Here is a 72089-nt window from a genome sequence, read left to right as displayed (position 1 = left end):
GATTGCCAATACACTGGGTGCACCATTATGTTAGTAACACCATTAGTCTGTAGGGTCGTCATGGCTCCTCTAGATCCCGCAATGGTAAACTGAGCTGCAACGTGTTCCTTCACGCTATCAGAATTAGGGATCATGCATGCGACCGTGTGCTGCCCGTGATCGTATTGTGGCGCGCATACGGCGGGTCCGCAATACATGGGCACCGGCAGTGTGCATCCCGCATCATGGATCGCCGACCCATTCACTTCAATGGGTCCACAATCCCGGGAGATACGGAACGGAAGCACTACGGGGTGCTTCCGTGGGTTTTCTGTCCGTGCCTCCGCACCCGCAAAAAAGTAGTGCATGCACTACTTTTTTGCAGTGCGGACAGATTACGGACCCATTCAAGTTGAATGGGTCTGGATTTGTCTGCGGCCGCCGCACGGATGTTGCAGTGCATTGGGCACCGCAAATTGCGGTCCTCAATGCACAGTACGGCCAGCACACGGTTGTGTGCATGAGCCCTTAGTAGAAATGACTTTGTCGGGCTGTAAAGGAAGTGCCAATGTCCTGAGGACGGAGAGATAAAGCTCATGTTCCTCTTGGAGGCTGCGAATATGCAGTAGAGTTCTGGCTATATAGATTTTTCTCAAATTTTTTTTCTTTTAGGCTGATGCACCCCTGCGTATTTATTCCATGATAAATGTAAAACATAAAAATCAGACACATATAATACATGACAATCTGTAAGGCCTCTTTCACACAAGCGTGACGGATTAGGTCCGGATGCGTTCAGGTGCGTTCAGTGAAACTCGCACTATTTTGCAAGCAAGTTCAGTCAGGTTTGTCTGTGATTGCGTTCAGTTGTTCAGTTTTTTCCGCGCTGGTGCAATGCGTTTTGATGCATTTTTCGCACGCGTGATAAACTGAAGGTTTACAAACAACATCTCTTAGCAACCATCAATGAAAAACGCATCGCATCCACACCTGCTTGCGCATACAATGCGTTTTTCACTGAAGACCCATTCACTTCTATGGGGCCAGGGCTGCGTGAAAAACGCAGAATATAGAGCATGCTGCGTTTTTCACGCAACGCAGAACTGATGCGTGAAAAAAACCGCTCATATACACAGACCCATTGAAATGAATGGGTCTGGATTCAGTGCGGGTGCTATGCGTTCACGTCACGCATTGCACCCACTCGGAAAACTCACTCGTATGAAAGGGGCCTAACAAAGCTGGAACTAGGTCTGGATCCAGACATCTCCCCATTCATTGCTCCAGTTGTTCTACTAGATTTATTTCAAGCCGGCAGCTCAGGGGACGTGTCCTTTCTGCTGCAGCTCTCTCCCTGTTAGGCTACGTCTACACGACGACATTTGTCACACGACAGATAGGGCACAACTACACTGCAACATTTGTAGCGCAACATTTTGTTGCACCAATGTCGCGCAACAAATTTTATAATGGCAGTCTGTGGTGTCGCACTGCAACATGCTGCGACTGCGACAGTCGCAGAAAAATCCTTCTCGAATTATAAAAATTGTTGCGCGATATTAGTAGCCTAACTGTCACAGTAGATATGGCTGGTGGCAATTGGAGGATGGAACTGAGCATGTGTGACCACCTCAGTGAGGTGGCCAGTGAAATAAGAAAAAGCACTATAGAGATACATTATATTGGATATCTACCATATTCTTAGTTATATGCGATTACAAAAGTATTCACATCCAGGTGCTGGAAAAATATAGAATATATTCACAGGGCAACCAGTGGCTACTCCGCAAAAACTAGAATCTTTAAAAGCAGGGATGAAGGTGATGCTACAATTAAGTACATTTTAGGTTATATAAATATAAAAAATAGCGCGGTTAGGTATTTCACTGCAGACTGTCCGTCTTAAACCTCATACAGTGCTGTCTGCATCTTTTTGCGGTCCTATTGAAGTGAATGGGTCCGTACCCGAGCCGCAAAGACTGCGCCTCGGATGCGGACCCGAAAAACGGTTGTGTGCATGAGGCCTTTTTTGTACATTTTTATAGAATTATATTACCCACAAGGTAAGAGAATAAAACCCACCATAGATACATAATGAATCTGGATGGTAAAAAAAATGAAGACCGTTGATGTCCACCATGGTGGCAGCCAGTGGAGGTTCGGAGAATTCATCTGCCATCAGTAAGAGGATGCCCATTTATTCTGGAGAATAAAAACACAGATGGATTGAGAAGACTACTAATTATTCAGACATGTGACTATAAGAGTATTGGTCGCGTTTACCGCATTCTTTAGTAATCAGGTTTTGTTTTTTTTGCTGTACTTCCTAATTATATAAAATCCAGTTATAATGGGAATAGTCTGTCTTGATTCCTTCACATGAAATCCTATCTGCCTACCATATAATCTAATTCATTCTGTCCACAAATAACATTAGATGTTCAATGATACGTCTAATGTTTATCCTCACCAAATATAGACAAACGACTAAACTCATATCCAAATCTGCTTCCTGGGGAATTTAGTGGCTTCCGTGGGACGCAGAGCAGAGGCTGGCCTGGTTGTACAAAGAGCAATGTGGGGCAGATATAAATTTTGGACCTCATTCACATGCAGTGTTCCAGTTATATTTCACTGTACACCGAAACAAGAAATGGAAAGTAAGGCTACTTTCACATTAGGGTTTTCAATTCCGCTATTGAGATTCGTCATAAGGTCTCAAACAATGGGGTCAAAACGGAACTCAACGAACTGGAGTGCACCAGAATGCATTCAGTTCCATTTGGTTGCGTCCCCATCGTGGGCAGAATAACGCTGCAAGCACCGTTTTCCTGTCTGCGATGTGATGCGGACCAAGACGGATCCGTCATGGCTATAGAAGACATAATACAACCGGATCCGTTCATGACGGATGCAGGCGGTTGTATTATGGTAACGGAAGCATTTTTGAAGATCCATGACGGAACCGCAAAAAAACGCTAGTGTGAAAGTAGCCTAAGAAAGATTTGTGCCCCTTCCCTGTTCTGAACACGCTCTTGGTTTTGGCTTACAAATACTGATGCATACCGACCGTGTGAATGGAGCTTTCTCTATTTTTAATTATTTACTTTTTTTGTGGTTTTTTTACACCAGCGCCTGGAGTAGGGGGGGTCACTAATAACGGCACCTATTGTGTCTGGTCACTAGCGTTTTTATTATGGAGCTTGTCCCCTATAGAGAAAGTGATGTCAAAAAGCTGGGAAAAAAAACAAAAACTGGCGTAGAAAATGATAAATGGGCTGGCCCGCCTTCTTCCCCTCCCTCCTTCTTTACAACTGGCGTACGTGGCGTGGAATGGGAAGAAGTCGCAGATTCGATCGCAAATTCCCTTTTCGACCAAATCTGCGACACATACACACCACAAATGGCATATATCTAATCATAAATGACCCCCATAATTTTGATGTAAACATGTAGAACACAACTAAAAATATGCCGTAGAAATGCATGTTATATGGAAATTTAGTGAAAGTTTTTTTATATAGTGTTTTTCTAATGGTAAAAAAAACAAAAAAAAAAACATTGAAAATGTACTGGTATGTGTGACTGGGCCCTTAAAGGGGGCTACCATCAGCACAACCTGTGTCCATATACCCTGTTAGGAGAACCTGATGCAATCTCACTGACGGGAGAGCGTCATCCAAGGATTGGAAGGAATTCGGGAAGGAATTCGATAAGTTCTTCTAAGGGGCCAATGTGATGCTGCTGACAACAGTGATTTATAATATGCTGGGGGAGGATGATAAAGGGCTTCACAAGGAAACTAAAGCTTTTTACAACAGGTCCGTTTCTGTATTTTATAATTCTGTAAGTAATAATTGTGGGGAAAAATACAAACCAAACTTTAGTTTTTTTAATTGCCCCTCAATGCTTTTTAGGAATGTTTGCTATGGGACATGATAACGGAGTATTGTCACTTCTTGCTCCTCCGGGGACATAGGAAGGTGACTGTATGTGGAGAATACATATTAAGGGCTCATGCACACGACTGTATGTATTTTGTGGTCCGCAAAAAATACGGATGACGTCCCTGTGCATACCGTATTTTGTAGAACGGAACAGCTGGCCCCTAATAGAACAGTCCTATCCTTGTCCGTAATACGGACAATAATAGGACATGCTCTATTGTTTTGCGGAACGGACATACGGAAACGGAATGCGCACGGAGTAACTTCCGTTTTTTGAAGACCTATTGAAATGAATGGTTCTGCATGCATTCGTTCCCCAAAATAAAAACGGGACGAACACGGGAAGAAAATATGTTCGTGTGCATGAGCCCTTAGTGTTCTAATACCTTGCACCTCTTCCTTCATTTCTGCATTTTTGCGCTGATTAGATTCCTTTCCCAGCAGATTTCATCAGTATCACAAGGCTGTTATCAGTGGTGGTGTCAGCGCTGAACATGAGCATTCCTTCTGCATCACGCACACCCTGCCATAATGAATTCAGGAGAACATCTGCAGAGACAGCAGGGACACTATAGGGGACATGTAACATGACCGCAGTTTTACAGGCCGGACTTAGGCCTCCTGCATACGACCGTTTTTTCCCCCCGTTTACTGGCCGTTTTTTACGGTCCGTATACGGAACCATTCATTTCAATGGTTCCGCAAAAAAAACGGAATGTACTCCGTATGCATTCCGTTCCGTATTTCCGTTCCGTTTAAAGATAGAACATGTCCTATTATTGCCCGCAAATCACGTTGCGTGGCTCCATTCAAGTCAATGGGTCCGCAAAAAAACGTTCCGTTTTTTGCGGAACCATCTATTGAAAATGTTATGCCCAGCCCAATTTTATCTATGTAATTACTGTATACTGTATATGCCATACGGAAAAACGGAACGGAAAAACGGAACAGAAACGGAAACACAACGGAAACAAAAAATGGAACAACGGATCCGTGAAAAACGGACCGCAAGACACTGAAAAAGCCATACGGTCGTGTGAAAGAGGCCTTATTCTCTCCCCTGCTTGCTTTAGATGCGCCACAATTATTATTATGCCTCAATAGTTCTAACGCAAAGAAAAAAAGGGGGTCAGTCAGCACATCCCAGTGCGCAGGTGCACGTCGCCATGGCTGAAAACACAACATAGAACATGTTTGAAAAAATGTGGTAGCTGGCATTCTCTGATTTACCTGCTACCACATTTTTTCAAACATTTTACTACTGACTGGGTGACTCACAGTCAGTAGTAACCAGCCGTCCAATAACCAAACAATTACAACATAGAACATAACATACAATGCAACAGCTCTCTGCAAACCAAATAAAGTACAAAAAGGATTATATTGCCTATGCTATGCTTATAAATTAGAGATGCTTGGCAAATCATTTTGTACAAAGTTATTTGAGCCCGTCTGCCACACGTCAAGGTGATCTCTGTAAGACGGGAACCTAACACTAAATTCAACCTGTTAAGTGCCATGACAGCGACCATGAAGTTCAGGGGGTGTAGGTTCCGCCTGCATGCTGGACTACAAGTACCAACATGCATGCAGAGCAAGCTAAGCTTTATATTCATGCTAATTAAAATCAACCTATGAGGCAAACAGGCTGACCAGGATATGGCACTTAACAGGTTGAACTTAGTGTTAGGTTCCCGTCTTACAGAGATCGCCTTGACGTGTGGCAGACGGGCTCAATTAATTTTGTACAAAATGATTTGCCAAGCATCTCTAATTTATAAGCATAGCATAAGCAATATAATCCTTTTTGTACTTTATTTGGTTTGCAGAGTGCTGCTGCATTGTATGTTATGCCTCAATAGTTCTGGCGTGTCCATGCAGCTCCATATGTCAAAGCTGAGATCTAGGCCAACAAGGCAGCTGGTGTAGATCTCCACTATTTTCTAGGCCAGTGTTTCCTAAAATGTGTGATGGACCAGCCCCTTACAGTTCGCCACTTTGAAAAGTGGAGTAAAACTTCCAAAAAGTCGTGAAACGTTTGCCAATTTTTGGTGCCACTTGTATAACATGATAAAAGACGCTGCACTTACGAGGTAAATCCCGCTTCCTTCCTGCGCCACCACTCCAGTGTTCTCCGCTGTTTTCTGTTTGTCTGACATTACATTGACGAGCTTCTTGGCCATGGCACTCACCTATGTGCTAAATTGCTATTATACAGACCACGTGACTGCTATGAGGCTCATGCTCATCAGCTTCTTCTGTTCCTGACATTAAAATACAGCATTTTCATCCAGCCGCCACTAGGAAGAGCTCAGTGCAAAGAGATTTTTAAGCTTCCATTGCAGTAAATGGTAGCTATATAGATGGCTTTGCACTGAGCTCCCCCTAGTAGTGGCGTCAGCCACTCAGTTTTATAATGCACTGAGGGAACCAGCAGACATAAAGCTGGATGAAGAGATTTATCAATATAGTTACGCCATAAGAGATATCTGCTTAATAAATATCTGCATTTTGAACAGCATATAAGTCAGATAAAGTGTGTATGGCAGAGGGTACATTTTTATTATATATATATTTTTTGAAGTTTCTTCCACTTAATAAAACCTGTAAATTGATCAGAAGGCTGGGGCGTTGTGCTTTTAGTTCTGTAGTGCCTGGGAGTGTCTGACACATGAACTGGTAAACTTGGTGGGGCAGGGGGCCTATAGCAAGTTTTACTATGGGGCCCTCAAAAATCTATGTAGGACCCTGTTTAGTATTATGGACACTAATAAATAAAAAGCCCCAAAGACTGCATGGAGAAGTACCCTGAAAACTACTTCAATGAAGAACGATCCCAACACCCAGACCCTCTCACCACATCTCATCAAGAAAAGAGAAGCAGTAGAAAAAAAAGGTTATGCTTCTGTCTTAGGTCTTCTGCGGTGGAGCACACAAGGTATAAGGAAGGTAATGTATAAGGAAGAGGTCGTATGCTGCAGCGCTTGGAAGTGAACACGACCTGAGAATCATAAGGACATACTTTTCTGATTTCTTCTTGGTCTGGCCAGGGGTCTGAATTAGTTTTGGGGTTGGTCTAGGGTTTAATTCATTTTAGGGGTCTGTTATTGTGGGCTCTACATTTATTTCACTGGTCTGGGTCTGAATTCCTTTAGGCATCTGATCTGGGGACTAAATAAAAGGGCTTGTCTGGGCTTGAGTATAGGCCATCACTAGCTGATCGGGGGAAGGGGGGGTTTACAAATTGTTAAAAAGATGACATACTTAGGCTGGGTTTACATGGTGTGGCTGCTGCACATGGTTGAAGCTTTGCCCAGCCGTGGCGCCAACAACTGCATGAAAATGTGGTAAAAGGGGTTTTCAGAGATTGATATTGATGGCCTATCCTCAGAATAAGTAATCAATATCTGATCATGGGGATCTGACTCCCAGCTTCTCTGCTAATTAGCTGTCTGAAGAGGCCACGGTCTCTTCCTAGGCCAGTGATGTCACAATTATTGGTCACATGACCAATGGACAGCTCAGTCCCATTCAAGCGAATGGTCCTGGACTGCAATACCGAGCACAGCCACTATACAACGTATGGAGCTGTGAGAAATGTTGGACAACCCCTTTAATGACCCTTTAAGGCCTCTTTCACCCGAGCGTGACAGATTAGGTCCGGATGCGTTCAGGGTGCGTTCAGTGAAACTCGCACCCAGTGGCGTAGTGTGGGTTGCCAGCACCCGGGGCAAGCTAGAAATTGCGCCCCCCCAGCCTGTGGTCACGCCCCTTTTAACAGATGTAGTAGATCACTTGCAGTGCTATGTAACACCACAGATAACACAGTGATAACTCTGAGTACAGATAATGTAGTAGATTCACCTGCAGTCCTATGTAACACCACAGAAAACACAGTTATAATTCTATGAGTACAGATAATGTAGTAGATGTCACCTACAGTCCTATGTAACACCTCAGATAACACAGTGATAACTCTCTGAGTACAGATAATGTAGTAGATGTCACCTGCAGTCCTATGTAACACCACAGATAACACAGTGATAACTCTCTGTGTACAGATAATGTAGTAGATGTAACCTGCAGTCCTATGTAACACCACAGATAACACAGTGATAACTCTCTGAGCACAGATAATGTAGTAGATGGGTGTGAGGCCCCAGAATTCAGAACACGCACAGTGTGACCTGTAGTCTGGGGCCAGGATGCGGCAGGGTGGGCCAAATTCTATATCCACCCCCAACCCTACCGTGAAACAGATATGTGCATGGACATTATTATTACAGTAGAATACCGCACCACATACCTGTTACATCCAGTGACGTCTCCTGTGATGTAGATTTTCAGCGTCTTCATTCGGAGATAATACCGCCATCACAGCGTGTGGTGTCCCGGCGCAGGCGGTCACAAACGCCTCACTGTGCCTTCCCGCACCGCATCATCGCGTCATCTCGCGAGATCCAACGCAGGAGGTCACAGTGAGGTAATCGTGACTGAGTCCTGCGTCGCTCTACTGCGCCCTATGAGGCATAATGGAGGGGATGAGAGCCATAGGCTCCCTTGGCCCTCATTGAAATTCCTGCTGCCTGGCCCCCACGCTACGCCACTGCTCGCACCATTTTGCAAGCAAGTTCAGTCAGTTTTGTCTGTGATTGCGTTCAGTTGTTCAGTTTTTTTCCGCGCGGGTGCAATGCGTTTTGATGCATTTTCCACGGGCGTGATAAAAAACTGAAGGTTTACAAACAACATCTCTTAGCAACCATCAGTGAAAAACGCATTCCATCTGGACTTGCTTGCGGATACAATGCGTTTTTCAATGAAGCCCCAATCACTTCTGATGCATGAAAAAAACGCTCATGTACACAGACACATTGAAATGAATGGGTCAGGATTCAGTGCGGGTGCCATTGCACCAGCGCAGAAAACTCACTTGTGTGAAAGAAGCCTAAAGCCTCATGCACAAGTCCGTGGAACACGGACCGTGTGATACAGGCCTGGACTTCTTCTGAGGGCAGGAGCGCACGGGGTCATTGGTTGCTATGATGCCGTGCACTTCCTGCTGCCGCCACCGCAGTACACTAATACACTGGTATAGATCATACCAGTGCATCACTGTACTGCGGCGGCAGCAGGAAGCGCACGGCGTCATAGCAACCAATGACCCTGTGCGCTCCTGCCCTCAGAAGAAGTCCATTCCAGGATCACACGGACCGTGTTCCACGGACGTGTGCATGAGGCTTAAGGGTCATAACCTTCAAAATGTTTGATTAAAGGCTCTGATCCACGTTTTATGCGGACCCATTCCGCGGCTAACCAAAAAAGTGAGAACGTGTCCTAAGTCCATTTTGCTGACAAAGATAGGACATTTCTAGAGGAGTGTGAAAAAAAATGGCAGCTATCACTCGGCCGTGATCTGTGTTTTACGGATCTCCAGTTTCCTGACCACAAACCAGATGCGGTTGTGTGGATGAGCCCAAAAAGGGATGTATGGGACTAGGGATGAGCGAATCGACTTCGGATGAAACATTCGAAGTCGATTCGCATAAAACTTTGTTTCAATACTGTACGGAGCAGGAGCTCTGTACAGTATTAGAATGTATTGGCTCCGATGAGCCAAAGTTATTGCTGGTACCTTGGAACCTAACCCGAGTTCGGGAAATGTTTTTTTACAGTACAAATTAATTTAAGAAGTTATTACCCGAAGTCTCGCAAGACTTCACGAAACAATAACTTTGGCTCATCGGAGTCAATACATTCTAATACTGTACGGAGCTCCTGCTCAGTACAGTATTGGAACAAAGTTTTATGCGAATCGACTTTGGATGTTTCATCTGAAGTCGATTCGCTCATCCCTATTTGGGACATTTAAAAATCTTGGACAAGCCCCCGAATGGTATATAATAAAAAATTATGCAATACTTACCTCTGTCTCTGGTGCACTTCTCTGCAGCGGTGACATACTGGTATAAAGCACATGAACGCTGAGGCTACTGATTGGCTGCAGTGGTCAGGTGCCATATACAGTTGCAAGAAAAAGTATGTAAACCCTTTGGAATGATATGGATTTCTGCACAAATTGGTCATAAAATGTGATCTGATGTTTATCTAAGTCACAACAATAGACAATCACAGTCTGCTTAAACTAATAACACACAAAGAATTAAATGTTACCATGTTTTTATTGAACACACCATGTAAGCATTCACAGTGCAGGTGGAAAAAGTATGTGAACCCCTAGACTAATGACATCTCCAAGAGCTAATTGGAGTGAGGTGTCAGCCAACTGGAGTCCAATCAATGAGATTCGATTGGAGGTGTTGGTTACAGCTACCCTGCCCTATAAAAAAAACACACACCAGTTCTGGGTTTGCTTTTCACAAGAAGCATTGCCTGATGTGAATGATGCCTCGCACAAAAGAGCTCTCAGAAGACCTACGATTAAGAATTGATGACTTGCAAAAAGCTGGAAAGGGTTATAAAAGTATCTCCAAAAGCTTTGCTGTTCATCAGTCCACGGTAAGACAAATTGTCTATAAATGGAGACGCCGCCCTGTAAAGATTACTGCAAGAGCACAGCACAGACTGCTCAATGAGGTTAAGAAGAATCCTAGAATGTCAGCTAAAGACTTACCAAAGTCCCGGCATATGCTAACATCCCTGTTAGCGAATCTACCATACGTAAAACACTAAACAAGAATGGATTTCATGGGAGGATACCACAGAAGAATCCACTGCTGTCCAAAAAAAACCCATTGCTGCACGTTTACAGTTTGCACAAGAGCACCTGGATGTTACACAGCAGTACTGGCAAAATATTCTGTGGACAGATGAAACCAAAGTTGAGTTGTTTGGAAGAAACACACAACACTATGTGTGGAGAAAAAGAGGCACAGCACACCAACATCAAAACCTCATCCCAACTGTGAAGTATGGTGTTGGGGGCATCATGGTTTGGGGCTGCTTTGCTGCGTCAGGGCCTGGACGGATTGCTATCATCGAAGGAAAAATGAATTCCCAAGTTTATCAAGACATTTTGCAGGCCATCTGTCCACCAGCTGAAGCTCAACAGAAGATGGGTGTTGCAACAGGACAACGACCCAAAGCATAGAAGTAAATCAACAGCAGAATGGCTTAAACAGAAGAAAATATGCCTTCTGGAGTGGCCCAGTCAGAGTTCTGGACTCAACCTGACTGAGATGCTGTGGCATGACCTCAAGAGAGTGATTCACACCAGACATCTGAAGAATATTGCTGAACTGAAACAGTTCTGTAAAGAGGAATGGTCAAGAATTACTCCTGACTAGAGTTGAGCGGACACCTGGATGTTCTGGTTTGACGGGTTCGAACTTGACCCGAACTTGACCCCAAACCCGAACCCCATTAAAGTCAATGGGGACCCGAACTTTTGAGCACTAAAATGGCTGTAAAAATGTAATGGAAAGGGCTAGAGGGCTGCAAATGGCGTCAAAATGTGGTTAAGAACATGGCAAGTGCTCTGCAAATGTGGATAGGTAAATGACTTTAAATAACAAAATACGTAAAAATAATAATCTTGATCTAGGAGGACCAGGTCCATATGGAGTAGGAGGTTGATGAGGCGGTGGATGTGGCGGTGTAGGTGGAAGCGGCGGTGGAGGAGGAGGTAGCCTACACTGGTTTTTGGTTTTAAATTTTATTTTTAAAATTAGGGTACACCCCAAAACATTGGGAAATATAACCTGTGATAACCCCCTCCAGTCATGCTAAACACATGTTCAGACATCACACTGGCTGCAGGGCAGGCCAGCACCTCCAAGGGGTAAAGGGCAAGCTCAGGCCATGTGCCCAATTTGGAGACCCAGAAGTTGCAGGGGCTGACCCCTGTCAGTCAATTCGTGTAGGCGTGTGCACACTTACTGCCCCACCATGTCGCACGTCCCCGTGATGTTCACGATCCAATTTGATATCTGCTCTATCAACTTTCGATGTTCTTTTATGCACCTCCCATGGTGATCACGGGTGGCGGGGAATCAGGGTTCCAGGCCAGAGATTGAGCGTGAGAAAGAGAGACCACATCCAAGGGAGGATTCATTTTTTCAAATTTAAAATTAGAGTTGAAATATGGGAGAAATTATTAAAGCATAAAAGTGTGACAACTTTTCAAAGTTTAAGCATTGAATGTAAGGATGTGGTGCGCATTAATTACTGAATAATTTATAACATTTTATTCCCTGTCACCTATGCATAGCAGGTGTTTATTCACGTCTAAAATTGTATAATGTCAACCCAAGAATGTAACAGAAAAATTATTGAAATTTATTAAGCTGTCAACTAGGTATAGCAGTGGTACTATACACCCAAAAATTGGTTAATTTCACCATAAAATGTAACTGATAATTTATTTTTATTTTTTTACCGGTCCACTAGGTATAGCAGTGGTACTATACACACCAAAATTGGTGAATTTCACCCGAAAAAGTAAATGACAATATATTTTTTTTGTTTAACCTGTCTACTAGGTATAGCAGTGGTACTATACACCCAAAAATGTGTTAATTTAACCCGAAAAAGTAAATGACAATTATTATTTTTTTGTTTAACCTGTCTACTAGGGTACCCCCAGAGGAAGATTTCCACCGAAACGCGCGTCGGGGTGTGCCGTCCTCCTGTGGAGATACTACTTTAAATTACGGTATGTGACTTTTTACGCTTACATTGCATCCATTATTATTGTTGAGCCTTTGATAGGATTTTATCATGTCCCTCTACCACTTATATGTGGCTTGCACATGCACTTTATCATGATATCTGTTGCACCTTACTAAACAGTTATTAACTTGATTGATGATATACGTACTTGTAGAATTGCTACTATTTAACTGCTTATTTGCGGTTTGCACTTGCACTTTTTATATATGGCATTTTCTGACTCCATGGATTAAGATATCCATATTTTTCAGATTCATGCAATAGATTCTTATTCTCAGGCTCCATTTTTTGTCACTTGTCTTACCAAACTCTCCCAGGATTATACCGCACTTTAGTCATTGATTTGTCTGTCATCTCGTACTGTATGTTTTTTAATCATGTATTCCAATAAATATTACTTTTATAGCTTATTTATTCTCAGTGTTCGTTTATAGGTTTTTCTAGGTATAGCAGTGGTACTATACACCCAAAAATTTGTTAATTTCACCATAAAATGTAACTGACAATTTTTTAGATTTTTTTTTACCGGTCTACTAGGTATAGCAGTGGTACTATACACACCAAAATTGGTGAATTTCACCCTAAAATGTAAATGACAATTTATTTATTTTTTAACCGGCCTACTAGGTATAGCAGTGGTACTATACACCCAAAAATTGGTGAATTTCACCCGAAAATGTAAATGACAAAGTAGTGAAATGATATAAAATAAAACACGTACAAATAAAATAAATGGATTTATGAGGTGGAGTTCCATATGGAGTAGGAGTTTAAGGAGGCGGTGGACGTAGCGGAAAAGGTGGAAGCGGTGGTGGAGGAGGACGAGATAGCCAACACAGGTTTTTGGTTTTAATTTAATTTTGTAAAATTAAGGTACACTCCAAAAGAGTATGAAATATTCAAAATACAAACATGAGCAATTGCGCTGCAGTATAACAATGGCTGCTTAGTGCCGGTATACATGTCTATTCTGCACAAGGTACAGACAAGTCCTGAGGGATCCATGCCTGGTTCATTTTAATGAATGTGAGCTTGTCCACAGGCCAGCACCTCCAAGGCGTAAAGGGCAAGCTCAGGCCATGTGCCCAATTTGGAGACTCAGAAGTTGAAGGGGGCAGACCCGTCATTCAGTACGTTTAGGCGTGTGCACACATACTGCTCCACCATGTTGCTGAAATGCTGCCTCCTGCTAAGATGTTCCATATCAGCTGGTGGTGCTGGTTGTTGTGGCGTGTTGACAAAGCTTTTCCACATTTTGGCCATGCTAACCCTGCCTTCTGAGGTGCTGGCGGTGCCCCAGCTGCGTGGGCGACCTCCTCCTCTGCCTTTGCCTTGTGCTTCCACTGTGCCCCCGCTGTCAGATGGGAATGCCACCAGCAGCGCGTCTACCAACGTGCGCTTGTACTCGCGCATCTTACGATCACGCTCCAGTCACGGAATTAAGGACGGTACGTTGTCCTTGTAACGGGGATCCAGCAGCGTGGCCACCCAGTAATCAGCACATGTTAGAATGTGGGCAACTCGGCGGTCATTGCGGAGACACTGCAGCATGTAATCGCTCACGTGTGCCAGGCTGCCCAGAGGCAACGAAAAGCTGTCCTCTGTGGGAGGTGTATCGTCTGTGTCCTCTGTATACCCCCATCCACGCACCAGTAATGGCCATGAGCTGGTCTGGGTGCCACCCTGCTGTGAACATGGTTCCATCTCATCCTCCACCTCCTCATCCTCCTGAACTGTGCCCTGGCTGGACAATTGTGTACCTTGGGTTTGTGGGTGCAGGAACCCACCCTCGGAGCCACTTGGGAATGACTCGCCGGAAACCCTACGAAATGATCCCTCTTCCTCCTCCCCCTCTTCCTGTGCCACATCCTCTTCCATCATCGCCAGGAGCGTTTTTTCAAGGAGGCATAGAAGTGGGATAGTAACGCTGAGAACGGAGTTATTGGCACCGGCCATGTTGGTGGAGTACTCGAAACAGCGCAACAAGGAACACAGGTCTTGCATGGAGGCCCAGTCATTGGTGGTGAAGTGGTGCTGTTCCGCCGAGCGACTCACCCGTGCGTGCTGCAGCTGAAACTCCACTATCGCCTGCTGCTGCTCGCATAGTCTGGCCAGCATTTGTAAGGTGGAGTTCCACCTTGTGGGCACGTCGCATATGAGACGGTGAGCTGGAAGGCCGAAGTTACGCTGCAGCGCTGACAAGCGAGCAGCAGCAGGGTGAGAACGCCGAAAGCGCGCACAGACGGCCCGCACTTTATGCAGCAGCTCTGACATGTTGGGGTAATTTTTAAGGAATCTCTGCACCACCAAATTCAGCACATGCGCCAGGCAAGGGATGTGCGTCAAACCGGCCAGTCCCAGAGCTGCTATGAGATTTCGCCCATTATCGCACACCACCAGGCCGGGCTTGAGGCTGACTGGCACAAACCACTCATCGGTCTGTAGTTCAAGGCCCGTCCACAGCTCCTGCGCGGTGTGGGGTTTGTCCCCCAAAACAGATAAGTTTTAAAACTTCCTGCTGTCGTTTACCCCTGGCTGTGCTGAAGTTGTTACGCTGACCGGATGAGGAGCTAGTAGAGGATGAGGAAGCAGAGTAGGAGGAGGAAGCAACAGGAGGCAAACTGAAGCGCCCTGCAATCCTCGGTGGTGGAAGGACATGCGCCAAACTGCTATCCGCCTCAGGCCCAGCCGCCACTGCATTTACCCAGTGTGCTGTTATGGAGATATAACGGCCCTGACCATGCTTACTGGTCCACGTATCCGTAGTGAGGTGCACCTTGCCACAGATGATGTTGCGCAGTGCAAACCTGATTTTGTCCCCTACTTGGTTGTGCAGGGAAGGGATGACTCGCTTTGAAAAGTAGTGGCGGCTGGGCAAGACGTACTGTGGGACAGCCACCTCCATAAGGCCTTTAAAACTATCCGTCTCCACCAGACGGAATGACAGCATTTCAAAGGCCAGTAATATAGAAATTCTGGCATTCAGGGCTAGGGATCGCGGGTGGGTAGGGGGGTACTTCCTCTTCCTCTCCAGCGTTTGGGATATGGAGAGCTGAACGCTTCCGTGGGACATTGTGGAGATGCTTGGTGACCCAGGTGTTGGTGTTTCTGGCAGATCCTCTGTTTGCAGGGTGGCAGGTCGCACTGTATGTATGTGCCTAATGCAATTTGGAATACAGCTATACACACTGTTAGAAGCAAAATCTGCTCTATCATAAATAGCTGTGATCCAACGAGTCGTCCCCAATGGGAAGATACGGATGCGGCCTCTTTTGATACAGCGAATCCTGAAGGCAAAATATCTATATTAATTGACAAAAGTCTTTTTATATACATTTTATTTATTTTTATGTATATATGTTGTAGTATTAATTAAATTTTAAATATTTCCATCTCATTTCCACGTGATTTTCAATTTTTTTGAGTGCCGGTTCCATTCATCAAACATCTGCATCAAAGGCTGCCAACAAAATTTTTTGTGCCCAAACGAGTGTTTGTTTAACAACTGAATTTGACAGCAGTATATAAGCCTGTAATTTCACACGTGCTGATGCTGCAAGGCCTGAAAATAGTCTTTTTTGTCAAAAAAGTGTGTTTTTCAAACCACAGAAAATGACGTGTATTACAGGTGTATTTCTAGTTTAAATTGCACACTGACTAATCAAGATGTGGTAGATTGCACAAAAAGTCTTTTTTATATAACAGAATATGAAAGCTGTATATATTAAACTTGAATTTAACACTTGCAGATCTGGAAAATACTGTTTTTTTTTAAAAAATGGTGATTTGCCATGTCCCAGAAGCTCAGATGCAGTACTGGTGCACTGAGCATGCATAAAATGCCCGCCGCCACCCACCCACCTAACTAACAGAATTATAAAAGTTATATTTTTTTGGGTCAATGGGCTCAGGGCAGGGTAAAATGATAGTGCCCTGCACCCACACAACTATTTCTAGGTAGATCGCTGAGTTAGATTCTCTCCTATTCTCTCCCTGAAATCACAAGTCCAGCAGCATCCTCTCCCTACACTTGTAACAGCAGAGTGACGTGCAGCGCTATGTGACTCAAGCTTATATAGAGCCTGGGTCACATGCTGCTCTGGCCAATGTCATATATCTTCTATATGGAAAAGAATCTTCATATAAAAGAGAGGATAAAAAAAATATATAAAAGTATATTATCCTTCAGGCGGACATAAAAAACGCTTTTTAAAAAAAGTTATTTTTATCAAGTATCTTAATTTGATTTGTGCAAGCAGTGAAACAAATGAACAATTGTATATGCAAAAATATACAATCGTTTATTATAAAAACAAAGAATATAAAAACAATACAACTGCAAAACAAATGATGAAGTTACAACGTAACATCCAAAATGTACCACACGGTGGTGTTAACACACCCCTATCTGATCAGCACAGTGTGACTTAGTGATTTATGACAACCAGTGTCATACTTTTAACAAACGGACTCATATACTAAGAGAAACTTAGGATCTTCTGTTATCAAACAAGCTATAACAATAAAACACGGATTTACAGGAAAATAACTGTTATCCCTTGACTCTGTTTTCCTATGACCAATCAAAAATATATGATATTAATATGATAAAATATTCAGCTCGGCAATCAGACTAAGGAAAATAACTTTCCAAGGGTTTAGTGTCACGAGGGTATCAAGAGCCACGTCTGACTCCGTTATACCCGGGGTCAGGAAGTCGCATTAATATCACGGTCGGCGTGGCTATCACATACGTGACACAGAGGGAGGGAACGAGGAAGGCCCTGCCCAAGTGAGAGGGAAGATGGTGACCCCTGACTCACCTGGCGGCTGGCACCTGGCTGCCCTGACGTCCCTAGACGGGTTCCTCACCCGTACGCCGATCACGTGCCTAAAGCCCTGGCTTTCCCTGAGCTGAGCCCTAGGTAGTGAACAGGGCGATGGGAACACTAGTCCGCACCACTAACTCTAAGGGAAAACACCAAGGGGAGGACAGACAACACAGACTCAACATATATTCCCAGGTGGGCGACAACAGGAGACAACAATAAGCCAAACAGGGATCCGGAGGGTAGCACAAAGGAACAACAACCAGGATTAACCACTCCAGTGGGTCAGTATAGATGTCCAGGCAGGAAGCTCTATAACTGGCAACTAGAGAAGTGTGAGGGGAGAATATAAGGAGGTAGGGAGTGGCAGACACGAAACAGCTGAGGAGGAGAAGCTACGGATCCCTGAGAGAGACAAAAAGGATAGCAAGGCAAACACAGAAAACAATAACTAAGAAACACCATGATCTTTAGATATAGAGCGCGCAGCCACCCGCTGCGACTTCCTGACCCCGGGTATAACGGAGTCAGACGTGGCTCTTGATACCCTCGTGACATTTAGTCCTCTTTTCAAATAATGTCAGATCTTCCATTAACAGTATGCATCTTTGCTAAGAGAATAATCAGCATTATGGAGGCACCTAACACTATATATTCCCACAATATGGGAACTCTTGGCTATATACCGAGAGAAATATCTTATTAATATCACGAGTAGTAAACAAAATATACGTTACCGGGTCAAAGGTAGACAGAGTTCAGATGGGACCAGTTCTGAAGAACTTTCCTAGTAATCCAAAAAGAATAATCCAAGTTTCTTCTGGTCAAGTTTTTCTTTTTGATTGAATGAATGGATGGATCAATGGATATATCGATCTTTTTCTCTAGCTCCCCTTATGCTACTCCGCACACGAGTAATTATTCCCCCCCTTATCTAAGAATCATCCCCTTTAGATTAGGGATTCCCAATCAGGTAAGGTGGGTGTACTCGCATGCTAATAACATCATGATGTCATATCAAACTCCTAATATGGTATAGAACAAATAATGAAATAATATAACATTGTCCATCTGCCTCCAGATGGCACTGTGGTACTGTAGATGAACATCACAACTTTTAAGCATTAAAATTAAATATCTAATAATACGTTCTCATAACTTAGTTGACCTTTCTTACTATAAATCATTGAGGAAGGTCTTTTCCTGACACTTTTAATTACCTATATCCTGGACTTGTTGGAGTTGACTGTCTTCTCCTATCTTTTTGAAATATAGGTTGACTTGATGAAAATTTTATATAGCGGCTTTGATGCTTGGCATCGGAACTTGTACATTTCACTTATCTACATCCATGAATAACTTTTGTTTTGAAATCCAATTAACATAAACTTACTTATTTCTGTACCTTCTACAATACCTTCTAAATGGTAAATACATGGTATAACATATATATAAATCGAAACATTGTTACACATAGATAACACATTATATGAATTATTGATTAACATATGTTGTAAACTAAATATACCATGCAGAGATATATATATAATATAATTATGAATATATAAATTGAACCTCATACAGCAGGTGTGCCTCAAGAATATGAGTCCTTATCAAGTAACCTTGTTCCCTCCAGACAGACATGTCTTAGGGAGTTGACTTACTCCTTAGAGATGGTCCCATATCTTTAGCAATAACTTTTAAATACAATGTCAGTTTATGTTCACAATTATTTTTTTTTATATAAACTGAACTTGCCATGAACTCATCTTGGCTTCTTCAGCAACATAATAGAACTTTGGTTCAGGCTGACTTTATTCTTAAAGGTAATGAGATGAGCATACATAGAAACATAGAATGTGTCGGCAGATAAGAACCATTTGGCCCATCTAGTCTGCCCAATATATCTGAATACTATGGATAGCCCCTGGCCCTATCTTATATGAAGGATGGCCTTATGCCTATCCCATGCATGCTTAAACTCCTTCACTGTATTTGCAGCTACCACTTCTGCAGGAAGGCTATTCCATGCATCCACTACTCTCTCAGTAAAGTAATACTTCCTTATATTACTTTTAAACCTTTGCCCCTCTAATTTAAAACTGTGTCCTCTTGTGGTAGTTTTTCTTCTTTTAAATATGCTCTCCTCCTTTACCGAGTTGATTCCCTTTATGTATTTAAAAGTTTCTATCATATCCCCTCTGTCTCTTCTTTCTTCCAAGCTATACATGTTAAGGTCCTTTAACCTTTCCTGGTAAGTTTTATCCTGCAATCCATGTACTAGTTTAGTAGCTCTTCTCTGAACTTTCTCTAGAGTATCTATATCCTTCTGGAGATATGGCCTCCAGTACTGCGCACAATACTCCAAGTGAGGTCTCACCAGTGTTCTGTACAGCGGCATAAGCACTTCACTCTTTCTACTGCTTATACCTCTCCCTATACATCCAAGCATTCTGCTGGCATTTCGTGCTGCCCTATTACATTGTCTTCCCACCTTTAAGTCTTCTGAAATAATTACTCCTAAATCCCTTTCCTCAGATACTGAGGTTAGGACTGTGTCAAATATTCTATATCCTGCCCTTGGGTTTTTACGCCCTAGGTGCATTATCTTGCACTTATCCACATTAAATTTCAGTTGCCAGAGTTCTGACCATTCTTCTAGTTTTCCTAAATCCTTTTCCATTTGGCGTTTCCCTCCAGGAACATCAACCCTGTTACATATCTTTGTGTCATCAGCAAAAAGACACACCTTCCCATCGAGGCCTTTTGCAATATCACTTATGAAGATATTAAACAAAATTGGTCCCAGTACAGATCCCTGTGGAACCCCACTGGTAACATGACCTTGTTTTGAATGTTCTCCATTGACTACAACCCTCTGTTGTCTGTCACTCAGCCACTGCCTAATCCACTCAACAATATGGGAGTCCATGCTCAATGACTGCAGTTTATTGATAAGTCTTCTATGTGGGACAGTGTTAAAAGCCTTACTAAAATCTAGATATGCGATGTCTACTGCACCTCCACCGTCTATTATTTTAGTCACCCAGTCAAAAAAATCTATAAGATTTGTTTGACATGATCTCCCTGAAGTAAACCCATGTTGTTTTTCATCTTGCAATCCATGAGATTTTAGATGTTCCACAATCCTATCCTTTAATAGGGTTTCCATTAATTTGCCTACTATTGATGTCAGACTCACTGGTCTATAGTGACATTTTGATTATAATGTCATTAGATAATATTGTATACGTATGAAAATGCACAACACCAATCACAGCCATGCCATTAGTAGGCATGGCTGTGATGGCCTCTTGGGGCAAGTAGTATGACGCTTGTTGATTGGCTGCTGTGCAGCCTTTCAAAAAGCGCCAAGAAAGCGCCGAACACCGAACCCGAACTTTTACGGAAATGTTCGGGTTCAGGTCCGGGGTCCAAAAAACCTAAAGTTCAGTACGAACCCGCTCAACCCTACTCCTGACCGTTGTGCACGTCTGATCTGCAACTACAGGAAACGTTTGGTTGAAGTTATTGCTGCCAAAGAAGGTTCAACCAGTTAATAAATCCAAGGGTTCACATACTTTTTCCACGTGCACTGTGAATGTTTACATGGTGTGTTCAATAAACACATGGTAACATTTAATTCTTTGTGTGTTATTAGTTTAAGCAGACTGTGATTGTCTATTGTTGTGACTTAGATGAAGATCAGATCACATTTTATGACCAATTTGTGCAGAAATCCATATCATTCCAAAGGGTTCACATAGGGTTTTTCTTGCAACTGTACATACTGCATGTTACTGATTCAGTCCGTAAAAAAGCAGTGATGGGCAGAGAACGAAGCCAGAGAAAGAAGTAAGTATAATAGCATCATATTTTATTTTAGACCATCTGGTGGCTTGTCCCAGATTTAGAATTATCTCGGACAACCCCTTTAATACAAGCCTCAATGACTTTGTACAGTACCCCAGCTGTGACGGTGAAGACCCCCACTTGCCCTGGTATTGGCAATGTAAACTGAGAAACCTGGCGTCTTCTGTGTCCATATGACAGAAGATGGCAGTGGTCACGTTAGCTGTTCCTGGCTTCCTCCACTTTGGCGCTGAACGGTAACTGGACGCGACCAGAGCATGTGCAGATACTAACAGCAACCAAATGGGAGAATGTCTGCATGAGCACTGATCTTCACCTGACCCCAGACTCAGTTAGGGCGCCTTCTCACCATCCGTATTTTCTTGCAGAATTGTCCGCAAGTGAAAATCAGTTGCCTTCATTTTAAGGGCTCATGCACACGACTGTTTTTTTGCGTTAGGTATACGGACCATATTTTGATTCCGTATACGGAACCATTCATTTCAATGGGTCCGCAAAAGATGCAGACAGCACTCTGTGTGCTGTCCGCATCCGTTGCTCCATTCCGTGACCCCGCAAAATTTATGAGACATGTCCTATTCTTGTCCGTTTTGCGGACAAGAATAGGCATCTCTATAATGGGCCTCCTGTTTCGTTCCGCAAATTGAGGAAAGGCACACGGGCGGCTTCTGTTTTTTGCGGATCTGTGGTTTGCGGACAGCAAAAAAACAAAATGGTCTTGTGCATGAGGCCTAATGGGTCGACAAGTACATGGATTTCTGCAAGCCCCATGCAGGTGAATAGAACAGATTTTCAGTCCTGGAAAATTCTGCAACAAAATCTGCACCGTGTGAATTCACCCTTAACCGCCTCCGGACCGCCTAACGCAGGATCGCGTTCCGGAGGCGGCAGCTCTGTGCAGAGTCACGCATATATGCGTCATCTCGCGAGACGCGAGATTTCGCTCAAAGCCGGCCCGCGCATGCGCATCGCGGGCCGGCAAAAGTTCAAGGAGTATTTCGTCAGCAACCTGCCAGCCAATGATCGTCGCTGGCAGGTTGGTAATTTTAAAAAAATCGAATCAGAAGCCATCTAACACCTTATATTTATAAATATAAGGTGTTAAATGGCTTCTCTGCTCCTCTGCTGGTCCTTTTGGTCGGTTGGTTCCAGCAGTGGAGCAGACATCACAGTGAGTACCCACCAACACCACACTTAGCCCTCAGATCACCCCCAATTTACCCCTTGATCGCCCCTGTCAATCACTAGTGAAAGGGAAAAAAGTGACCAGTGTAACCTGTCACTTTTTTTTCCACTAGTATTGACTGATAGGTTTTAGGATAGTTTAGGCCCCTTGGTTAGGTAGTTTAGCGTCAGTTAGCGCCCAGCCCACCGCACCGCAGCCACTGATTCGCTGATTAGCGTATCGCTAATCAGCATTTGTACTTTTATAGTATCTGTAAGTGATCAAAACTGATCACGGTCAGATCTATAATAGTATTAGTGTCACCTTAGCTCGCCCTCCACCCAAAACGCAGTGTTTGCCCGATCAGGCCTGATCGGTCGCCCACACGTGCGTTCACCCACGCCCGCCCCGCCGCAGTGACAAAAAAAATATTTTTTTTTGATCACTGCACAATCACTTTACAAGCGCTGCGGCGATAAAAAAAAATCAGTTTTGATATTTTTTATCAATCGCAGCGGCCTCCGGTACTTCGCTAGCCTCCCATTTGTAAGACAGGCTTGCTTTTTTTCTTGGGTAGTCTCAGGGAATACCCCTAAATTTAGTAGTCCAAATGTCAAACAGGGGGTATTCTTCTGAAGAGGCCTACAGGATTCTGACCCAGTCGGATGAGGAATAGGAACCCTCATCTGACGAATCTAGCGGGTCAGAATATGAACCTGTAGAAAGCAGTGGCAGTCTGACCCAAAGTTCGGACGAGGAGGTTGAGGTCCCTGATAGCACCAGGCGTACCCGGCCCCGTGTCGCTAGACCACAGGTTGTGCAGGATCCGTTTCAAGAGCAGCAGAGTGGGGCTGGCGCAGTCGGATTACGTGGTGAGGCATACACCAGCAGCGCAGCCCTCCCTGGACCTAGTACCAGCACTGCCGTACAACATGGTGAAGTGGCGAGCACCAGAAGGGCAGTTGAAGCTGGTACGGTGGCACGTGCAGTAGTTACCCCGTCGCAGCCACCGCACAGACAGGCCCGTAGAGCCCCTAGAGTCCCTGAGGTGCTGGCAAACCCTGATTGGCAGCCCCCAACTTCAGCCGCACCTGTAGTTCCCCCTTTCACCGCCCAGTCTGGAGTTCGGGTTGAGACAGCTCAGATCGGTTCGGCACTGGGATTTTTTGAGCTGTTCTTGACTGCGGAGCTCTTGGACTTAGTCGTGCAGAAACAAATCGGTATGCCACTCAATTTATAGCCGCCAACCCGGGAGGCTATTATGCCCAGCCTTTCCGGTGGAAACCAGTCCAAGTTTCCGAATTAAAAACTTTTCTGGGCCTTCTCCTGAACATGGGTCTAACCAAAAAGCATGAATTGCGGTCATATTGGTCCACAAACCCGATTCATCACATGCCCATGTTCTCTGCTGCTATGTCCAGGACACGTTTTGAGACCATCCTGCGTTTCCTGCACTTTAGCGACAACAGCACCTCCCGTCCCAGATGCCACCCAGCTTTTGACCGGCTCCACAAAATTCGGCCCCTCATAGACCACTTCAACCAGAAATTTGCAGATTTGTATACCCCTGAGCAAAACATCTGCGTAGACCAGTCCCTTATACATTTTACCGGGCGCCTTGGCTTCAAACAATACATCCCAAGCAAGCGCGCCCAGTATGGGGTCAAATTGTATAAGCTCTGTGAAAGGGCCACAGGCTATACCCACAAATTTCGGATCTATGAGGGAAAAGATCAGACCCTGGAGCCGGTCGGTTGCCCTGACTACCTGGGGAGCAGTGGGAAGACAGTCTGGGACTTGGTGTCACCCTTATTTGGCAAGGGGTACCATCTTTATGTGGACAATTTTTACACAAGTGTGCCCCTCTTCAGGCATTTGTTCCTAGAACAGATTGGCTACTGTGGCACCGTGCGACCTAGTCACCGGGGCTTCCCCCAACGGCTCGTTACCACCCGTCTTGCAAGGGGGGAGAGGGCTGCCTTGTGTAACGAACTGCTCGCGGTGAAATGGAGAGACAAGCGTGACGTTTGCATGCTCTCCTCCATTCACGCAGACACGACAATACAAATTGAACGGGCAACCCGTGTCATTGAAAAGCCCCTCTCAGTCCACGACTATAATGCGCTCATGGGAGGGGTGGACTTCAATGACCAGATGTTGGCTCCCTATTTAGTTTCCCGACACACCAGACGCTGGTATAAGAAGGTGTCTGTATATGTGATTCAATTGGCGATGTACAATAGTTTTGTTCTCTACAGTAAGGCTGGGAGAACGGGATCCTTCCTCAAATTTCAGGAAGAGATCATCGCGAACCTCCTGTATCCAGGAGGTTCCGTGGCCCCAACCACCAATGTAGTGAGCCGTCTACACGAGCGACATTTCCCCAATGTCGTTGCTGGTACCTCAACCCAACTGTCACCCCGAAAAAGATGTCGTGTCTGTAGCAGGAGTGGAATAAGGCGTGACACCCGCTATTTCTGTCCTGACTGCCCTGACCACCCTGCCCTATGCTTTGGAGAGTGTTTCCGGAAGTACCACACACAGGTACACTTAGCATAGGGATTGCATCTCACAGGACAGGCACACAGGGCTATTAGGGCCCTTTTACTCACAGCTGCTGCAAACCTCTCCTTTCACCTGGGATAAAGTGCATAATGTACTTCGCCACATCTTTGGGCGATTTGCGCTTTGCACATTGTCCCATGTGGAAGGAGAGGTTTGTCCTATACACTGCGTGCAGAATTATTAGGCAAATGAGTATTTTGACCACATCATCCTCTTTATGCATGTTGTCTTACTCCAAGCTGTATAGGCTCGAAAGCCTACTACCAATTAAGCATATTAGGTTATGTGCATCTCTGTAATGAGAAGGGGTGTGGTCTAATGACATCAACACCCTATATTAGGTGTGCATAATTATTAGGCAACTTCCTTTCCTTTGGCAAAATGGGTCAAAAGAAGGACTTGACAGGCTCAGAAAAGTCAAAAATAGTGAGATATCTTGCAGAGGGATGCAGCACTCTTAAAATTGCAAAGCTTCTGAAGCGTGATCATCGAACAATCAAGCGTTTCATTCAAAATAGTCAACAGGGTCGCAAGAAGCGTGTGGAAAAACCAAGGCGCAAAATAACTGCCCATGAACTGAGAAAAGTCAAGCGTGCAGCTGCCAAGATGCCACTTGCCACCAGTTTGGCCATATTTCAGAGCTGCAACATCACTGGAGTGCCCAAAAGCACAAGGTGTGCAATACTCACAGACATGGCCAAGGTAAGAAAGGCTGAAAGACGACCACCACTGAACAAGACTACAAGCTGAAACGTCAAGACTGGGCCAAGAAATATCTCAAGACTGATTTTTCTAAGGTTTTATGGACTGATGAAATGAGAGTGAGTCTTGATGGGCCAGATGGATGGGCCCGTGGCTGGATTGGTAAAGGGCAGAGAGCTCCAGTCCGACTCAGACGCAAGCAAGGTGGAGGTGGAGTACTGGTTTGGGCTGGTATCATCAAAGATGAGCTTGTGGGGCCTTTTCGGGTTGAGGATGGAGTCAAGCTCAACTCCCAGTCCTACTGCCAGTTTCTGGAAGACACCTTCTTCAAGCAGTGGTACAGGAAGAAGTCTGCATCCTTCAAGAAAAACATGATTTTCATGCAGGACAATGCTCCATCACACGCGTCCAAGTACTCCACAGCGTGGCTGGCAAGAAAGGGTATAAAAGAAGAAAATCTAATGACATGGCCTCCTTGTTCACCTGATCTGAACCCCATTGAGAACCTGTGGTCCATCATCAAATGTGAGATTTACAAGGAGGGAAAACAGTACACCCCTCTGAACAGTGTCTGGGAGGCTGTGGTTGCTGCTGCACGCAATGTTGATGGTGAACAGATCAAAACACTGACAGAATCCATGGATGGCAGGCTTTTGAGTGTCCTTGCAAAGAAAGGTGGCTATATTGGTCACTAATTTTTTTTTGTTTTGTTTTTAAATGTCAGAAATGTATATTTGTGAATGTTGAGATGTTATATTGGTTTCACTGGTAAAAAAAAATAATTGAAATGGGTATATATTTGTTTTTTGTTAAGTTGCCTAATAATTATGCACAGTAATAGTCACCTGCACACACAGATATCCCCCTAAAATAGCTAAAACTAAAAACAAACTAAAAACTACTTCCAAAAATATTCAGCTTTGATATTAATGAGTTTTTTGGGTTCATTGAGAACATGGTTGTTGTTCAATAATAAAATTAATCCTCAAAAATGCAACTTGCCTAATAATTCTGCACTCCCTGTAAAGGTAAAAAAAAAAAAAACACCGGTAAGCAAAAAAGTTAACGTTCAGTTCAAAAAGTTAAATAAAGTTTATATGTTCCGTTCAAATTTTATTATAAAGTTAATAAATTTATTGCATTGCGGCCTGTTTTTTTCTTTTTTGTTTTGTTTTTTTACCTTCCAGGTGGACCAACCGATGAACCAGCTGCAGCACTGATGTGCATTCTGACAGAAGCATTGCGCTGCTGTCAGATTACACAAAAGTCGGTGTATGCGGCGCTGCAAGACGAGATTTCTCCTCTGCAGTAAAAGATATGTTTGCCGAGGCATATGAGCTGAGGAGGTGGCGGTGTTCATATACTTTGGCAAACACTTTGTATATAAAAAAAAAAAATCCCGGCAATGATTTATTCATCCACATCGATTGATGTGAATGGAGAAATCGGGTTTGCCAGGGCATACGAGCTAAGTGGGTATGGATGTTGGGCGGAGCTCCTATGTCCTGGCAGACGCCTTTCCCCTCCTTTTTTTTTTTTTGGCAGAGATTTTTTCATCCACATTGATCGATGCGAATGAAGAAATCTGTGCCGTTTATTTTTCCTTTCAGCCCAGAGGCTGAACGAAAAAAAAAATAATCTCATTACCCGTATGCTCAATATAAGGAGAATAGCAGAAACTCCTAATGCTGGCCATACATGTAATGATTGCGGAGACCCTCAAATGCCAGGGCAGTACAAACACCCCACAAATGACCCCATTTTGGAAAGAAGACACCCCAAGGTATTCACTGAGGGGCATATTGAGTCCATGAAAGATTGAAATTTTTGTCCCAAGTTAGCGGAAAGGGAGACTTGTGGCAAAAAAAAAATATTTCTATGAACTCGCCATGCCCCTCATTGAATACCTTGGGGTGTCTTCTTTCCAAAATGGGGTCACATGTGGGGTATTTATACTGCCCTGGCATTTTAGGGGCCCTAAAGCGTGAGAAGAAGTCTGGGATCCAAATGTCTAAAAATGCCCTCCTAAAAGGAATGTGGGCGCCTTTGCGCATCTAGGCTGCAAAAAAGTGTCACACATCTGGTATCGCCATACTCAGATGGGGTCACTTGTGGGGTAGTTATACTGCCCTGGCATTCTAGGGGCCCTAATGTGTGGTAAGTAGTTTGAAATCAAAATGTGTAAAAAATGACCTGTGAAATCCTAAAGGTGCTCTTTGGAATGTGGGCCCCTTTGCCCTCCTAGCCTGCAAAAAAGTGTCACACATGTGGTATTGCCGTACTCAGGAGAAGTTGGGCAATGTGTTTTGGGGTGTCATTTTTCATATACCCATGCTGGGTGAGATAAATATCTTGGTCAAATGCCAACTTTGTATAAAAAAATGGGAAAAGTTGTCTTTTGCCAAGATATTTCTCTCACCCAGCATGGGTATATGCAAAATAACACCCCAAAACACATTGCCCAACTTCTCCTGAGTACGGAAATACCACATGTGTGACACTTTTTTGCAGCCTAGGTGGGCAAAGGGGCCCACATTCCAAAGAGCACCTTTCGGATTTCAGCGGCCATTTTTTACAGATTTTGATTTCAAACTACTTTGCACGCATTTGGGCCCCTAAAATGCCAGGGCAGTATAACTACCCCACAAGTGACCCCATTTTGGAAAGAAGACACCCCAAGGTATTTCGTGATGGGCATAGTGAGTTCATGGAAGTTTTTATTTTTTGTCACAAGTTAGTGGAATATGAGACTTTGTAATAAAAAAAAATCATAAAAAAAAATCATCATTTTCCGCTAACTTGTGACAAAAAATAAAAAGTTCTATGAACTCACTATGCCCATCAGCGAATACCTTAGGGTGTCTACTTTACGAAATGGGGTCATTTGGGGTCTACTGTCTGGGCATTGTAGAACCTCAGGAAACATGACGGGTGCTCAGAAAGTCAGAGCTGCTTCAAAAAGCGGAAATTCACATTTTTGTACCATAGTTTGTAAACGCTATAACTTTTACCCAAACCATTTTTTTTTACCCAAACTTTTTTTTTATCAAAGACATGTAGTACAATAAATTTAGAGAAAAATTTATATATGGATGTCGTTTTTTTTGCAAAATTTTATAACTGAAAGTGATAAATTTCATTTTTTTGCAAACAAATCGTTAAATTTCGATTAATAACAAAAAATGTAAAAATGTCAGCAGCAATGAAATACCACCAAATGAAAGCTCTATTAGTGAGAAGAAAAGGAGGTAAAATTCATTTGGGTGGTAAGTTGCATGACTGAGCAATAAACGGTGAAAGTAGAGTAGTGCAGAAGTGTAAAAAGTGGCCTGGTCATTAAGGGTGTTTAAGCTATGGGGGCTGAAGTGGTTAAAGGGGTTGTCTCACTCCCGCAAATGGCATTTATGATGTAGAGAAAGTTACTACAAGGCACTTACTAATGTATTGTGATTGTCCATATTGTCTCCTTTGCTGGCTGGATTCATTTTTCCATTACATTATACATTGCTCGTATCCATGGTTACGACCACCCTGCAATCCATCACTGGTGGTCGTGCTTTCACAGTATAGGAAAAATCGCCAGCCTATTGTGTGGCTGGAACTGTGGTAGCGCACATAGGCTAGTGCTTTTGTCCATAGTGTGCAAGCATGACCATCACTGATGGATTGCAGGGTGGTCGTAACCATGGAAACGAACAGTGTATAATGTGATGGAAAAATGAATCCAGCCAGCGAAGGAAGCAATATGGATAATAACAATACATTACTTACTAATGTATTTTTATAGGTGTTTTATTTAGTGATGGAGAATTCTGGAAGCACACACTTGCACATTGTCTCACTTCAGCAAACAGTATTTATCATGTAGAGAAAGTTAGTATGAGGCACTTACTAATGATTAGTGCCTTGTACTAACTTTCTCTACATGATAAATACACATGATAAATACTGTTTGCTGAAGTGAGACAATGTGCAAGTGTGTGCTTCCAGAATTCTCCATCACTAAATAAAACACCTATAAAAATATATCAGAAATATAATGTATGAAATGAACGACCACACATCAGAGAATCCAGCATTGCCTCTATCAGTACTGTTACTTCAAAGACCTGGAAGAAATGGTCCCTGGCTGTATAAAAAGAAATGTCGCACAAGAGTCAGGAACACTAATTGTTACCCTGCATGAGTCATTGAGGCGCAGAGGCCTCCCCTCCCCCACATCTCCCCCTCCAGGACCCTGACCGGGAAGTAACAAAGAGGCTGAAGTTCTCCTGCCTCCAGACTCAGTGCACGGGGCAGGTCTCCGGCCATAAGGACCCGTCTGAGGAAGAACCGCCCGAGGGGAAGATTCACACACTGCGACAGACACCGGAGAGGCATGGAGAAGCGGCTCCTCTCACTGCTCTGCCTGGCAACCCTGCTGTGTGCCGGCCAGTGCGACGTGCAGAGAGGTGAGTGCCCTGCAGTATGTATAGTATATATAATGTACAGTATATAGTGCAGAGAGGCGAGTGTCCTGGAGTATGTATAGTATATATAATGTACAGTATACAGTGCAGAGAGGTGAGTGCCCTGGAGTATGTATAGTATATATAATGTATAGTATATAGTGTGTATATAGTGCAGAGAGGTGAGTGTCCTGGAGTATATAGTATATATAATGTATAGTATATAGTGTGTATATAGTGCAGAGAGGTGAGTGTCCTGGAGTATATAGTATATATAATGTATAGTATATAGTGTGTATGGAGTATGTATAGTATATATAATGTACAGTATATAGTGTGTATATAGTGCAGAGAGGTGAGTGCCCTGGAGTATGTATAGTATATATAATGTACAGTATATAGTGCCGAGAGGTGAGTGTCCTGGAGTATGTATAGTATATATAATGTTTAGTATATAGTGCAGAGAGGTGAGTGTCCTGGAGTATGTATAGTATATATAATGTATAGTATATAGTGTGTATATAGTGCAGAGAGGTGAGTGTCCTGGAGTATATAGTATATATAATGTATAGTATATAGTGTGTATATAGTGCAAAGAGGTGAGTGTCCTGGAGTATATAGTATATATAATGTATAGTATATAGTGTGTATGGAGTATGTATAGTATATATAATGTACAGTATATAGTGTGTATATAGTGCAGAGAGGTGAGTGCCCTGGAGTATGTATAGTATATATAATGTACAGTATATAGTGCAGAGAGGCGAGTGTCCTGGAGTATGTATAGTATATATAATGTACAGTATATAGTGCAGAGAGGCGAGTGTCCTGGAGTATGTATAGTATATATAATGTACAGTATATAGTGCAGAGAGGTGAGTGTCCTGGAGTATATAGTATATATAATGTACAGTATATAGTGCAGAGAGGTGAGTGTCCTGGAGTATGTATAGTATATATAATGTACAGTATATAGTGTGTGTATAGTGCAGAGAGGTGAGTGTCCTGGAGTATGTATAGTATATATAATGTATAGTATATTGGGTGTATATAGTGCAGGGAGGTGAGTGTCCTGGAGTATATAGTATATATAATGTATAGTATATAGTGTGTATAGTGCAGAGAGGTGAGTGTCCTGGAGTATGTATAGTATATATAATGTATAGTATATAGTATGTGTATAGTGCAGAGAGGTGAGTGTCCTGGAGTATATAGTATATATAATGTACAGTATATAGTGCAGGGAGGTGAGTGTCCTGGAGTATATAGTATATATAATGTATAGTATATAGTGTGTATGGAGTATGTATAGTATATATAATGTACAGTATATAGTGTGTATATAGTGCAGAGAGGTGAGTGCCCTGGAGTATGTATAGTATATATAATGTACAGTATATAGTGCAGAGAAGCGAGTGTCCTGGAGTATGTATAGTATATATAATGTACAGTATATAGTGCAGAGAGGGGAGTGTCCTGGAGTATATAGTATATATAATGTACAGTATATAGTGTGTATATAGTGCAGAGAGGTGAGTGTCCTGGAGTATATATAGTATATATAATGTACAGTATATAGTGCAGAGAGGTGAGTGACCTGGAGTATATATAGTATATATAATGTATAGTATATAGTGTGTATAGTGCAGAGAGGTGAGTGTCCTGGAGTATGTATAGTATATATAATGTATAGTATATAGTGTGTGTATATAGTGCAGGGAGGTGAGTGACCAGTCCTATAGTATATATAATGTATAGTATATAGTGTGTGTGTAGTGCAGAGAGGTGAGTGTCCTGGAGTATATAGTATATATAATGTATAGTATATTGTATGTGTATAGTGCAGAGAGGTGAGTGTCCTGGAGTATATAGTATATATAATGTATAGTATATAGTGTGTAATATAGTGCAGAGAGGTGAGTGTCCTGGAGTATATAGTATATATAATGTACAGGGTGGGCCATTTATATGGATACACCTTAATAAAATGGGAGTGGTTGGTGATATTAACTTCCTGTTTGTGGCACATTAGTATATGTGAGGGGGAAAACTTTTCAAGATGGGTGGTGACCATGGCGGCCATTTTGAAGTCGGCCATTTTGAATCCAACTTTTGTTTTTTCAATAGGAAGAGGGTCATTTGACGCATCAAACTTATTGGGAATTTCACAAGAAAAACAATGGTGTGCTTGGTTTTAATGCAACTTTATTCTTTCATGAATTATTTACAAGTTTCTGACCACTTACAAAATGTGTTCAATGTGCTGCCCATTGTGTTGGATTGTCAATGCAACCCTCTTCTCCCACTCTTCACACACTGATAGCAACACCGCAGGAGAAATGCTAGCACAGGCTTCCAGTATCCGTAGTTTCAGGTGCTGCACATCTCGTATCATCTGAAGGCAATCGTCTATGCTGTGAAGATACGAGATGTGCAGCACCTGAAACTACGGATACTGGAAGCCTGTGCTAGCATTTCTCCTGGGGTGTTGCTATCAGTGTGTGAAGAGTGGGAGAAGAGGGCTGCATTGACAATCCAACACAATGGGCAGCACATTGAACACATTTTATAAGTGGTCAGAAACTTGTAAATAACTCATGAAAGAATAAAGTTACGTTAAAACCAAGCACACCATTGTTTTTCTTGTGAAATTCCCAATAAGTTTGATGTGTCACATGACCCTCTTCCTATTGAAAAAACAAAAGTTGGATTCAAAATGGCCGACTTTAAAATGGCCGCCATGGTCACCACCCATCTTGAAAAGTTTCCCCCCTCACATATACTAATGTGGCACAAACAGGAAGTTAATATCACCAACTATTCCCATTTTATTAAGGTGTATCCATATAAATGGCCCACCCTGTATAGTATATAGTGTGTGTATAGTGCAGAGAGGCGAGTGACCGTTCCTGGAGTATATAGTATATATAATGTATAGTATATAGTGTGTATATAGTGCAGAGAGGCGAGTGTCCTGGAGTATATATAGTATATATAATGTATAGTATATAGTGTGTGTATAGTGCAGAGAGGTGAGTGACCGTTCCTGGAGTATATAGTATATATAATGTATAGTATATAGTGTGTGTATAGTGCAGAGAGGTGAGTGTCCTGGAGTATGTATAGTATATATAATGTATAGTATATAGTGTGTGTATAGTGCAGAGAGGTGAGTGTCCTGGAGTATATATAGTATATATAATGTATAGTATATAGTGTGTATATAGTGCAGAGAGTTGAGTGTCCTGGAGTATATATAGTATATATAATGTATAGTATATAGTGCAGAGAGGCGAGTGTCCTGGAGTATATATAGTATATATAATGTATAGTATATAGTGCAGAGAGGCGAGTGTCCTGGAGTATATATAGTATATATAATGTATAGTATATAGTGTGTGTATAGTGCAGAGAGGTGAGTGACCTGGAGTATATAGTATATATAATGTATAGTATATAGTGTGTATATAGTGCAGAGAGGTGAGTGTCCTGGAGTATGTATAGTATATATAATGTACAGTATATAGTGTGTATAGTGCAGAGAGGTGAGTGTCCTGGAGTATGTATAGTATATATAATGTATAGTATATAGTGTGTGTATATAGTGCAGGGAGGTGAGTGACCAGTCCTATAGTATATACAATGTACAGTATATAGTGTGTATAGTGCAGAGAGGTGAGTGTCCTGGAGTATGTATAGTATATATAATGTATAGTATATAGTGTGTATATAGTGCAGAGAGGTGAGTGTCCTGGAGTATATATAGTATATATAATGTATAGTATATAGTGTGCATATAGTGCAGAGAGGCGAGTGTCCTGGAGTATATAGTATATATAATGTATAGTATATAGTGTGTGTATAGTGCAGAGAGGTGAGTGTCCTGGAGTATATATAGTATATATAATGTATAGTATATAGTATGTGTATAGTGCAGAGAGGCGAGTGTCCTGGAGTATATAGTATATATAATGTATAGTATATAGTGTGTGTATAGTGCAGAGAGGTGAGTGTCCTGGAGTATATATAGTATATATAATGTATAGTATATAGTATGTGTATAGTGCAGAGAGGTGAGTGTCCTGGAGTATGTATAGTATATATAATGTATAGTATATAGTGTGTATATAGTGCAGAGAGGTGAGTGTCCTGGAGTATGTATAGTATATATAATGTACAGTATATAGTGTGTGTATGTATAGCGCAGAGAGGTGAGTGTCCTGGAGTATATATAGTATATATTGTGTATAGTGCAGAGAGGTGAGTGTCCTGGAGTATATATAGTATATATAATGTATAGTATATAGTGTGTATATAGTGCAGAGAGGTGAGTGACCTGGAGTATGTATAGTATATATAATGTATAGTATATAGTGTGTATATAGAGCAGAGAGGTGAGTGTCCTGGAGTATGTATAGTATATATAATGTATAGTATATAGTGCAGAGAGGTGAGTGTCCTGGAGTATGTATAGTATATATAATGTACAGTATATAGTGCAGAGAGGCGAGTGTCCTGGAGTATGTATAGTATATATAATGTACAGTATATAGTGCAGAGAGGTGAGTGTCCTGGAGTATGTATACTGTATATATAATGTACAGTATATAGTGCAGAGAGGTGAGTGTCCTGGAGTATGTATAGTATATATAATGTACAGTATATAGTGCAGAGAGGTGAGTGTCCTGTAGTATATATAGTAAATATAATGTACAGTATATAGTGCAGAGAGGTGAGTGTCCTGTAGTATATATAGTAAATATAATGTACAGTATATAGTGCAGAGAGGTGAGTGTCCTGTAGTATATATAGTAAATATAATGTACAGTATATAGTGCAGAGAGGTGAGTGTCCTGGAGTATGTATAGTATATATAATGTATAGTATATAGTGTGTATATAGTGCAGAGAGGTGAGTGACCTGGAGTATGTATAGTATATATAATGTACAGTATATAGTGCAGAGAGGTGAGTGTCCTGGAGTATGTATAGTATATATAATGTATAGTATATAGTGTGTATATAGTGCAGAGAGGTGAGTGACCTGGAGTATGTATAGTATATATAATGCATAGTATATAGTGTGTGTATAGTGCAGAGAGGTGAGTGTCCTGGAGTATATAGTATATATAATGTATAGTATATAGTGTGTATATAGAGCAGAGAGGTGAGTGACCGTTCCTGGAGTATATAGTATATATATAATGTACATTTATATAGTGTGTGTATAGTGCAGAGAGGTGAGTGTCCTGGAGTATATATAGTATATATTGTGTATAGTGCAGAGAGGTGAGTGTCCTGGAGTATATATAGTATATATAATGTATAGTATATAGTGTGTATATAGTGCAGAGAGGTGAGTGACCTGGAGTATGTATAGTATATATAATGTATAGTATATAGTGTGTATATAGAGCAGAGAGGTGAGTGTCCTGGAGTATGTATAGTATATATAATGTATAGTATATAGTGTGTATATAGTGCAGAGAGGTGAGTGTCCTGGAGTATATATAGTATATATAATGTATAGTATATAGTGCAGAGAGGTGAGTGTCCTGGAGTATATAGTATATATAATGTATAGTATATAGTGTGTATATAGTGCAGAGAGGTGAGTGTCCTGGAGTATATATAGTATATATAATGTACAGTATATAGTGTGTATATAGAGCAGAGAGGTGAGTGTCCTGGAGTATATATAGTATATATAATGTACAGTATATAGTGTGTATATAGTGCAGAGAGGTGAGTGTCCTGGAGTATATAGTATATATAATGTATAGTATATAGTGTGTATATAGTGCAGAGAGGTGAGTGTCCTGGAGTATATATAGTATATATAATGTACAGTATATAGTGTGTATATAGAGCAGAGAGGTGAGTGTCCTGGAGTATATATAGTATATATAATGTACAGTATATAGTGTGTATAGTGCAGGGAGGTGAGTGTCCTGGAGTATATAGTATATAGTGTGTGTATAGTGCAGAGAGGTGAGTGTCCTGGAGTATATAGTATATATAATGTATAGTATATAGTGTGTGTATAGTGCAGAGAGGTGAGTGACCGGTCCTGGAGTATATATAGTATATCTGCGTCTGTCACATAATGGCTACTGGTGTCAGGGACAGGGGCACTCGACCACGAACGTCCCTTCCCAGAGCCGTTTCTCCACGAGCCCCATCACTACGTGGTTGTTGTGGCCATTGGGAAGACTTTTTTTTCCAATGTATTTTTGGTCTTCAAGAATCAAATCTAATGGTCTTCAACCTGTGACTTCCCAGCTGGTGACAAGTACGATTCCCTGCCGCATGTCCCAGTCCTACTCCATGGGGGATGACAATGACAACTGCCTTAGGTGCTATAATAAGGAGGTCAGGGAAGTGAATTGGCCTGCAGATTGGATGCAGAGAAGAAATACATCCATGTGCATGAGGCCTTAGGCTAGGTCTACACGACGACTTATTGTCACGCGACACATAGGGCACAACTACACTGCAACTTAATGTCGCGCGACAATTTCTATAATGGTAGTCTATGGCGTCGCAATGCGACATGCTGTTTTTTGCGACTGTCGCAGTCGCAGCATGTCGCAGTGCGACACCATAGACTACCATTATAGAAATTGTCGCGCGACAAAATGTCGTGTAGACTTAGCCTTAAGGCAAGTTGAGATGTCACGGTAAAATTGTGTTATTTTTATTTATTTTTTTCAAAAAATGTACACAAATTTACAGCAAAAAATGTCATGTTGCCATGATTTTGTGAAATTCTCAGCCAAAACGGATGTTTTTTCATGGCGTGTGCATTCACCCTCATAGTATGAAATTGAAGTTCTCCTAAAATCCCCCCTTTATGTAACAGAAATGCAGCGTAAGCAGATTGTGTGTCCCTTCTGTGACGTGCGCGCTCATTCAGCTGCACAGAATGGGCTCGCATTGATACATTCAGCCGAGCTTTGTGTTCCTGGGACCTTTTGTTTCTGGTTTCTCGGAAATTCAGCCCCCCCCCCCCCTATTCAGTTCTCCCAGTATATTGGGAGGCCGTCCGTGGGAAGAACAGTCCTGTGCTGGCTTGGTGGGATGAGCTGCGTGTGTCGGCCATGGTCTGTAGAAGGGACTACTTCCATGGCTGGTGAGGCTTCTGTGATTAAACGGGTACATCCATGATAGAAGCTGAATATAAAATATCCAGTTGATACTGAATTAGGGCTTATGACCGTTGCCGTTTTGCAGATCCACAAAATACCGATATTGGCCGTGTGCATCCCGCACTTTCCCCGCTCTCTGTTACAGAAATTCTTATTCCTGTCTGCCAAACGGACACGAATAGGACCTGTTCTATCATTTGTGGAATGGCCGTATGGGTGCGGATAGCATGCAGATAACATCTACCGTATGTGCTGTCCGCATTTTTTGCATTCCTATAGAAATGAATGGGTCCGTATGCTAACCGCATAAAATGCGTACCCAAAATACGGTTGTGTGAATGAAGCCTATTGCTGGTAAAACAGGCCAGGAAAATCACAGAAAATAATGCAAGCATTATATATGGACTGAGACCTCATTCTAAGGGAGCATTCACACGACCGTAAGTGTTTTGCGGTCCGCAAATTGCGAATCCGCAAAACACTGATACCGGCCGTGTGCATTCCGCATTTTGCGGACCGCACATGGCCGGCGCTATATAGAGAATGCCTATTCTTGTCCGCAACCACGGACAACAATAGGGCATGCTCTATCTTTTTTGCGGGGCAACGGAACAACGGATGCGGACAGAACACGGTGTGCTGTCCGCATCTTTTGCGGCCCTATTGAAATGAATGGGTCCGCACCCGTTCCGCAAATTTGCGGAACGGATGCGGATCCATTTATACGTTCGCGTGAATGCTCCCTAATGATAAAATCCGAGACTCTCAGCCAATATATTTTGATCAAAAGACATCTGTGCCCGCCTACCTGCGCCACGGTGGTCTCAGGTCAGGCAGGTCCACGCTAAGCCTACCTATGCTGTTGGGCATCTACATTCTGGAGAGCAGACCTTGCACATATGGTGTGCTGCTCCTAGTTACCTCTGTGTGTATCAGCAACCGATGAGAAGATGAGCACGCACAGCTATATGTACCACCCTAATCAAGGTCGTCTGTGGGATAGGTGGGGCAAACGTGCACAAGAATGCTACTCCCCAGATAATAGGACCGCATTCACACTTGAAGGTGCCACTCCTTCAAGAGGATACTACAAACTAATCAAAAATCACAGAAAAAGATAAAAAAAAGCCAAATTGTCACGTTGCTTAAAAGTGTGTATCCAGAAGAAGGAAACCTTCCCAAAATACTGTGGACCTACCGGGCATGTTCACACGGTGTAATTTTTACCCGGATTTCAGCATATATTCCTCTCTAAACTCTATTAACAAAACAAGTTCCATTGCTTTCAAAGGGAAATCCATGCCCTAGTTCACATGCTCGCGAGATTTGAAATCTCCAATGCGAGGAGAAAAAGATCAAATCACGTTCCGTGGCTCCATTCAAGTCAATGGTTCCGCAAAAAAAACTGGATGCATACGGAATGCATCCGTATGTCTTCCGTATCCGTTCTGTATTTGCAGAACCATCTAATAAAAATGTTATGCCCAGGACAACTTTTTAATGTACTTACTGTTTAAACATTATTGTATGCTTCCGTTTTTCCGTTTGCGATCCACAAAAAACGGATCACAAACGGAAACCAAACAGAACGGCAAAACGGAAGCGGAACGGAAACACTACTGAAACAAAAAAACAAACGGATCAGTTTAAAACGGACCGCAAAACCATACGGTCGTGTGCAAGAGGCCTTAGTCTGATTGAAAGGGGCTAAATTCTCTTGCAGGACACTGAGATTTTATTCTGGGAGTGGGGGTCAGCCTCTGATTTCTGCTGTGGATTTTTCAGACTGAAAAATACACCGTTTGAACATCAGTTTTCCTTAAGCTCCACCTAGTGGTAACTGCAGGCAGCAAGAATGCCGGTATTTAACTCTGTGTAGAAGAATTGGGGGTCATTTGCTAAAGACTGGTATATCACATGCCAGTCTTTATAAAAAGGCTGCTGGGGGAGATTCCACCAGTTTATAAGGAGGAGCACGTCTGTCGCATCTGTGCAGTCAGTGCCCTAGAAACGGAAATCTAGGCGAGCTTCCGGTTATTATTTATGGCAATTTTCTGGAATAGATGTATTGGCCTGTGTTGACCACACTCCCTTTTCTAAGCCCTGCCCACAGATGTTGTGATACTATTTTATGCCAAAAATGTGGCATAACGCCTTTATAAATTATTAGGACCTGGACTCTTTCAAAAGGCTGGGTTTCACATGCAGCTTTTAAAGCCAAAGCCAGGTATGGATTCAAAGAGGAGCAGTCTCAGCTTTAGGCCTCATGCACACGACCGTTGTTTTGGTCCGCATCTAAACCGCAGTTTTGGCTTCAAAAACTGCAGTTATAGCGGGACCGCTCTCCTATGGACATAAGCATCAGGAATAGAGGGGAAAAAATCCAGAAATGTTAGTTTAGTCTACTCTCACACTGGCGTTTTGCCTTTCCATTTGTGAGATCCGTTCAGGGCTCTCACAAGCGGTCCAAAACGGATCAGTTTTGCCTAGGGGTGCACCGAAATTCTGGCAGCCGAAAATATCGGCCGAAAATGCACCTAATCCACTTCGGCCGATATTGTTACATATCGGCCGAAAATATGGGGTGTGGGATTTGTCACCCACCATCTGCGGGCGGGCGCCGGGCGGGCGGTTTACTTTGTCACTGCATCTTTATTTTACCTTACAATCGTGAGGCTCCAGTTACTAACAACTCTGCAGGCAGAGCGGAGGGCGGCGTAACGTCACTTACTCACGTGACGCGCCTGCTCCGCCTCCTTCATTCATAAAGTAGGCGGAGCAGGTGCGTCACGTGAGTAAGTGACGTTACGCCGCCCTCCGCTCTGCCTGCAGAGTTGTTACTGGAGCGTCACGATTGTAAGGTAAAATAAAGATGCAGTGAGTGATGCTGTGAGCAGCAGGGCCGGGGCTGTTATGGGTAGGGGGATCGGTCTATGGCACTGCTATGGGGAGGGGGGGATCTGTGCACTGTTATGGGGAAAGGGATCTGTGCACTGTTATGGGGAAAGGGATCTGTGCACTGTTATGGGGAAAGGATCTGTGCACTGTTATGGGGAAAGGGATCTGTGCACTGTTATGCCCATAACAGTGCACATATCCCCTTTCCATAACAGCGCCACCCACAGATCCCCCTCTCCATAACAGCGCCACCCACAGATCCCCCTCTCCATAACAGCGCCACCCACAGATCCCCCTCTCCATAACAGCGCCACCCACAGATCCCCCTCTCCATAACAGCGCCACCCACAGATCCCCCTCTCCATAACAGCGCCACCCACAGATCCCCCTCTCCATAACAGCGCCACCCACAGATCCCCCTCTCCATAACAGCGCCACCCACAGATCCCCCTCTCCTAACAGCGCCACCCACAGATCCCCCTCTCCATAACAGCGCCACCCACAGATCCCCCTCTCCATAACAGCGCCACCCACAGATCCCCCTCTCCATAACAGTGCCACCCACAGATCCCCCTCTCCATAACAGCGCCACCCACAGATCCCCCTCTCCATAACAGCGCCACCCACAGATCCCCCTCTCCATAACAGCGCCACCCACAGATCCCCCTCTCCATAACAGCGCCACCCACAGATGAATTTCATTCATGAAAAAGAATTATTAATAAAATCATTTAAAAAAAAGTATTTTAAAAGTATTTGGGCAAAAAGGCAGTTTCGGTTTCGGTTTTCGGTCAAGGGCATCCTGAATTTTCGGTTTCGGTTTCGGACCAGAATTTTCATTTCGGTGCACCCCTAGTTTTGCCCTAATGCATTCTGAATGGAGAAGGATCCTCTCAGAATCCATCAGTTTGCCTCCGTTCCGTCTCGCTTGCAGCATTTTGGTGTCCGTCTGACGAAACTGAGCCAAACGGATCCGTTCTGACACACAATGCAAGTCAATTGTGACGGATCCGTTTTCACTGACACAATCTGGCACAATAGAAAACGGATCCGTCCCCCATTGACTTTTAATAGTGTTCAAGACGGATCCGTCTTGGCTATGTTACATATAATACAAACTGATCCGTTCTGAACGGATGCAGACGGTTGTATTATCTGAACGGATCCGTCTGTGCAGATTCATGACGGATCCGCACCAAACGCGTGTGTGAATGTAGCCTAAATTGTATAAATATAAAAAAAGTTTTGTCCACTACAGAAATGGAGTGTATGGTGTACGGCTATATGGCGCTGACTCAGCTACTAAGAATTTTTCATTTTCAGAGCATGACGTGTCCGCTGATCACTGCACGGTATAAGGTCATGTTCTGGAGGTACTAATAGCCCTTATTACTTCCACGTGTGAAGTGTGGTCATTGCCAGTTTCATGAGCTCACTCTTTTTCCCCAAGGCTTTCATACTTTGTATTCTGCATTCTATGGAAGCTTCAAGGGGTTTTCTGGGAAGAGGCCATCAACATCTGGCGTTTTGGCATCACCACCGATCATCTGTTTCAAGAGGCTGCAGCGTTTACCGTAACGGCACAGCCAAGGGCGTAGCTAAAGGCTCATGGGCCCTGGTGGAAGAGTTCAGCATGGGCCCCCCCCCCCCTTCCCTCAGTGCTTTTTGGCCAGGGGCAGGGGAGCACATAGCCTTCGTGCAAAATTCTTGACCTAACCCCTTTCTTCCAGCCAGAGGTGTATCTAGACCAGCAAGCACTTTCTATAATACCGGTGTCTTCTTATGCAACACAAGGGTCTTTGGGCCCCCTCAGGCTCCTGGGCCTGGTAGCGACTGCTACCTCTGCACCCCCTATAGCTACGCCCCTGGGCACAGCCTCTTCGCCAGATGATTGCATTCACAGCATAACCAGCACAGCGCCCCACAGTGGACGTACTTGGTATTTCAGCCCATTAACAACTGTGGTTAGGCCATGTGACTGATGAACGTGATGTCACTGGCCTGGGAAGAGGCCGGGGCACTCCACTCTTCAAACAGCTGATCGGCAGGGGGGGCAGTATAGATGGGTGTCTCTTCCTTTTGGAGGTGTTTGGCTAAGGTTAGTTTCACACTAATGCTAAACTGTTAAGGCACGCTGTTCCTGTAGAGACCCCGCCGAATACTACCTTTCTCTAGTTTCCAGCTGTGCCGGATGCGATGAACAGTTTAGCGCTACTGACACTAACCTAAAATCCCCAGTAGCAGACATCCCAACCTGCAAAAACTCATTTCAGGGAGGTGCACTTCTCATTTCAGGGAGGTTTTCTTTTCTTTTTTCTTTCACAAACTTTTTATTACATTTACCAAACATATGCAGTATCTGCACACTTTGCTCTATGGTGTGGAGGACTGGGCTCATTACCCTGCCCCAAATTATCATATTTATGTATATGATTAAAGCATCCAGGGGGGTGAATTTAACACTGGGGTAAATAATATAATTAAAATGGAGGGTTAAATGTGTAAATGTATTTAAAAAAAAAATACATCTCTCTCAATAGTTCTATAGCTACTGAATGAGACAGAAGAAGGGATGCCTTTAACATATATATATCTCCTTGAGAAGCCAATTTGACCCTAAAGGGTTAATTCAACCTGTAATCTAAACTCTGTCCTGTCACTTCTCTTATCTCTCTGTCTCTCTGCTCTGCTATCTGACTGAGATAAACCTTTCCGGGAGATATTGTCTCACATGCAACATCTCACATGCGGGTGTCAGGGAGCCGCTATCTAATAGCGGGAGACTCCCTGAACCTCCGGGAGACTTGAGATCCCTGCAGTAGTGAAGGGGCCTAATGCTGACTCTTTCTGGAGGAGAGCTAATATTTTTCCCCAGGGAGCATTGTACCAGTAAGATATCCTACACCAGGAGATGGATGTCCACAAGAAGGAACCATCTGAGGTGTGTGCATACAGCAGGGTTGGCTAACCTGCAGCTCTCTAGCTGTTGTAAAACTACAACTCCCACCATGCCCTGCTGTAGGCAGCCTGGGCATGCTGGGAGTTGTAGTTTTGCGACAGCTGGAGAGTCTCCGGTTGGCCATCCGTGGCATACAGGGAAGGCGTCCGTCATGGTGTACAGCCACCCACTGGACTCCCAAAGACACTGCATTTTTCCCTTAGTCCTATATATACACTGCGTGCAGAATTATTATGCAAATGAGTATTTTGACCACATCATCCTCTTTATGCATGTTGTCTTACTCCAAGCTGTATAGGCTCGAAAGCCTTCTACCAATTAAGCATATTAGGTGATGTGCATCTCTGTAATGAGAAGGGGTGTGGTCTAATGACATCAACACCCTATATTAGGTGTGCATAATTATTAGGCAACTTCCTTTCCTTTGGCAAAATGGGTCAAAAGAAGGACTTGACAGGCTCAGAAACGTCAAAAATAGTGAGATATCTTGCAGAGGGATGCAACACTCTTAAAATTGCAAAGCTTCTGAAGCGTGATCATCGAACAATCAAGCGTTTCATTCAAAATAGTCAACCGGGTCGCAAGAAGCGTGTGGAAAAACCAAGGCACAAAATAACTGCCCATGAACTGAGAAAAGTCAAGCGTGCAGCTGCCAAGATGCCACTTGCCACCAGTTTGGCCATATTTCAGAGCTGCAACATCACTGGAGTGCCCAAAAGCACAAGGTGTGCAATACTCAGAGACATGGCCAAGGTAAGAAAGGCTGAAAGACGACCACCACTGAACAAGACACACAAGCTGAAACGTCAAGACTGGGCCAAGAAATATCTCAAGACTGATTTTTCTAAGGTTTTATGGACTGATGAAATGAGAGTGAGTCTTGATGGGCCAGATGGATGGGCCCGTGGCTGGATTGGTAAAGGGCAGAGAGCTCCAGTCCGACTCAGACGCCAGCAAGGTGGAGGTGGAGTACTGGTTTGGGCTGGTATCATCAAAGATGAGCTTGTGGGGCCTTTTCGGGTTGAGGATGGAGTCAAGCTCAACTCCCAGTCCTACTGCCAGTTTCTGGAAGACACCTTCTTCAAGCAGTGGTACAGGAAGAAGTCTGCATCCTTCAAGAAAAACATGATTTTCATGCAGGACAATGCTCCATCACACGCGTCCAAGTACTCCACAGCGTGGCTGGCAAGAAAGGGTATAAAAGAAGAAAATCTAATGACATGGCCTCCTTGTTCACCTGATCTGAACCCCATTGAGAACCTGTGGTCCATCATCAAATGTGAGATTTACAAGGAGGGAAAACAGTACACCTCTCTGAACAGTGTCTGGGAGGCTGTGGTTGCTGCTGCACGCAATGTTGATGGTGAACAGATCAAAACACTGACAGAATCCATGGATGGCAGGCTTTTGAGTGTCCTTGCAAAGAAAGGTGGCTATATTGGTCACTGATTTGTTTTTGTTTTGTTTTTGAATGTCAGAAATGTATATTTGTGAATGTTGAGATGTTATATTGGTTTCACTGGTAAAAATAAATAATTGAAATGGGTATATATTTGTTTTTTGTTAAGTTGCCTAATAATTATGCACAGTAATAGTCACCTGCACACACAGATATCCCCCTAAAATAGCTAAAACTAAAAACAAATTAAAAACTACTTCCAAAAATATTCAGCTTTGATATTAATGAGTTTTTTGGGTTCATTGAGAACATGGTTGTTGTTCAATAATACAATTAATCCTCAAAAATACAACTTGCCTAATAATTCTGCACTCCCTGTATATCAATTTGTTCAACTCATCCTGCCCTATAACATGCTTCTAGTAGATAGGCGATAGTTTTCCTTTAAAGGTCCGAAGGCGTAAAACTTGAACATTACCCCTTTATAATACCGGTAATTAGCCTCCATTAACAAAGATGCTCTTATTGCCAGAACGGAGGAGTGGTCATGTGATGCCGGAGGGTTGGTAGTTTTGTAGTGACTCATGCCTTCCCACCCTGTATGTTTTGGCATGTCACTGGTCTCAGGTCCCTCCTCTTTAAGCCCTGGTTCTGTTTTACCTGCCCTCCCACTCACCTCTGTAGTCTCGCTTCAGCAAATGGCATTTATCATGTAGATAAAGTTAGTACAAGGCACTTACTAATGTATTGTGATTGTCCATATTGCCTTCTTTGCTGGCTGGATTCATTTTTTCATCACATTTTACACTGCTCGTTTCCATGGTTACGACCACCCTGCAATCCAGCAGCAGTGGTCATGCTTGTACACTATAGGAAAAAGCACCAGACTCTTAACTGTCCCACGGTCCCAGCCACCAGAGAGGCCAGGGCTTTTTCCTATAGTGTGCAAGCACAGCCACCATTGCTGGATTGCAGGCTGGTCATAACCATAGAAATGAGCAGTGTATAATGTGATGGAAAAATTAATCAAGCCAGCAAAGGAGACAATATGGACAATCACAATACATTAGTAAGTGCCTTGTAGTAACTTTCTCTACATGATAAATACCATTTGCTAAAGTGAGACAACCCCTTTAAGCCTCTTCACCATTGTTGTGCCTAATCTCTAGGCCCTATTACCTTACATGAACCATGAAAAATCGACTAAGCCTCCGGGATCATGTAACTGCTCCTCATCTTGGGTGGTTAGGACATCTTTGCTGATGGTAACTGGTTAGTAGATGCATTAGTTTTACATGATAAGGACAGTGGTCATGTTTTCTGCGCCTATAAAACCCCCTTTAACATATTGAGGGATCGGTCACTGAGGGTTTATTCTCAGGAGATTATTTATTACGTTTTTTTATGCTGTCTGCTGTCTGATCAGATAACCTAAAACCGTCTCGGCAGCAGTCCCTGGCGGGTCAGAGCTCAGTCACGTCAAAACATTCTAAGGGGATGACGTCACCCCACGGTCTTCTCCTACAGCGTCTGCTTTCTTCTCTGGCTTTCCTCCAGCGCATTCCAATCCTGCCTTCCTCTTAACTGACCGAATGGATGGAAATATGAGAAGAAAGGAATCCCAGGTCACTGGATCTCGCATTTCAGGCTCCTAGGTGTAAGGAGCACTCTGTCCGAGGGGCCGTTTTTTTGGGGCTATATTTAACATTAGATTATGGCTCAGATTTACTAATGTGCTTGCGTCTAGAATTTGCCTAATAGTGGTGCGAATTGGCGCAACTTGGTTTCTCCAGTTTTTTTTTTTTTTAAACTTGCTGAAAAAGGGGGTGCAACGTAGCGGGAAGGGGTCGGGGCTAAGATGCAACATTTTGTGCCACAATTCTGGTGGAAAATTCTGTCTCAAAGTAAGCCAACCAGTTGGTAGAGTCAGAGAAAAGTGCACCAGATGTATCCTCCAGCCTGAGCCCCTGCGATACATCTGGTGCCGGTCTAGACAGCCGGTCTACGCTTACACCATCTATAGGATTAGCTCATCTTATCCACCAGTCTAGCCATGATAAACTGAAATATATTCACTGATGTTTTGGGAAGTGGAAAGTATCTGTGGTATATGGCAATATTAATATGAAATCCAGGCCATAAATACTGTAAGGCTTGGTTCACAAGTGACTGAAATCCAGAGGAAAAATCTGCAGAAATTTTTGCTGTATTTCCGCAGCAAGAACAGCACAAAAAACCGCATCAAAATCACTTCTATTACATGCGGTTTTTGCCATGGAAAAGACTGCAGATTTCACTTTCTCCACTGGAAAGGGTGAAATCTGCTGTATAAATTGACACGCTGCAGATTTCAAATCCACAATACCACAGCTTTCCTGCTGAGTTTTTTTTACGCAGCACGTAGACGAGAATTCAGGAATTCTCATCCACTTTGCCAATACTGTACAATGCTACAACGTCAAATGCGCAGCTAATCAGTCACATGTGACCCCGGCCTAAGGGCTCATGCACACGGCCGTATGTATTTTGCGGTCCGCAAAAAAACGGATCCGCAAAAAATACGGATGCGTTCCGTATTTTGCAGAACGGAACAGCTGGCCTTTCATAGAACAGTACTATCCTTGTCTGTAATGCGGACAATAATAGGACATGTTCTATTTTCTTGCGGAACGGAAAATACGGACGCACGGAAACAGAATGCACACGGAGTAACTTCCGTTTTTTTTTGGGCGGACCTATTGAAGTGAATGGTTCTGCATACGTTACGCAAAAAAAAACTACGGAACGGACACGGAAAGAAAATACGTTTGTGTGCATGAGCCCTAAGGGCCCAGACTATATGGGTGTAATATATGTGATTTATTGTAGAGTACAGTATGTACTGCTTATTATACATGTTATGTGTCTGTGGATAAGGGGGTAACTTCAAACAACCGGAATACCACTTTAATATTGAGAGCTATTTTATTCTGTAGGGCAGAATTCCCAGCTATATATGGTAAAGGAAAGCACCCGATGTTATCCTAAGAGCAAGTATTGCATCCTTTCCTTAATTGGTTCCTTTCCTTGAACTACTTCCCTTATCTGGACCAGCAGAGGCGGCATGGTTCTCATGGTATGATGGAAGTCTAAAGCTTTTCACTATTCTTTATGATTTGTGCCGTATAGCCGGTATTGGATTTACACCGATTGAAGGGAATTACTGTATTATCAGAAAATGACATGATATCAATCAAGTTTTGTTAGAAACAATAAAAAATAAAAAAAATCATGGTGTGTTTTTTTTTATATATCTATTTATATAAAGTACGGTCGCCCACATTTACTAATCCTGTAGGTGGTGTAGACCTACACAGATTTATCACAGGGGCTCAGGCTGGAGGATACATCTGGCGCAGGGACAGACACTTTTCTCTCACTCTATACCAACTATTGGTTGGCTAACTTTGAGACAGAATTGTGGCACAACTTGGGCACAAAATGGTGCATCTTAAGCCCCACCCCTTTCCAGTAAGCCCACCCCTTGTCAAGCATCCATAAAATAAAAACCAGCACCGTTCTTAAAAGCTGTGACGATCCTTTATTCTTGAGTACAGCAAGAACATACAAATAATCATGGCACCCCGACTGTAAACACGTTTCGGCCATGTAGTTTGAAACACGTTTACAGTCGGGGTGCCATGATTCTTTGTATGTTCTTGCTGTACTCAAGAATAAAGGATCGTCACCGCTTCTAAGGACAGTGCTGGTTTTCACTTAAAGGGGTATTGCCATCTCAGACAATAGGGGCATATCGCTAGGATATGCCCCTATCGTCTGATAGGTGCGGGTCCCACCGCTGGGTCCCGCACCTGCAATTAGAATGAAGCGGGGAGCGCTGTGGCTGGAGGACACCAGATTTCCCGGGGTCCGTCCGCCACCAAGCGCTGCTCCCATAGAAGTGAGAGGGAGCGCACCACGCATGCGCGGCCCATGCTCCCATTCATTTTGTATGGGGCAGATCGCAATAGCCAAACCAGCGCTCGGCTATTTTCGGTGGCCCGATTGAAATGAATGGAGGGCGGCTGCGCATGCGCAGTGCGCCCTTCGTTCATTTCCCGCCTCTGTTCTCATTTTAGGTGCTGGTCCCAGTGGTAAGACCCGCACCTATCAGACATTGTCTTTGAAGGGAATACCCCTTTAATGGATTACAAAAGGTTGGAAATCAGACTAGAACTGTGCACGTCTGGTACAAAAAAGGTACAGGTGAGCTGGAGCGTACTTTTGCATAACCTTGTCAGAGTGTGTAGAAGCTCTAGATGCACCAAATTGTGCCACTTTTTAGGCCGATTTTTTTGTGCAGACACATTAGTAAATCCGGGCCTTTGTTTTGACAAAACAAATTCCTGAGAAATCCCACTTCTCACCGTATCCAGAGGGAGCGATAATATTAAATCCTCAATTTCCTGTTATCTGAACTCACCAGGACTGGTGGTCATTTCATTTTATTGGAGAGGGGAGTTTAAAGGGATTTTCCCACTTAGGATATTTATGGTATATCAATAGCAAATGCCATAGATGACCAGTAGGTGCGGGTCCCTCCCTTTGGACGTACGCGGAAGAACGAGGGCCCACCGTTAACTGTGAAACATTGCAAAATACATATATATTTCTCTCCTACAGATTTAGAATATACCATAATTTTAGTTTAATTAAGTAGATCTGTTAAAAAAATTTGTAATAATTCAAAATGTGTGGCGTGTGACAAAATATAAAATAACAACCATGTGTGAAAGGGGGCAAATACAGTTTTTCTTTTCACGGTACATATTTGTGAATGAACTAGCTAGCTATTTTCTAAGCTGCATTCTCTAGGTTTGCAGCCGTTTTACTTGTCTAGTGTGCTGGCCGGGCCCGTGCTGTAGACCGCAAATTGCAGTCCGCAATACTCGGGCACAGACCGCGGAGCCGCCGCATGCGGAACGCGGACCCATTCACTTGAATGGGGCCAGCGATCTGCATCCGACGGTCCACACCGCAAAAAAGGAGTGCCTCTATTCCGCACCGCATCTCTTAGATTGTGGACCCATTCTAGTGAACCACAATACGGCCACGGCTGGGCAACGCCCGTGTGCATGAGCCTTTAAGGTTTGTCCTTCACTAAGTGGCCTCAGGATAATCCATCACTCGCCGATTGGCAGGGGTCCGAAACCCTGAATCCCCACCAATCAGGTGCTTGGGTGTAGCTCTGACACTAGAAGTCAGCAGCGGAACTGCACACTGTCAACCTTGTAGTGGAGGGAGTTCCTTACTAAACCTCTGTTACCTTTGACTTAAATTAGCCATTGATGGCCTATCCTGAAGTTAGGCCATCACTTAGCAAATGCTGGTCAACCCCTTTAAGGGTGAAGTATGAATTGAATTTATTTATACATATATTATTGGATCAGGAAAGATGCTAGCTTTCTTTCAAAGGTACATTTACTTGTGCCATTTTGGTTTGCTGTGGCATGGTACCATGAGTTTACTGTAAGTGTATCGGTTGGAGGGAAAACTACACATTGAAAATCAAACATAAAAACACAATCTCTTTATGTATTTTCAGGTGACAACAATGAAAATTTGACCTTGAGAACATTTTACAGCGTTCCTGTTGATGACGAATTTGAAGAATTTCCAGACGATGCAATTGATGCGTCTGGGGAAGAGTCAGGATTTGAGCCAATTTTGCCTCGTAGCCGAAGCATAATTGTAGAGTTCCGGAAGAATATCACAACAGAAGCTGAACACTACCTCAGCAGTCAATGGTTGACCAGAATCGTACCATCGGTGTACACCCTGGTATTCATTGTGGCTCTACCTTTGAACGTAATGGCCATCATCATATTCCTGTTCAAGATGAAAGTCAGGAAACCAGCAGTGGTGTACATGCTGAACCTCGCTGCCGCTGACGTGCTCTTTGTTAGTGTACTTCCTTTCAACATAGTGTACCGCTTCTCTGGGAATGACTGGCTCTTCGGAACCGGAATGTGCAGATTTGTCACTGCCGCGTTTTACTGTAACATGTACTGCTCCGTCCTGCTCATGACCAGCATCAGTGTGGACAGGTTCCTGGCTGTGGTCTATCCGATGCATTCGCTTTCCTGGCGGACAATGAGTCGGGCCTGGTTGGTCTGTTCTTTCATCTGGATCATATCTATTGCTAGCGTTGTGCCGCTCTTCTTGAGTGAGCAAACTCAACGCATTGACTCTCTAGGCATCACCACCTGCCATGATGTTCTGGACCTGAAAGACCTAAAGAGCTTTTACCTCTACTACTTCTCCACTTTCATCATGGTCTTCTTCTTCTTTCCGTTGATTATTACAACCATCTCCTATGTTATTATCATCTATAATCTGAGCAGTTCCAGCCTCAAAAACTCGTGTAAGAAGACCCGAGCCTTGGTCTTGGCTATTATCGTGCTTTGTGTTTTTATCATGTGCTTCGGACCAACCAATTGTATCTTTTTGATTCATTACTTGTATTTCCGTCATGGGGCCAATGAGTCTTTGTATTTTGCCTATATACTTTGCGCCTGTATCAGCAGCGTCAGTTGCTGCCTTGACCCTCTCATCTATTATTACGCCTCGTCACAGTGTCAGAGGTACTTGTACAGTTTGGTGTGCTGTAAGAAGTCAGATGAACCCATCAGCAGTAGTGCTCAATTAATGAGTTCGGGAAGCAAAAATGAGACTGGTATCACGACTGTCAAGAACAGCATATACCGAAAACTCTTAACCTAGACATGACCAACCTCACCCAGATACGTCATGTTTTACAGCACAGGTTGCGCTTTACCGCATCATTCTGATTGTACGGCTTGGGCTGTTCCGTGCAGAACAGTCTTTTGTTCCAGCACTTTGCTCATATGTGTGTGGTGACCTAGTAAGGAGTTAATGATTCTGTCACTCTCTAAATCAGGGGTGTCAAACTCATGGCCCTCCAGCTGTTGCAAAACTACAACTCCCAGCATGCCCTGATAGCTGTGGGTTGTCTGAGCATGATGGAAGTTGTAGTTTTGCAACAGCTGGAGGGCCATAAGTTTGACATATGTGTTCTAAATTGTATGTAAGCATATAATCATCACCTTCACAAGCTCCCCAGGTATATGGGGTATTGAGTTGTGTTTTTATTCTGCAGACAGTATTTTGTGAATATGATCCTATATAGATCTTTACCTTTAAGATTTTTCTCACAGCTAGAGAATCGTTGTTAAAAAAGAAAATTGAGGTCTGCAACTTTTTGAAAATTTGACCTTCTTTCTCTACAATTTCCATAAGAAACTGTTTTATGTGGGTAGTCAATAACTATAGCCCTAGGCCAGTGCAGCAGGGATGACACGTATAGGACTGTATATGGAGGAAATGGAAAGTTTTTAGCCACTACGTTTACAGTAGTGATTTACATGAACAACTTGTACTTCAGGTTTAGAAATCCAGTAAATGATAAGACTGTGTTGTCAGGACAGCGGGAGCATTACATAACGAGGAGCCATTATATTGCGTTGGAGCATTTCTACTATATCATAAACCTTGACCATATTGCAGTATATCTGCTGTGCAGGTGCTTGCTGAAGAATATTCTTCATTGATTACACCGTAGTCATGTTATTCTTGCATTTGACCAAAAGCTTCCAGTACCAGATCATCTAGAATAGTGTTCCTCAGGGCCCACCTGCCAGTCAGGTTTTCAGAATTTCTATAGTATGGAACAGGTGATATAGATAGTGTCAATGTCATTCTGTGGGATATTCTCAAATCATGACCTGAGGACTGGGGTGTAGGAACACTGATTAAAGCAGCTCTGTCACCAGGATCAACCCTGTTATTATTGTTGGTTTAAACCATACCTTTATTTTGTCTGTATGCTAAACAGCTGCAGAGAAATCTGCATTTTTATTAATATGCAAATAGCCAATTGGAGCACCAGGAGGCAGGGCTGAATTGTTTGAGCACTGCTGTGTACCACTCCCTGTGCTCTGCACACACCCCCTCCCCTTAATTGACAGGGCTAGACAGCATGCTGAGAGCAGAGCTGTTTTATATCATCTACATATCATATACACTATGTACTATAGCTTCACCACACTGAGATCTGCTCAGAAAGCTAATCTACATATTACTGCTTTATTCACAAGCACAATGTATGATCATAAACACCAGTAATATATGTTAACTTATAAGCCTGAAAAACACAGCTCTATGTGGTGCTTCTATAGCTTATTGGTAAGTCAGCATGTCTAGTCCTGTCAGTCAAGGGGAGAGGGGAGTGTGCAGAGCACTGGTGCTCCAACTTGCTAATTTTCACATGAATAAAAACACAGATTTCTCTGCAACTGTTTGGCATACAGACAAAAGAAAGGTATAGTTTGAATCAGCATGATGAGCCCTACCAGCCAGTACATCTGGATTTATAGGGTTCATCCTGGTAACAGAGCCGCTTTAAGAATATGAACTTCTGTCAGAGACAAACAGCAAAGCCTAGGTGCCCATCATCTTACCTGTACCTGTATAGTGGTAGATGGATTAGAAAAACATGGATGCTTTCTTCCAAAAACATCACCACGCCTGTCCACAGGTTGTGTGCGGCATTGCAGCTCCACCCTATTGACTCCAATAGAGCCGAGCTGAAATACCAGGTCCTTCTGCAATGTCTGCCCTATATTTTTTTCATGTATGTAACAAACAGAAGGAAAATTACTTTTTAGATATTTTGTCAGGTTAGTAAGATTTTTTTCATGTATGTAACAAACAGAAGGAAAATTTACTTTTTAGATATTTTGTCAGGTTAGTAAGATTTTAATCTATGCGTTGACTTACCATAACCTATTACTATATAGAGATTCTCCTGATGTAGATGCCGATCTGTCATGATTATGCTGTCATAATATTAGTGTGTGAAGTATACTTGGCGAGACTGAATTGCGTCAAAGAATATTCCATTATACGTGTCATTAATCAGCTCTGTTATACTGTGTATCGTACATGTGGGTCCTTTAGGCTGGGTTCACACGAGCGGATGCCGTGCGTGACATCCGCTCCGTGAAAGAGTGCCAAGACCCGATGCAGACTGCAGAGGCACGGAGCATTAACATGACTGATAATGCTCCGTGCCTCTCTGTGACCTCTTTACTACGAAATCACAGTTGTCACTGTGATTTTGTAGTAAAGAGATCACAGAGAGGCACGGAGCATTATCAGTCATGTTAATGCTCCGTGCCTCTGCAGTCTGCATCGGGTCTTGGCTGTCATTCACGGAGCGGATGTCACGCACGGCATCCACTCGTGTGAACCCAGCCTTAATCTTATAATCTGTACATCTTTTATAGCCCTTTATCAGGCTTATCTTGAGCAGAGACCGGGGGAGATTTATCAAAACTGGTGTAAAGTAGAACTGGCTTAGTTGCCCATAGCAAGCAATCAGATTCCACCTTTCATTTTCCAACAGAGCTCTGAGAAATGAAAGCTGGAATCTGATTGGTTTCTATGGGCAACTAAGCCAGTTTTCCACTGCACCAGTTTTGATAAATCTCCTCCATACAGTGTAATATGATAATACAATGCAGTTTCCAACTTGCCAGCCTCATTAGTATAATAAATGGCGACGTGGCTTTACTAAGATGGCTTTAGGGGATCAGTCAGCCGGGATGGTCAGGAAAGTTATGGCTGAGTGGGGAGAAAGAAAGCAGAGGGGACAAAGTTATAGGATTTCCTTCTTAGGGCTCATACATACGAGCGCGTGTGCCCAGTGCCCGTGCTGTGGACCACAAATATCAGTCTTCAATGCACAGGCATCGTCCGTGTGCCCACCGTTTGCAGATGCGGAACCATTGACTTAAATGGGTCCACGATCCGCAAAAGATGTTTTGCACCGCAAAAAAATAGGACATGTTAAAAAATTTTGCAGTGCGGAGGCCACAAAAGCGTTTTTCTGATCCGTATCTTGAGGATTGCTGATTCATTCAAGTCAATGGGTCTGCATCCGTGATACAGAGTACACACAGCCAGTGCCTGTAGATCACGGTCTGCAATACTGGCACAGGGCACACATGCTCGCGTGCATGAACCCTAAGGGTATGTTTACATGGCGGTTTTTGCCTCTCGGTTACAGTATCGCTGCTTCCTGCTCCGGTACCAGCAGTCATGTGATCACCGGGAGCCTCTGCAATCAGCTGGGTTCCCCTGTAACTAGAGCTAATATGTCAGCCCCAGTTACAGGAGAAATCAGCAATAAATTAAAAAGGTAATGTTAAATGTCCCCCAAAGGTCTTGTATGATCTTATGGGGAGGACAAAGTGTAGAATAAAAAAGATAAAAGATTAAAAAAAAGTTTAAAAAAAACATCAAATGCTGTGCTGCAGCTTCTAGCCCCGTTCCCAGGTACCATAACCCCTACATCCCATGTATCAAAATGACCTTTGGGGAAAGGGGAAATAATTAAAATATACTTTAGGCCTCTTGCACACGAAGGTATTTTCTTTCCGTGTCCGTTCCGGTTTTTATGCGGAACCATTCACTTCAATGGGTCCTCAAAAAAAAACTGAAGTTACTCCGTGTGCACTCCGTTTTCGTATGTCCATTACGTAAAAAAATGTCCTATTATTGTCCGCATTACAGACAGGGATAGTACTACTCTATCAGGGGCCAGCGGTTCCGTTCCGCAAAATACGGAATGCACACAGACGTCATCAGTATTTTTTTCGGACCGCAAAATATATACGGTCGTGTGCATGAGCCCTTAATGGCACGTTGTGCTATTAACAAAGGAAAGAAATGATGTGATAAAGACTATTCACCTCCACCCCATTTCCCTGGTTGCTAAAAATAAAAACCAAAAATACTAAAATAAAAATGACATTAAAAAAGCCCCATGAATCACCGAAAAAAGCACAAAAATTCTTTACATGACTGAAAGGAAAAAACAAACATTATGAGCATGTTCTAAAAAAAAATGGAAAATGTGCCTGATCAGGAAACGGGGGATAGGGTGAGGGAGGAAGGAACGGCCTGGACTTGAACTGGTAAATTTGAATCCAGTTGTACTGGCCTTGTGGGCACTCCTTGGTGTGAGAAGTGGTAGGTTTTGGAGACCAGCCAGGTGAGAGAAGCTACTTATGTATGACAAACAATGCAGATCCCTTTAATTCATGAAGGCAGTGCAGTCCTCAGGGCTCATGTACACGAACATGTGCTGGCTGCCTGTGCCGTGCATGGCACGAACTTGAATGGGTCTGCAATCCGTCCGCAGTGTGGAGGCATGGACCGAAATGCCATGGAAGCGCTCTGTAGTGCTTCTGTGGCCTTCCACTCCGTGCCTCTGCTCCATATCTTCTGGTTTGTGGACCCAATTAAAGTGCTGGCTGCAATACGGGCACGTGTGGGTGTTCATCTTCTGGTGGAGCAGTGTTTTATTCCCCATAGCTAATTTAGCACCACCTAGAGTCTGTTATAAGGCCCTGACTCTGAGAGTCGCAGATTTTTTTTATATGAAGTAGATTAAGGGTCCATTCACACGTCCGCAAAATGGGTCCGCATCCGTTCCGCAATTTTGTGGAATGGGTGGAGACCCATTCATTTTCAATGGGGCCGCAAAAGATGCGGACAGCACACAGTTCCGTTCCGTGGCCCCGCAAAAAAAATGGAACATGTCCTATTCTTGTCCACAGACACGGACAAGAAAAGGCATTTCTATAGTGCCGGCCATGTGCGGACGCAAAATGCGGAATGCACATGGCCGGTGTCCGTGTTTTGCGGACGTGTGAATGGACCCTTAAGGCGCCTTCACATGCGGCAAATTTTGTGGCAGAAAATTTCATGACTGAAAATCAGTTCCATTCATTAGACTGTAGCAGCAAGCGCATGGATTTCTGCAGCCTCATTAGGCCTCATGCACACGAACGTTGCTTGACTCCTCATCCGAGCCGCATTTTTTCCAGCTTGGATGCAGACCTATTCACTTCAGTGAGGCCGCAAAAGATGTCGACAGCACTCTATGTGCCCTCCGCATCTGCTTCTCCCCTCCGTGGCCCCACCCAAAAAATAGAACATGTCCTATTCTTATTCATTTTTCTATTTGTGGCCCGCCTATTCCGTTTTGCAAATGGGCGGCATCTCTGTATTGCAGACCCGCAATTTGTGCACGAGGCCTTCAGATGAATGGAGCTGATTGTCAGTTGCAAAATTTTCTGCCACAGAATCTGCCGCGCGTGAAGGCGCCCTTAACCTCCGATTTCTATGTGTATGTTATTTATGTTGCTGCTTTTCCACATGGCAGAGCTGGTCTCTATTGTGTACAGTGTCTATAGGTGTCAGAAATAATACATGACATTAAGAGGTGGCAACGCTTTTGGCCACCTGGCTGGCAGGACAGTCTGAAACTCGCGATTGTACAAACTTGTTGGTTGGCCAACGGACCCTGCAACAATGCGGGCATTACATGGCATTGACTGTACTTTATCCTCACCTTGCTTTGTGTTATGAAGTGTACATATCTAGGTTGGATGTAAATGTCTGTAAATATGAACTCTGAACATTTTGTATTGATATATTTAATAAAAGCCTATGATTATGTGAACCTTTTACGATGCTGATTCCTTGTTTACTGGGTAAATACTGTTGCCTGTCGCTGGAGAATGTGCTATGCAATGTTTGTTTCTGGGGAGTGAACCTGATAAGACGCGGGGATCAGATGTCCTGGCTGTGAATCACAGAGTCCAAAACAGATTACAGCAACACAGTGACTTTCTTAGTCTTGTCTTAAGGTGCCCAAACACATTACGTGAGTATTGGCTGAACTCCACCAATTTTAAAGTGATCAACTAACAAGACAATGTTCCAACTCTCAGCGGCTTATTCCGCTCTCCCCATTAAGATGATATGCACACTCAGGCAAGCATGCATATGCATAGGGGGATGAGGAGGAAACACTGTCCGAGGAACGAGCATTGGACCAATGGGTATATAAGGGTACTTTCACACTTGCGTTTTTCTTTTCCGGCACTGAGTTCCGTTCTAGGGGCTCTATACCGGAAAAGAACTGATCAGTTTTATCCCCATGCATTCTGAATGGAGAGCAATCCGTTCAGGATGTCTTCAGTTCAGTCTTTTTGACTGATCAGGCAAAAGATAAAACCGCAGCATGCTACGGTTTTATCTCTGGCCAAAAAAACTGAAGACTTGCCTGAATGCCAGATTCTGAATTTTTTTCCCATAGGAATGTATTAGTGCCGGATACCGGAATGCCGGATCCGTCCTTCCGGTCTGCGCAGCTGCAGATGACACCGGAAAGACGGATCCGGCATTTCAATGCATTTTTCTGACTGATCAGGCATTTTTAAAGGGAACCTGTCACCTGGATTTTGGGTATAGAGCTGAGGACATGGGCTGCTAGATCGCCGCTTTCACATCTGCAATATCCAGTCCCTATAGCTCTCTGTGCTTTTATTGTGTCAAAAAAATGTTTCCGGAGCCCAGCCACGCCCACTGTGCAGGAGCCCAGCACCGCCCCACATACTCCAAATCTCCTCCTTGCTCCACGAAGTCACAAAGCTAGAGCGCCGTAATCTCGCAATGCGTGAACTAGTGCATGCGCAGTGTCGGCATAGTGTTCCTTCCCTGTGCTGGCATCAGCCTCAGGGAACAAACTGCGCATGCGCTAGCTCGCGCATCACGAGATTACGGCGCTCTAGCTTCGTGACGGGGAGCAAGGAGGAGATTCGGAGGATGCGAGGCGGTACTGGGCTCCTTCACAGTTGGCGTGGCTGGGCTCAGAGTCAGAGAACGCTGGACTCATCTCTCAAGCATGGAGGAGACAGGACTCATCTAAGGTTAATTTACATATCTATAAAATCGTTTTTTTGACACAATGAAAGCACAGAGAGCTATGGGGACTGGATATTGTGCATGTGCTAGCGGCGATCTAGCAGCCCATGTCCTCAGCTCTATACCCAAAATCCAGGTGACAGGTTCCCTTTAAGACTGATCAGGATCTTGATCAGTCTTACAAATGCCATCAGTTGGCATACGTTTTGCCGGAACTGCTTGCCGGATCACTCTGCCGCAAGTGTGAAAGTAGCCCAAGCGTATGTTCAAACTGCATATTTTCATTATGAAAATTTGGCGTGAATTCCGAAGAGCACGAACACGCGGCTAAATCCTTAAAGTGCAAGTGAATGGAGTTTTAGGAAACCTTGCAGGAAATTCTGTGCAGTATGTTACATATATGTTTTTTTTTTTTTTATTACAATGGGTTTAGATGGGAAATTTACACAACTACAAATGGTGCTTGAAAGTTTGTGAACCCTTCAGAATTTTTCTATATTTCTGCATAAATTTGACCTAAATCTACACCAGATTTTAACACAAATCCTAAAAGTAGATAAAGATAACCAAATCAAACAAATGAGTCAAAAATATTACAGTTGGTCATTTATTTATTGTGGAAAATAATCCAATATTACATGACTGTGAGTGACGAAAGTATGTGAACCTTTAGGATTAGCAGCTAATTTGAAGGTGAAATTAGAGTCAGGTGTTTTCAATCAACAGGATGACAATCGGGTGTGAGTGGGCGACTTGTTTTATTTAAAGAGCAGGGATCTATCAAAGCCTGATCTTCACTACACATTTGTAGAAGTGTATCATGGCAAAAACAAAGGAGATTTCCCAGGACCTCAGAAGAAGAGTTGTTGATGTTCATAAGGCTGGAAAAGGTTACAAAACCATCTCTGAAAAGTTTGGACTCCACCAATCCAGCGTCAGACAGACTGTGTACAAATGGAGGAAATTCAAGACTATTATTACCCTCCACAGGAGTGATCAACAAGCAAAGATCATGCCAAGAGCAAGGCATGTAATAATATGCAAGGTCACAAAGAAGCCCAGGGGTAACCACTAAGCAACTAAAGACCTTTCTCACATTAGCTAATGTTCATGCGTCCACCATCGGGAACAAACTGAGCAACAATGGTGTGCATGGCATGATTTTAAGGAGTAAACCGTTGCTCTCCTAAAAGAACATTGCTGCCCGTCTGCAGTTTGCCAAAGATCACCTGGGCAAGAAGGCTATTGCGATAATGTTTTGTGGATAGATACGATCTGTACCTCCCACTGTAGTGAATGGGATCTATGTAAAGGGCGTAGCACAGGGGTGGGGGACCTCCTGCCCGTGGGCCACATACTGGATCATCTCATGTGGTCCCCTGCCAGAACACATAATGAAAATGCTAATGAACGCTTCCATTATGCACTATGACCTGACGCTGTGCGCTGCCAGAGCACAGGGAGAAGACCAGGGAGGGTAAGTTAATCTGCCAAGTGGCAGCGCTGTCCAGAGCTGGAAAGGTTATTATTATTATTATTTTTTTTAATGTCTGATTTGATGCTGGGGGGTTTATAAGGGGCTGATCTGAGGCTAATAGAGGGTGGGGAGGGTCTGATAGGGGTCTGATCTGATGCTGGGGAGGGTCTGATTGGGTCTGATCTGAGGCTGGGGTCTGATCTGAGGCATGGGGGTCTGATCTAAGGCTGGGGAGGGTCTGATAATGGTCTAATCTGAGGCGGGGGAGTCTGATGGGGGTCTGATCTAAGGCTGGGGTGGGTCTGATTAGGGTCTGATCTGAGGCTGTGGGGTTTGATGGGGGCTGATCTGAGGCTAGGGAGGGTCTGATGGGGGTCTGATCTGAGGCTGGAGGGTCTGATTTGAGGCTGGGGGGTCTGATGGGGTCTGATTTGAGGCTGGGGGGTCTGATCTGAGGCTGGGGGGTCTGATGGGGTCTGATCTGAGGCTGATGTAGGCTGCGGGGCAGATCTGAGGCTGATGTAGGCTGGGGGGCAGATCTGAGGCTGATATAGGGACAAAGGCAGGTACCGTTGGAAAGGAAGAGACCGGGACAGTGGCAGGGAGCGTGAAAGCTCGCTGAACCCCTCTCTGGACCCCCTGGGTTTAGCTTGGCTGCCATTAATGCCACATAACTAACTCCAAAAAACGAAATACATAATATTCTGAACTTAAAAATTAGACTATGTGTGGTCAAAATGGCGCCTGTACTATATGTAATATATAACGCAGGCACCATTTTGTGCTGCAAAAATACAGCGGTCTAGATTTTTTTTTTAATTGAGCCGCAATTGATGTAACTGACTAAGTGAATAATATGTCAGACCAAATATAGCAGTAAAATTTTTAAGTTGAGAATTTTTTATTGGCTGCGAACGAGGTTACAAATATTAAAAAGGCCCTCGGCAGAAAAAACGTTCCCCACCCCTGGCATAGCAGAACAAGCTACATTGTTTGCAGCATAGATTATTCTGCTATGCTGTTCTCATAGCCCCCATTCACTTAGCACTTAGTCACATCTTGCCCTGAAAATGGCAAGGTGGGACAACCCCTTTTGGGTATCTGCACACATAGCGGAATATGTGAGGTTTTGCCAAGCGGATTCCTGTGCGGAAAAAACACGTCGTAGTACAGTACTGAAAAGTCTTATATACACTCTGCAGATGTTTTCCATGCGGAAATCGACCTGCTTTGCGTATTTAGAAATCCACAGCATGTCAATTATGTTTGAGATTTTAGCTGCAGATTTCAACCTTTTCTAATGCAGGATGAGATCTGGGGCAGAATCGTATTAAAACCCGATGTTAAATTGTTAGGAAATTTGTGCAGATCTTCTGCATATTAGGCCTCTTGCACACGACCGTATGCCCTCCGAGATATACGGTCCGTGAGCGGGCCATATGTTCCGGAGCCGGAGCTGCATTGATCATGCGCACGGGAGCACACAGCATCATTAGATTACAGTGCGGCCCGACGTGAACAGCATCATTGTAATCTATGATGCTGTGAGCTCCCGAGCACAGGATCAATGCCACTCCGGGGCATATGGCCATCTCACGGACTGTATATCTTGGAGGGCATACGGTTGTGTGCAAGGGCCCTTAACCTGCACATTGTATGCAAGTACCCTTAAAGTTTGGGAATTTCCAAGTCCTGACCTTAATACAATAAAAATGTTCTAAAAACAACATAAGAGTTGAAGTTATTTGTATGGAGGAATGGGCTAAAATTCCTCCAAGTCAATGTGCAGGATCAGCAGGACTAATCAACAATCACCAGAAATGTCACAGGGGGGTCACACCAGATACTAGAAAGCAAAGGTTCACATACTTTTGCCTCTCGCAGACAGGTGATATTGGATCATTTTCTTCAATAAATAAATGAGCCAGTCTAATATTTTTGACTTATTCGTTTGATTTGATTATCTTTATCTGATTTTATGTCCTGTGTGAAAATCTGATGCAGTTTTAATTTCAAATTTATGCAGAAATATAGAAAATGCTGAAGGGTTTACAAACATTCAAGAACCGCTGCACGTACAGTGGATATAAAAAGTTTCTGTGCTGTAAAAAAATGAGACAAAGATAAATCATTTCAGAACTTTTTCCACCTTTTAATGTGACCTATAAATTGTACAACTCAATTGAAAAACAAACTGAAATCTTTTAGGTGGAGGGAAGAAAAAGCGCGGACAAGAATAGGACATGTTATATTTTTTTAGCGGGGCAGCGGAACGGAGCCACGGATGCGGCCAGCACACGGAGTGCTGTCCGCATCTTTTGCGGCCCCATTGAAGTGAATGGGTGCATCCGAGCCACCGAAACGGCGGCTCGGATGCACCCAAACAACGGTCGTGTGCATGAGGCCTTAATGTGACCTATAAACTGTACCACTCAATTGAAAAACAAACTGAAATCTTTTAGGTGGAGGGAAGAAAACCCCAAAAAAATAAAAAATAATGTGGTTGCATAAGTGTGCACACCCTCTTATAACTGGGGATGTAGCTGTGGTCAGAATTAAGCAATCACATTCAAAATCAGCATACACCTGCCATAATTTAAAGTGCCTCTGATTAACCCCAAATAAAGTTCAGCTGCTCTAGTTGGTCTTTCCTGAAATTTTCTTAGTTGCATCCCACAGCAAAAGCCATGGTCCACAGAGAGCTTCCAAAGCATCAGAGGGATCTCATTGTTAAAAGGTATCAGTCAGGAGAAGGGTACAAAAGAATTTCCAAGGCATTAGATATACCATGGAACACAGTGAAGACAGTCATCATCAAGTGGAGAAAATATGGCACAACAGTGACATTACCAAGAACTGGACGTCCCTCCAAAATTGATGAAAAGATGAGAAGAAAACTGGTCTGGGAGGCTATCAAGAGGCCTACAGCAACATTAAAGGATCTGCAGGAATATCTGGCAAGTACTGGCAGTGTGGTACATGTGACAACAATCTCCCGTATTCTTCATATGTCTGGGCTATGGGGTAGAGACGCAAGACGAAAGCCTTTTCTTACGAAGAAAAACATCCAAGCCAGGCTACATTTTGCAAAAACACATCTGAAGTCTCCCAAAAGCATGTGGGAAAAGGTGTTATGGTCTGATGAAACCAAGGTTGAACTTTTTGGACAAAATTCCAAAAGATATGTTTGGCGAAAAAACAATACTGCACATCACCAAAAGAACACCATCCCCACAGTGAAGCATGGTGGTGGCAGCATCATGCTTTAGGGCTGTTTTTCTTCAGCTGGAACTGGGGCCTTAGTTAAGCTAGAGGGAATTATGAACAGTTCCTAATACCAGTCAATATTGGCACAAAACCTTCAGGCTTCTGCTAGAAAGCTGAACATGAAGAGGAACTTCATCTTTCAGTATGACAAAAACCCAAAGCATACATCCAAATCAACAAAGGAATGGCTTCACCAGAAGAAGATTAAAGTTTTGGAATGGCCCAGCCAGAGCCCAGACCTGAATCCGATTGAAAATCTGTGGGGTGATCTGAAGAGGGCTGTGCACAGGAGATGCCCTCGCATTCTGACAGATTAGGAGTGTTTTTGCAAAGAAGAGTGGGCAAATCTTGCCAAGTCAAAATGTGCCATGTTGATAGACTCATACCCAAAAAGACTGAGTGCTGTAATAAAATCAAAAGGTGCTTCAACAAAGTATTAGTTTATGGGTGTGCACACTTATGCAACCATATTATTTTATTTTTATTTTTTAAATTTTTCTTCCCTCTACCTAAAAGATTTCAGTTTGTTTTACAATTGAGTTGTACAGTTTATAGGTCACATTAAAAGGTGGGAAAAGTTCTGAAATGATTTATCTTTGTCTCATTTTTTTACATCACAGAAACCTGACATTTTAACAGGCGTGTGTATACTTTTTATATCCACTGTATATAACAGTTGTATAAATCCAGGCCATGTGATAGTTAAACAGACAATTTTTTTGTGTCATATACATTGGATATATATCAGCATAAAAATGCTGACATTTGTGCAACATTTTTTCACTGCATGTGAATATATCTTTTCAGCCTGCAGTAGAGGGTGGATATAACAGTGCACACTTTAAAGAGGTTATCCAACCTTTTGCAAGTGATGGTCTATTCTCAGGATAGGTCATCGCTATCTGATCAGCGAGGGTCTGTCACCCCACCAATCAGCTGTACTGCAGTAGCTCCGGCTTCAGAACTACACAGCTCTGTCCATTGTGCACTAGACGTGGTTACGGCAACACTGCTACCATTCACTTCGGTTCATTCACATCATGGAGCTGCTGCAGAACAGCTGATCGATGGGGTTGTGGGGTGTTGGACCAGATGGTGATGGTCTATTCTGAGGATAGGCCATCACTTGTAAAGGGTTGGACAACTCCTTTAACCCCTTAAGGACATAGGACGTACCGGTACGCCCTATTTCCCGAGTCCTTAAGGACACAGGACGTACCGGTACGTCCTGACTTAAAATCGGCATTCCGGCGCCGCGGGGGTTAATCGGAACGGGATGCCGGCTGAAATCATTCAGCCGGCATCCCGTAACAATGCAGGGGGGGGTCATTTGACCCCCCCCGTATCGACGATCGCAGAAAACCGCAGGTCAATTCAGACCTGCGGTTTTCTGCGTTTCCGGTCCATTTGGGTGTCCTGTGACCCGATGAACCGGAAAAAGACTGCGATCGGTGGCGTAATTATACACCACCTATCGCAGTCCGAGGATTTGGGAGAGGCGGTGCTGGCCCTGGTGCTGATGCCTGCTGTCCAGGGTGCTGATTGGTGCAGGGGAGAGAGGCGCGAGATTCAAACTTCCTGCGCTCCTCTCTCCCCTCCTCTTCCTGTCCAGCATCCTGACCGTGCAGCACCGTTCAGCACCAGCTCCTGCGTCCCCCTAATCGCCATCCATTACCCTCCTGCACCCATCGCCACCCAGGTAGGTTAGGGTCAGCGAGGGAGAGGCACCGTTAGGCAGGGAAAGAAGGGAAAAGTTAGTTAGAAAAAAAAAAGTACTTTTTTTTCAAAACTTTTTTTGATCCATCCATCAGACCCCAGACCCCCCCCTGCCACTTGGGTCTAGTCCAAAAACCCAGTGTCAGGCAATACTGGAGTGGGGACGTCCTATACCAGACCCCACTGTACAGTATGGTCATGACACGCTCCCGGTTTGAGGCCATCCGGAAATGTCTGCATTATTCCAATAATGCAGCATGTCCACCCCGAGGTGATCCTGCCTATGACCGGCTGTATAAGATACGGCCGGTCATCGATCACTTTGGGGCCAAATTCATGGAGGCCTACGTACCTGGAAGGGAGGTCGCGGTTGATGAGTCTCTCGTTGCGTTCAAGGGGAGACTCAGTTTCCGCCAATACATTCCCACAAAGCGGGCGAGGTATGGCGTGAAGCTATACAAAATTTGTGAGAGTACCTCAGGGTACACTTACAAATTTCGTGTGTACGAGGGGCGAGATTCCCGTATTCAACCCCCAGAATGTCCCCCCCACTCTGGGTGTTACCGGGAAACTCGTGTGGGACCTTATGTACCCACTGCTGGATAACGGTTACCACTTGTACGTGGACAACTTTTATACCAGTATCCCCTTGTTCAGGTCCCTTGCCGCCAGATCCACGTTCGCTTGTGGGACCGTGCGGAAAAATCAACGCGGCCTCCCTGCCTACCCCCTCCAGGTACCTATCCCCAGGGGTGAGACCTGTGCCCTTACCAGTGGAAACCTGTTGCTGGTCAGGTATAAGGACAAGAGGGATGTCCTTATGCTGTCCACAATCCACAGTAACAGCACCACCCCAGTCCCTGTGCGAGGTACCGCGGCAACGGTACTCAAGCCCGATTGTATCGTCGACTACAATCGGTATATGGGAGGAGTTCATCTCTCTGATCAAGTCCTCAAGCCATATAATGCCATGCGCAAAACCCAGGCATGGTACAAAAAAGTTGCGGTCTACTTGGTGCAGGTTGCCATGTACAACTCTTTTGTACTATCCCGAAGCGCTGGCAGCACAGGGACATTCCTCCAATTCTATGAGGCAGTCCTCAAGGCCCTGATCTTTTCGGACCGGGAAAGAGCAGGCCGGAGTACCTCGGGAACGGGAGGCGCCCGGATCGTCCCTGGCCAACACTTTCCAGGTGTGGTCCCCCATACTGGAAAGAAGGGACGAACCCAAAAAAAGTGCAGAGTGTGTCACAAGAGGGGGATACGGAAGGACACCACCACTCAGTGTGACACGTGCCCCGATCATCCGGGCCTCTGCGTTATCGATTGCTTCAGGGAGTATCACACTTCCATGGAGTACAAAATTTTTATAATCCCCAACAGTCCACTAGAGAACATAAAAAACTATGTCTCTCAGACTTTGGAGACACAGAAACAATTTTTCTTTCCCCAAAAAATATTAGTTTTAGTGCAGGCATCCTCAAACTGCGGCCCTCCAGATGTTGTAAAACTATAACTCCCAGCATGCCCAGACAGCCTACAGCTATCAGCAGGGCATGGTGGGAATTGTAGTTTTACAACATCTGGAGGGCCGCAGATTTAGGATGCCTGCTTAGTGTCTCCAAAGTCTGAGAGCCATACATATTGGGCATCGTCGCGTGCGTAAAAGTCGTCGCTATAAAAATAACTTTTGACCAAACGCTTCGGATGAACGGTGTTAAAAATATAAAATAAAAACGGTGCCAAAACACCCATTTTTGGGCAAAATTTCAATTTGAATCCATTTTGCCGGTAATAAAGCAAGGGTTAACAGCCAAACAAAACTAAATATTTATTGCCCCGATTCTGTAGTTTGCAGAAACACCCCATATGTGGTCGTAAATGGCTATATAGCCGCACGGCAGGGCATAGAACGAAGGGAACTCCATATGGTTTCTGGAAGGCAGATTTTGATGGACAGTTATTTTTTTGACACCATGTCCCATTAGAAGCCCCCCCTGATGTAGCCTAGACTAGAAACTCCAAAAAAGTGACCCCATCTAAGAAACTACACCCCTCAAGGTATTCAAAAGTTACTTTACAAACTATGTTAACCCTTTAGGTGTTCCACAAAACTAAATAGCGAATGTAGAAACAATTTTAGAATTAAATTTTTTTGTTACATTGCCTCAATAAGAGTAATATAGAACAACCAAAAATCAAATTTACCCCTAAAATAGTCCCAAAACAACAACCACCTTATCCCGTAGTTTCCTAGATGGGGTCACTTTTATGGAGTTTCTACTCTAGGGGTGCATCAGGGGGCTTGAAAGGGTACATGGTGTAAATAAACCAGTCCAGCAAAATCTGCCTTCCAAAAACCATAGGACATTCCCCTTCTTCTATGTCCTGCCGTTTATCCAAATAGTAGTTTACGACCACATATGGGGTGTTTCTGCAAACTACAGAATCAGGGCAACCCATTTTGAGTGTTGTTTGGCTGTTAACCCATTTTTTCCAGTAATAAAGTAAGGGCTAAAATAGAAAATTTTCCAAAAAATAGAAATTTCAAAATTGTTTCTCCATCTGCCATTAACTCTTGTGGAACACCTAAAGGGTTAACAAAGTTTGTAAACCCAGTTTTGAATACCTTAAAGGGGTGTACTTTCTTAGATGGAGTCGCTTTTTTGAAATTTCTAATCTAGGGGTGCAACAGGGGGCTTCAAATGGGACATGGTATAAACAAAACCAGTCCTGCAAAATCTGCCTTCCAAAACCCATATGGCGTTCCCCTCCTTCTATGTGCTCCCGTTCGGCCAAACAGTAGTTTACGACCACATATGGGGTGTTTCTGCAAACTACAGAATCAGGGCAACCCATTTTGAGTGTTGTTTGGCAGTTAACCCTTGTTTTACTCCTGGAAAAAAATTATTATATTGGAAAATTTTCCAAAAAATAGAAATTTCGAAATTGTTTCTCCATCTGCCATTAACTCTTGTGGAACACCTAAAGGGTTAACAAAGTTTGTAAACCCAGTTTTGAATACCTTGAGGGGTGTACTTTCTTAGATGGAGTCGCTTTTTTGAAATTTCTATTCTAGGGGTGCAACAGGGGGCTTCAAATGGGACATGGTATAAACAAAACCAGTCCTGAAAAATCTGCCTTCCAAAACCCATATGGTGTTCCCCTCCTTCTATGTGCTCCCGTTCGGCCAAACAGTAGTTTACGACCACATATGGGGTGTTTCTGCAAACTACAGAATCAGGGCAACCCATTTTGAGTGTTGTTTGGTAGTTAACCCTTGTTTTACTCCTGGAAAAAATTGATTATATTGGAAAATTTTCCAAAAAATTGAAATTTCGAAATTGTTTCTCCATCTGCCATTAACTCTTGTGGAACACCTAAAGGGTTAACAAAGTTTGTAAACCCAGTTTTGAATACCTTGAGGGGTGTACTTTCTTAGATGGAGTCACTTTTTTGAAATTTCTATTCTAGGGGTGCAACAGGGGGCTTCAAATGGGACATGGTATAAACAAAACCAGTCCTGCAAAATCTGCCTTCCAAAACCCATATGGCGTTCCCCTCCTTCTATGTGCTCCCGTTCGGCCAAACAGTAGTTTACGACCACATATGGGGTGTTTCTGCAAACTACAGAATCAGGGCAACCCATTTTGAGTGTTGTTTGGCAGTTAACCCTTGTTTTACTCCTGGAAAAAAATGATTATATTGGAAAATTTTCCAAAAAATAGAAATTTCGAAATTGTTTCTCCATCTGCCATTAACTCTTGTGGAACACCTAAAGGGTTAACAAAGTTTGTAAACCCAATTTTGAATACCTTGAGGGGTGTACTTTCTTAGATGGAGTCACTTTTTTGAAATTTCTATTCTAGGGGTACAACAGGGGGCTTCAAATTGGACATGGTATAAACAAAACCAGTCCTGCAAAATCTGCCTTCCAAAACCCATATGGTGTTCCCCTCCTTCTATGTGCTCCCGTTCGGCCAAACAGTAGTTTAAGACCACATATGGGGTGTTTCTGCAAACTACAGAATCAGGGCAACCCATTTTGAGTGTTGTTTGGCAGTTAACCCTTGTTTTACTCCTGGAAAAAATTTATTATATTGTAAAATTTTCGGGAATTTATTTTTTTCAAAATTGTTTCTCAATCTGCCATTAACTCTTGTGGAAGACCTAAAGGGTTAATAAAGTTTGAAAAAACTGTTTTGAATACCTTGAGGGGTGTAGTTTCTAGAATGGGGTCATTTTTGGGTGGTTTCTATTATGTAAGCCTCACAATATGACTTCAAACCTGAACTGGTCCATAAAAAGTGGGATTTTGAAGATTTCTGAAAAATTTCAAAATTTGCTTCTAAACTTCTAAGCCTTGTAACATCCCCAAAAAATAAAATATCATTCCCAAAATGTACAAACATGAAGTAGACATATGGGGAATGTAAAGTCATCACAATTTTTGGGGGTATTACTATGTATTACAGAAGTAGAGAAACTGAAACTTTGAAATTTGCTAGTTTTTCTAAATTTTTGGTAAAAATTGTATTTTTTTATGTAAAAAAATTTACTTTTTTGACCCAATTTTAGCAGTGTCATGAAGTACAATATGTGACGAAAAAACTATCTCAGAACGGCCTGGGTAAGTCAAAGCGTTCTAAAGTTATGAGCACTTAAAGTGACACTGGTCAGATTTGCAAAAAATGGCCTGGTCCTTAAGGTGAAATAGGGCTGTGTCCTTAAGGGGTTAAAGAGAACTTGTCACCATGTTCTCACTCATGAAATAAACAATAAAATGTGAAGGTCATGGAGACAGTAATAGGGATTACCTCTGACATTGTACACATTGTTGTAAATGGGAGAGCTAAGCCCCCAAATTTCTTCTGCTAGTACGTATTTCTTTTCTGCAGCAGACTGGCCCACCAGAGCACCCTCCATTGGGTCCAAGCTCTGACACAATAATGGGCTCCTTAAAATAAAGGGCACGGGAGGTCTAGCAGAAGATCATTTGGAACGGACCTTGAAATCAATGACCACCAGATATCCTAGTGGACGCCACAGCGTATAGGGTAGGGGTCCTTGACTGCGGAGTCCAGGTAGGTAGGCCAATGGTTAAGCCAGGCATAGCTTTCTGCGGGGAAGTCTAATAATCCAGCCCACAGGGATGTTTTCATGGCTGTAGTTGGATTATGCTGCCTTACAGAGGCTGCTGGCCCCTCCTTTCCCTCTCCTGCAGCCATTCCATGGTGGTTGCTCCTGCCCCTCCCCTAGAGGTAATAAAAAGGAGGGCTTACCATTGCTTTGCCTCTTTGTCACTGGCACCTCACCAGAAATCTACCACCCTTCCGCCCATTGTTTATCCTACGTGTTTGTGTTTGCTGATATTTCTTTCTTTCACAGTTGCTGTTTTGATAAGTCACAGCTGGGGGTCGGTGGTCATAAAATTCTAAGAGCGGAAGGGGAAGGAGGACTTGCCCACTGTTAGTACAGTGGTTGGTATAGCGCTTATTACCCTCCTGGAAGTGTTCTTGCAGTTCTGAGAAAAAGTTTTGGTGGTTTTGTGAAAACGAAAGAGAAATAAAAGCTGTGACCGACCTTTACTCCAACAATCAAGCTGCCTCGTGTTTTATTTATAGGTTAAGGTTGGGCCGCTTTGAGGGGAGCAATAAGGCAGACCTTAGAAGTTAATTTAATTGGGTTTGCAGGAAGAAATGCGGTTGGGGTTGGCCATTTGATCTACGCAGTCTGTTAAACCTTATAGACAATGAGTCCTGACAATAAAATTATAATGAAAATGTCTGAAAAGGGAATGTGTATAAAAGGGTGGGCCCTCATATACACATTTCATCTGGTGGGCCCAAGGCACATCAGTCAAATGCAGGGGTGGACAGGCCATAGACCCCACAGGGAAACTTGCTGGTGGGCCAATGCACAAGGGGACTCCTGAGCCTTCCTCATTGCCGCCCTCCAAGTACCTAATGATCTGATGCTCTCAGCATTAATTAATTTTTAATTTAAGGAGCATCACGTACTTATGCACCTGCTCAGCAGCCCCAGGTGTCTTCTTGAATTCAACTGTATCGCGGTTCTCAGAATGGTGATAAGGCAGTATTTTGTGCTGCCCACTTGTGTTGCCCCACCTTCTGTCAATTTGGACTTGCCTACAACATACGGCCACTTTAGCTTTTTTTTCCAGGGCCACTTTAAGTTCCCAGTCCACCCCTGGTCCAACACTGACTGCAGATGTAAATAAATGTAGAGGAAACTTCTAATGTTGTCTATACAACAGAGTGAGGAGACTGCTGCCTACACCACAAGGTAAAAATAACTTACTGCTGACCACTAACGAAACTAACTAAAAGGTTTGGTGCGGCGTGCCTACTGTAAAGAGGATGATGGTTGTCACCTACATACCTTCCTGGCATGCAATGTGAGCAAAACTAAAAACACCATCCAGATGTAGTGGAAAAAAAGTCTGTGCAGAATTGAGAGCATGCTATAGAGGGGCCTGCTGTGAGCACTGCAGCGCTAATAAGCCCAAAGTAGCCCCTGTGTACAGAACCAATGGACTGAGTGAGGTGCCATCTGAAAGGGGAGAGAGAGAGCCCAACATGGTGTAAATTAAATGGCACCTGTGGACCACAAAGTGTAAGTGGCACAAAGGCAATAATGCACATGAAAAACCACTGAAAAGTTTGATAAACAAGCAAAATTACTGAAGAAGAGTTTTCTTGAAAAATGATATACGCCTACCTCAAAGGAGTTGTTAAGGCAGACCTTAGAAGTTAATTTAACAACTCATAGGAGTTGTTTGCTTTTTATTATTGATGAACTATCCTCAGCATATGTCATCAATATCAGATCGGTGGGGGTCCGATTCCTGGCACTCCCACAGGTCAGCTGTTTGAAGAGATAGCAACGCTGCCTTCTCTGCTCTGTTTACCTGCTCTTCGTAGAAATTGCAGTGGTGAGCAGTGTGATTAGAAGTATGGCGTCCCCATTCACTTCTATGGAAGAGCTCTGTCTGTTCAAGTGCATAGGAAGGAGCCTTCCCATAGAAGTCAAACCCCCGCTGATCTGATATTGATGACCTATACTGAGGATAGGTCATCAATAGTAAAAAGCCGACAACCCCTTTAATAGAAGATTCTCTGAAGAAGGCGGCCACCTTGAGTCCACCGCAGTGTCTACAGCTGAAAATAA

The 72089-nt window shown here is 43.5% G+C and overlaps 1 protein-coding gene across 2 annotated transcripts; it reads left to right on the top strand.

Moving 5' to 3' along the window:
- The first annotated feature begins 29991 nt into the window (after positions 1-29991).
- LOC120992433 (proteinase-activated receptor 1-like) lies at positions 29992-54329 on the top strand. 2 transcript variants are annotated; one of them, XR_005776975.1, is made up of 3 exons: positions 29992-30199; positions 50184-51910; positions 54318-54329. XR_005776975.1 is itself a non-coding variant. In XM_040421413.1 (2 exons), exons 1-2 carry the CDS (start codon positions 30127-30129, stop codon positions 51359-51361), a joined length of 1251 nt encoding a protein of 416 aa, XP_040277347.1. In that variant the 5' UTR covers positions 29992-30126; the 3' UTR covers positions 51362-52896. The 2 variants fall into 2 exon arrangements, 1 of the variants encoding a protein (XP_040277347.1); XM_040421413.1 differs by lacking the exon at positions 54318-54329 and having other exon boundaries at positions 50184-52896.
- Positions 54330-72089: the final 17760 nt, after the last annotated feature.

This window comes from Bufo bufo, chromosome 2, assembly GCF_905171765.1.
Source record: "Bufo bufo chromosome 2, aBufBuf1.1, whole genome shotgun sequence".
Taxonomy (NCBI): domain Eukaryota; kingdom Metazoa; phylum Chordata; class Amphibia; order Anura; family Bufonidae; genus Bufo; species Bufo bufo.
Note: the sequence above shows the minus strand (reverse complement) of the source record. Positions and strands in the feature narration are given on the sequence as shown.

Bases quoted from the DNA above. Each gene is read 5' to 3' on its own strand.
- LOC120992433 (XM_040421413.1), top strand. From the start codon at position 30,127: ATGGAGAAGCGGCTCCTCTCACTGCTCTGCCTGGCAACCCTGCTGTGT. The intron at 30,200-50,183 runs GTGAGTGCCCTG...ATGTATTTTCAG, and splicing joins CCAGTGCGACGTGCAGAGAG to GTGACAACAATGAAAATTTG.